Below are 61,922 nucleotides of genomic sequence, written 5' to 3'. Positions count from 1 at the left end.
ATGGTGAAATAGGGCGTATGGGGGGGGGGTGAAGGCATGGTGACAAAGAGGCATATGTGGACTGGAGGCACGGTAGCACGGGGTATATGGGGGGGGGGTGGAGGCATGGTGACATGGAGTATATAGGGGGTGGAGGCATTGTGACATGGGGTATATGGGGGGGTGGAGGCATGGTGACATGGGGGTATATGGGGGGGTGCAGGCATGGGTATATGGGGGGGGGGGGCAGGCATGGTGACATGGGGTATATGGGGGGTGCAGGCATGGTGACATGGGGCATATGGGGGGGATGCAGGAATGGTGACATGGGGTATATGAGGGGGATGCAGGCATGGTGACATGGGGTACAAGGGGAGGGTGCAGGCATGGTGACATGGGGTATTTGGGGGATGCAGGCATGCTGACATGGGGTATATGGGGGGTGCAGGCATGCTGATATGGGGTACATGGGTAGGGGTGGAGGCATGGCGACATGGGGGGGTGCAGGTATGGTAACATGGGGTATATGGGGGGGGTGGGCATGGGTATATGGGGGTGGGCAGGCATAGTAACATGGTGTATATATAGGGGGGCAGGCATGGTGACATGGGGTATATGGGGGGTGCGGCCATGGTGACATGGGGTATATGGGGGTGCAGGCATGCTAATATGGCGTATATGGGGGGGTTCAGGCATAGTGACATGTGGTATATGGGGGGGGAGTTGCAGGCATGCTGACATGAGGTACATGGGGGGTGCAGGCATGATGACATGGGGTATATGGGGGGTGCAGGCATGGTGACATGGGGTATATGGGGAGGATGCAGGCATGGTGACAGGAGGTATATGGGAGGGGTGCAGGTATAGTGCAGCAGGGATGGTGACATGGGGTATATGGGAGAGGGGGCAGGCATGGTGACATGGGGTATATGGAAGGGGTGCAGACAAGTGTGACATGGGGGGGGTGAAGGCATGGTGACATGGGGCATATGGGGGGGTGGAGGCATGGTGACATAGGGTATAGGGGGGAGGAGGGGTGGAGGCATGGTGACATGGAGTACATGGGGGGGAGGTGGAGGCATGGTGACATTGGATATATGGGGGGGGGTGCAGGCATGGGGTATATGGGGAGGGGTGAAGGCATGGTGACATGGGTTATATGGGGGGCGGTGGAACCATGGTGATATAGGGTATATGGGGGGGTGCAGGTATGTTGACATGGGGGGGAGGTGCAGGCATGGTGACATAGGGTATATAAGGGGGGGGGGGTGCAGGCAAGGTGCAGACATAGTGACAAGGGATATATGGGGGGGGGGGGTGGTAGCATGGTGACATGGGGTATATGGAGGGTTGCGCAGGCATGGTGACATGGGGTATATGGGGTGTGGGCATGTTGACATGGGGTATATGGGGGGGTGGAGGCATGGTGAAATAGGGTGTATGGGGGGGGGGTGAAGGCATGGTGACAAAGAGGCATATGTGGACTGGAGGCACGGTGGCATGGGGTATATGGGGGGGGGGGTGGAGGCATGGTGACATGGAGTATATAGGGGGTGGAGGCATTGTGACATGGGGTATATGGGGGGGGTGGAGGCATGGTGACATGGGGGTATATGGGGGGGTGCAGGCATGGGTATATGGGGGGGGGCAGGCATGGTGACATGGGGTATATGGGGGGTGCAGGCATGGTGACATGGGGCATATGGGGGGGCGCAGGCATGGTGACATGGGGCATATGGGGGGGATGCAGGCATGGTGACATGGGGTATATGAGGGGGATGCAGGCATGGTGACATGGGGTACAAGGGGAGGGTGCAGGCATGGTGACATGGGGTATTTGGGGGATGCAGGCATGCTGACATGGGGTATATGGGGGGTGCAGGCATGCTGATATGGGGTACATGGGTAGGGGTGGAGGCATGGCGACATGGGGGGGGGGTGCAGGTATGGTAACATGGGGTATATGGGGGGGGGTGGGCATGGGTATATGGGGGTGGGCAGGCATAGTGACATGGTGTATATATATAGGGGGGGCAGGCATAGTGACATGGGGTATATGGGGGGTGCGGCCATGGTGACATGGGGTATATGGGGGTGCAGGCATGCTGATATGGCGTATATGGGGGGGTTCAGGCATAGTGACATGGGGTATATGGGGGGGAGTTGCAGGCATGCTGACATGAGGTACATGGGGGGTGCAGGCATGATGACATGGGGTATATGGGGGGTGCAGGCATGGTGACATGGGGTATATGGGGAGGATGCAGGTATGGTGACAGGAGGTATATGGGAGGGGTGCAGGTATAGTGCAGCAGGCATGGTGACATGGGGTATATGGGAGAGGGGGCAGGCATGGTGACATGGGGTATATGGAAAGGGGGCAGACAAGTGTGACATGAGGGGGGTGAAGGCATGGTGACATGGGGCATATGGGGGGGGTGGAGGCATGGTGACCTAGGGTATAGGGGGGAGGAGGGGTGGAGGCATGGTGACATGGAGTACATGGGGGGGAGGTGGAGGCATGGTGACATTGGATATATGGGGGGGGGGGTGCAGGCATGGGGTATATGGGGAGGGGTGAAGGCATGGTGACATGGGTTATATGGGGGGCGGTGGAACCATGGTGATATAGGGTATATGGGGGGGTGCAGGTATGTTGACATGGGGGGGAGGTGCAGGCATGGTGACATAGGGTATATAAGGGGGGGGGGTGCAGGCAAGGTGCAGACATAGTGACAAGGGATATATGGGGGGGGGGGGTGGTAGCATGGTGACATGGGGTATATGGAGGGTTGCGCAGGCATGGTGACATGGGGTATATGGGGTGTGGGCATGTTGACATGGGGTATATGGGGGGGTGGAGGCATTGTGACAAGGGGTATATGGGGGGGGTGAAGCAGGCTTGGTGACATGGGGTATATGGGGGGGTGCAGGCATGCTTACATGGGTAGGGGTTGGGGCATGGTGACATGGGGTATATGGGGGGGGGTGCAGGTATGGTAACATGGGGTATATGGGGGGTATATGGGGGGTGTGGGCATGGTGACATGGGGGGTGCAGGCATGGGTATATAGGGGGGGCAGGCATGGTGACATGGGGTATATGGCGGGGGGGATGCAGGCATGGTGACATGGGGTATATGGGGGGTGTGGCCATGGTGACATGGGGTATATGGGGGGTGCAGGCATGCTGATATGGGGTATATGGGGGGGTTCAGGCATGGTGACATGGGGTATATGGGGAGGATGCAGGCATGGTGACATGAGGTATATGGGAGGGGTGCAGTTATCGTGCAGCAGGCATGGTGACATGGGCTATATGGGAGAGGGGGCAGGCATGGTGACATGGGGTATATAAAAGGGGTGCAGACAAGTGTGACATGGGGGATAGTATATGGGGGTGGAGGCATTGTGACAAGGGGTATATGGGGGGGGGGGGGTGCAGCAGGCTTGGTGACATGGGGTATATGGGGCGGGGTGCAGGCATGCTGATATGGGGTACATGGGTAGGGGTGGAGGCATGGTGACATGGGGTATATGGGGGGGGTGCAGGTAAGGTAACATGGGGTATATGGGGGTGTGGGCATGGTGACATGGGGGATGCAGGCATGGGTATATAGGGGGGGGGCAGGCATGGTGACATGGGGTATATGGCGGGGGGGATGCAGGCATGGTGACATGGGGTATATGGGGGGTGCAGGTATCGTGCAGCAGGCATGGGGTATATGGGAGAGGGGGCAGGCATGGTGACATGGGGTATATGGAAGGGGTGCAGACAAGTGTGACATGGGGGGGGGGGTGAAGGCATGGTGACATGGGGTATATGGGGGTGGATGCAGGCATGGTGACATGAGGTATAGGGGGGGGGTGCGGGCATGGGGTATATGGGGGGTGCGGGCATGGGGTATATGGGGGGTGCAGGCATAGTGACATGGGATATTTGGGGGGGGGGGTTGCAGGCATGCCGACATGAGGTATATTGGGGGTGCAGGCATGGTGAAATGGGGTATATGGGGGGTGCAGGCATGGTGACATGGAGTATATGGGGGGGGGGGGTTGCAGGCATGGTGACATGAGGTATATGAGAGGGGTGCAGGTATAATGCAGCAGGCATGGTGACATGGGGTATATGGGAGAGGGGGCAGGCATGGTAATATGGAGGGTTGCAGGCATAGTGACATGGGGTATATGGAAGGGGTGCAGACAAGTGTGACATGGGGTATATGGGGGGATGGAGGCATGGTCACATAGGGTATAGGGGGGAGGAGGGGTGGAGGCATGGTGACATGGAGTACATGGGAGAGGTGGAGGCATGGTGACATTGGATATATGGGGGGGGGGGTGCAGGCATGGGGTATTTGGGGGGGGTGAAGGCATGGTGACATGGGTTATATGGGGGCGGTGGAACCATGGTGACATGGGGTATATGGGGGGGAGTGCAGGCATGGTGACATGGGGGGGAGATGCAGGCATGGTGAAATGGGGTATATGGGGGGGGGGGGTGCAGACATAGTGACAAGGGGTATATGGGGGGGGGGGAGCGTGGTGACATGGGGTATATGGAGGGGGGGCGCAGGCATGGTGACATGGGGTATATGGAGTGTGTGGGAATGTTGACATGGGGTATATGGGGGTTGGAGGCATTGTGACAAGGGGTATATGGGGGGGTGCAGCAGGCTTGGTGACATGGGGTATATGGGGGGGTGGGTGGAGGCATGGTGATATGGGGGGGTTACAGGCATTGTAACATGGGGTATATGGGGGGGTGCAGGCATAGTGACATGGGGTATATGGGGGTACAGGCATAGGAACATGGGGTATATGGGGGGGGGTGGGTGGAGGCATGGTGACATGGGGTATATAGGGGGGTGAAGGCATGGGGTATATGGGGGGTGGTGGAGGCATGCTGACATGGGGTATATGGGGGAAGTGTAGGAATGGCGACATGGGAGGTGCAGGAATGGTGACATGGGATACATAGGGAGGGGGAGGCATTGTGATATGGGGTATATGGGGGGGGGGGCGTAGGCATGGTGATATGAGGGGGTGGAGGCATGGTGACCAGGCGGTATACGGAGGGTGTGGAGGCATGGTGACATGCAGTATATGGGGGGCATGGTGAAATGGGGTATATAGGGGGTGTGGAGGCATGGTGACATGGGATTTATGGGGGGTGCAGGCATGGTGACATGGGGAATATAGGGGGGGATAGGAGGCATGGGGTATATAGGGGGGGTCGGAGGCATGGGGTATATAGGGGGGGGTCGGAGGCATGGGGTATATGAAGAGGGGGGGGTTGCAGGCATGGTGACATGGGGTATATCTGGGGGGTTGCAGGCATGGTGACATGGGGTATATCTCAGGGGTGCAGGCATGGTGACATGGGGTATATCTGGGGGGTGCAGGCATGGTGACATGGGGTATATCTGGGGGGTGCAGGCATGGTGACATGGGGTATATTGGGGGGTGCAGGCATGGTGACATGGGGTATATTGGGGGGTGCAGGCATGGTGACATGGGGTATATCTGGGGAGTGCAGGCATGGTGACATGGGGTATATGGGGGGTGGGGTGCAGGCATGGTGACATGGGGTATATTGGGTGGACAGGCATAGTGATATGGGGTATACGGGGGAGGTGCAGGCATGGTGACATGGGGGTATATGGGGGGGGGGGGGGGCTGCAGGCAAAGTGAGAAAGCAGAGGGATGTTAGTAGGAGGAGGGGTGGTGGATATACAGCCAGGTCATAGTAGGGGGTGTGGCTCGGCGGACACACGGGATCACTCATGTGATGTGCGGGGTATTGAAGGCAGGTGTAACTTGAGAATTACCTACCCAGTGAGAAAAACCTACCCTCGTCACTTCCGGCCAGAAACAGCTGAGCAGCGTGCGCATGCTCACAGCCCCCGATACGTAATGGAGCAGCAGAGGATCAGACTAGTGCGCATGCGCACTAGTATGAAATTATCACGGTGTCCGTTATAAAAACCTACCGATGCGGCGGTTAAATTAAAACAGCTGGGCTGCACTATGAGTCATCTCCGCTCCTCTCCCTGTCCCTACCCTGATCTTGCCTAGTAAATATAAAAGCGGCTCTCGGCTCCGTGATTTATCTTTTCATACAGCCGCCGCCGCTTTTATATTTACTAGCCCAGATCAGGGAAGTGACAGGAACAGGAGTGGTGATGACTCGTATTGCAGGCCAGCTGTTTTAATGAAACCGCCGCATTAGACACAGTGCCGTGCAACCGGAAGTGACGAGGGTAGGTTTTTCTCACGGAACACCGGTGTTCGGTGAAAAAACCATACCCGTGAGAAAACCATACCCTCGTCACTTCCAGTGCTCCTACGGAGGGTATGGATTTCTCACGGTAGTTAAACTTGCGGCGCTCCGGTAATAAATATAAAAGCGGATCACGGAGCCGCGATCGCCGTCATTTACATCTCATACACCCGCCGCCGCTTTTATATTTATTACCGGAGATTAGGGAAGTTACAGCGATAGCAGAGGAGATGATTTATGTTGCAGCCGAAGTGTTTTAATGTACCCGCCGCAAGTATAACATTAGACACAGTGCCGTGAAAATTTCATGCCCACCGAGCATGCGCACTTGTCACATTGTTTCATGTTCAATTAGGTATCGGGGGCTCTGAGCATGCGCACTGCTGCGCTGCTCAGCTGCTTCAGACCGGAAGTGACGACGGTATGGTTTCTTCACGGGTAGGAAATAAGATAGGAAACAAGGGGCGGAGCAGAGCGCTAGAAGGGCGGACTCAGGGGAGGAGACTAGCTAGTACTAAGTGCCTCCAGACATTCGTTAGCCCCGCCCTCAGTTTAGCCGGCCAGCCTATCGGTTACTCAGTTTCCTCTTTCTCCTCCTCCTTACTGGGAATTGACATAAAGCGAGGAAGGGCGGAGTCTATAGCGGAAATCCCAGTGAAGCCACTCACTGCGCATGTGTCAATGCGCAGCCATCTTTTACACTGGAGTCCTGCCTGGCCGCCATAGTTACTGAGCCGTGTGCCTCACCATTTGTTTTAAACCATCATTGTATTGGCGCCGCGGTGTGAGAGTGGCCCCATTGGTGAGTGAGGGAAGCCGGTGAGAAGGTTCATTAGGCGCTCACACTTCGGGCTGGGAGAATTATGAGCTGGCGGGAAGGTTCTCCTCAAGGGTCAGCTGGCAGAAGAGCCGCCAGGAGGGATCCTCGTTCCCCACCCAGGGGAAATGACTTTGTACCGAGAGACAGGAGGAGTCCTGACCGTGACTTCCCCTCTTCCTCTATGGAGAACCTCAGAAGACCTTTCCAGAGGACGGATCATACCAGAAGGGACCGGGATGAGGGGAGGACTCGGGATAGACCATTGATGGACAGAGATGATAGAACATTGGGGGACAGAGATGATAGAACATTGAAGGACAGAGATGATAGACCATTGAAGGACAGAGATGATAGACCATTGATGGACAGAGATGATAGAACATTGAAGGACAGAGATGATAGAACATTGGGGGACAGAGATGATAGAACATTGAAGGACAGAGATGATAGAACATTGAAGGACAGAGATGATCGCTCCATGAGGAATGATCGGGAAAAGGACCGAAACCGTGAGACTTTGTCGGGCAACAATCGAGAAAAGGACCGGAAATCGGAGACCACACCGAGCCGAAAACCCGATGTGCCGGAAAAATCCGGGCCCACGCCGAGCACTGATCCGGAAAAGCAGAAAAATCCGGAGGCCACGCCGAGCAACGTCCCAAAAAAGCCGGATCCTCCGCAGAGCCTTGTCCAGGGAGTGGTCCCGGAGCACATCCGAAAATCTGTGTACGTCCTGAAGGATTACCTGCCCATGAAGGACCGGGAGCCGGTTATCGGACTGGAGTACATCCTGGAGTACCGGGTCCATGTCCGAGAGAATCGATGGGAATACAAGTATTTCTGTGAGCTTTGCGATATGGACAGCGCCGTGGTCCCCATGTTGGACCATGTGTGCGGGTTTAAACATCGCAAGCTGTATGTGGCCAAAGCGTATCCGTATGTTCTGAATGCCCTTTTCAGCAGCAAGGAGGACCGGGCGCTGTTCATGAGGAGGATGGCCGTGGAGATCGAGGAAGAAGAGGGAATCAAGATGTACAAGAGCGACCCTGTCCTAAGAATGGTATTATGAGCAGAACATACACACAGATCGGGGGGGGGGGGGTCAGGATTCCCCACTCAAGGGGTCCTCTGTCAGTTTATCTAAAACCAAAACTTCTCACACTCCTCATCACACCTGCATGCCTCCCACCTTCTCCTGCCTGCCACGCCCCCTCCTCTCCTGCCTGCCCTTGCTGCCACGCCCCCTCCTCTCCTGCCTGCCCTTGCTGCCACGCCCCCTCCTTTCCTGCCTGCCCTTGCTGCCACGCCCCCTCCTCTCCTGCCTGCGCTCACTGCCAAAGCCCCGTCTTGCCCCTGCGCTCATCCAGCCTGTACTACTGACCACCAAGTCCCTCTCCTGCCTACACTCACCACCACACCTGCATGCTCCCCTTCCACCTGCATGTCCCCATCCTTCCTGCACTCTGCACCATATGTACACATCCCTCACCCACCAGCATTCACTGCCACAATCCCCTCCCACTTGCTCTCAATACCACCCCCTTTTCCCATCTGCATGTCTTCCCTCACTCCTGTACTTGCCAACAAACCTGCACACCCCTGTTCGGCTTGCAACTGCCACCACACCTGTATGCTTGCCTTTAATCACCATGTCTGCACCTTCCCACCTGGACTCACCACCACCCTCCTTCCTGCACTCTCCTCCACACCTACACACTTCCCTCCATCTAAAGCCCCGTACACACGTACTGATCGTCAGCCGAACGATCGGCCGTCTTTTGTCCAGGGCTGTCGTGTCGGTTGAAAACTGCAAAAGACTGCACACGAATTTTGTCGGCCAACAACAGCCGACTGCAGAAGTGATGTCATGTGATGGTTAACTTTCCTTGCTTTTTTTTCTTTTCTGAGCATGCCCAGTCTTGCTAATCTGCTGTCTGTCGGCCGAAATCTGTACTGACTGGCGAACAATCGGCCGTCCTGGTGTTGGCCAACAAAAATTTTAATGCCTGCACGACAGATTCTGTTCGGCCGAAAATGCGCTGTCGGAAGCGTCATACTAACAAGCCGACAATCGGTACGCGTGTACGGGGCTTTACGCTGAATACACACTATACAACTTTTGTTGTTTTGATTTCCTTTAGATTTACCTTCAACTATATAGTGCAAGGGCCTGGCTGACTGCATACAAATTAAGGTGTACTTTTATGAACGGGTGAATTTTTTTCTCTCTTTGCTTCTCTGCAGTTCTCCGGGGAAAATGATCACCTCTGGCACCCTTTTTATGAAGCAGAGAACTTCAGTTCTCCCAGGGTGATCAGAGGTGAACTGTTTTCGCCGAGATCTGTGTAGAAGTGAATGGAGCGCCTGTAATCTCGCGAGACAAAGCGAGATTACAGTAGTATGAAAATCTCTGGCGTGCTTTAACAAGCAGTGATAAATTATCACTGCTGAGTACACGATCCCCACTAAGGTTAATAAATAATTGTCTATATATATATAATATATATACTGAATACACACACATACATTATTTATATATATATATATATATTCTATCTACATGTATGTGTGTATATAAATATATATATACATAAATAAATATGGCAGGGGGACATGATTACTGTGTTGGGGGGTCTGAACGAGGAAGAAGGAAGTCCATAATCTTCCTTTTTCCCCCCTCAGTTCTCCCCCGATTCTGTCTTCACTCCCCGCTTCACAAGCTCCAGGCTGGTGAATCTGGGAGTGTGAATTCTGGCACAGATCGCAAGTGAAGTGCGGGGATCGCAGCTTCATGACCTGGCTTTTTCTGTGTCAGTCAATGACAGATTCCCGTGTGAAGAGATGATCAGCGAAGAACATGTTCTCCCTCGATCATTTCTGTTTCATAAACTGAGAATGATCGGAAATGAGCTGTGATCAGCAGGATCACTGGTCATCTCCGTTTCATAAAAGGACACCTAAGTGTTTAGATTTGACCTCATATTATTTGGTTTTGGTAAATCTAAGGCCCCTTTCACACACACGGTCCATTTGTCTACAGTTTTTCATCCATCCGTTGACGGATGAAATACGGACATCAATGCATCTCTATGTAAAAACGGATGACAACCGACGATCATTCGTTTTCATCCGCTTCCGTCAATGTCCGTTTTTTGGAACGGATGAATGCCCTATTTTTCATCCGTCAAAAAAACAGATTGGATGAAAAATGGATGATAACGAACAAATTGTCAGTTTTTCATCCGTTTTTGCATTGGTCGTGGATGTAAAAAAAAAAAAGATGAAAAAACGGATAAATTTTGACGTGACTGAACTGATGGAACTGAACACACCGTATGTGTGAAAGGGGCCTTGAGGAAAAAGTATAAAGAAATTTGTAAAGTGTGTATCCAGCTTTATACTTTCCACCAGACCTACACACTTCCCTCCTTCTTACGCTCACCACCAGATCTGTACATTCCACCCCTAACTGGACTCACCACCACGTCTACACACCTCCCTCCCTCCTGCACTCAACCTTCCCCCAACACACACAGCCACTACCCTCCACAAACAACCACACCTGCATGCCATTTGCCCCTGCTCTTACCTCCACCCTGATTCCAACCCTACTTACCCACCTCTTTCTTACCTCCATGCCTGCACACCCCCTCTGTGCTCTCATTCGGCACTACACTTCACTCCCCCTATGTCACAACCACACCTGACCCCCATCCCCTCTCACCATTGCACTTGCCCATCCAACCTGCCTGTTCTGACCACCATACCTGATACTATTCCAGCTCCTCCCATCCCCAGCCTTTCCTAATCTAGAACAAGCACACTCTTCCTAGTTTTGGGTAAAGTAGTGGAGGGTTAAAACCACTGTCAGATTTTTTTTTTTTTTTTTGCATCTGTGTCTACAGGACAGGAAGTGAAGAAAAGTCTCAGTAGGAAGCGAGAGGATATTTTACCAATGTGAAGGAAACCCTGCCACCCCCCCCCCCCCTTAATTGTCACAGGAAAAAAAGTGTCCCCATTGGAAGAGTTCTCCTATATTCCTATTCTGCTGGCAAGTCAAACATTTTGGATTCACCCTCACTGTTATTCCTGGTGATCGGGGCACATAGAGAGTGAGGCCCCATGCACACAGGGCGTTTTTGCAGCTGCTGTTAGTAGCGACGGACATTTTTTTTTTTTTTTTTGCAGCTTAAAAATGCCCCTCAATGTTATTCTATGGCCTCATGCACACACAGGCTCTTAGGAGCTACAAGTGGCATAGGCGTTTTAAAGCTGCAACAAAAAAAACCCAGGGCCTGCGCATTCTGAGGACCAGCGTCAGAGCTGTAAAAACGTCTGACACTGCTAAAGGCTGATTAACGTTGCTTATACAGCGTTAAGCTACATTATATGTTTTTTATGTGAAAATCAATAGTTCCCTATGGGAGCCTATTGATTTGAATGGAAGTCGCATCACAAGTCGGATCAGGATGCACGCTAGGAATCTGGAGGGGAACTCCATGCCAAAATGGGTAAAAAACGGCGTGGGGGTCCCCCCCAGATTCCAAACCAGGCCCTTTGGGTCTGGTATGGATTTAGAGGGGAGCCCCACGCCAAAAAAAGGCGTGGGGTCCCCCCCAAAATCCATTCCAGACCCTTATCCGAGTATGCAACCCGGCAGGCCAGGAAAGGGGAGGGGACGAGCGAGCGGCCCCATCCCTCTGAACCATACCAGGCCACACTCCCTCATCATGGGGGGGGGGGGGTGAGGGGAGTGGGTGCTTTAGGGCAGGGGGAGCTCTGCACCCTGCCCCCATGTTGATGAGTAGGGATGCACCGAAATGAAAATTCTGGGCCGAAAATGCAGGATGCCCTTGGCCAAAAACTGAAAATGACTTTTTCCCCCAAATAATTTTAACAGATAGAAGAGGGGCATACACCAAAAACAGGTAGCGACGTATACCTGTCGCTGCCACCCTGTCACAGTATATGTACTGTGACGGGTTGGCAAGAGGTTAATTTAATTACCAATGGTATTTGTATTATGCAGCATGAGGGGGTTAATGTATTGTCACTGCTGGTCACTGATGCATTAGTGACCGACCAGTGGCAGTTAATTAACCCCTTTGTGCTGCATTAGTGCAACCAGTATCAGTGTTAATTACCACTGGTTGCACTGATACTGGTTGCACTAATGCAGCACAAAGGGGTTAATTAACTGCCACTGGTCGGTCACTAATGCATCAGTGACCAGCAGTGGCAATATATTAACCCCCTCAATGCTGCATAATACTAATTCCATATGTAAGCTGCCCCACTGCCTCAGCGTCCCTCCGCATCCCAAGGATGCAATCTCCTTACTCTCACTCTGCTCCTTTTTTTTTTTTTTTCTTCAGCCTAATGATCAAACAATTAAAAAAGCAGTCAATGTATGGGTTGCATAAGTGCTCAATGGAACTTGGAAGAATAGAGGGGGGGGGGGGAGACAAGGGAGGGAGATAGGGACAGTTAAGTTATGTGTAATGAAAAGTGTAAATGCAGTGCTCACTCATTCAAGGTCCGAGGGTGAGGCGGAGGTTGGATGGCTCAGGTATCATTCATGAGGCTTGGAATGTGTAGCTGCTTGCTGTTCTTCATATTTCCCGCCCACATCCCTCTCTCTGTCCTGCACAGACATACGCCGAGATAGAAGAGTGGGCGGCCCCGGGCAGACACAGAAAAACTGGGGTGGGAGGGGGAGTAGGATGAGCTGCATGCCTTTCTCCTCTCCTGTCCGTGTCTGGGAGGGGTGAGTACCGCTCGCTGCTGGGCTGTGTGAGAGACGAGGTGTCACAGACGCTCCGCTCGGCTGCAGCCACCGGCCCCTAATTGAACAGACTGATTCTCCTATCCTACGGACGAGAGAATCGGGGACTTTTCAAACCTGCGCTGCGCCCGCCTCCTTCCTCACGGCGGCCATTAATTTCGGCACTTTTAACTAGGGATGCACCGAAATTTCGGCCACCGAAATTTTCGGCCGAAAATGGGCCTATCCCATTTCGGCCGAAAATGGGTTAAAATGCCGAAATTAATGGCCGCAGCGCAGGTTTGAAAAGTCCCTGATTCTCCCGTCCGTAGGATAGGAGAATCAGTCTGTTCAATTAGAAGCTGTGGCTGCAGCAGAGCGCAGCGTCTGTGACACCTCGTCTATCACACAGCAGCGAGCAGTACTCACCCCTCCCAGACACGGACAGGAGAGGAGAAAGACACACACAGCTCATCCTCCTCCCCCTCCCACCCCAGTTTTTCTGTCTGCCCGGGGCCGCCCACTCTCCTATCTCGGCGTATGTGCAGGACAGAGAGGGAGATGTGGGCGGGAAATATGCAGAACAGCAAGCAGCTACGTACACGTTCCAAGCCTCATGAATGAAATCTGAGCCATCCTTTTTTTTTTTTTTCTCTAGCAAAGCGTCCACATGACAACCAGTGAAACTAGTTGTTAAAACTCTTGGGCTATCTTGACCAGTATCTGCCAAAAGCTCCCTGCCTTTGAACTGAAAAGAAGCAGTGCAGAAATGGCAATAACAAACACCAAATTATTCCAAACAGTTCAATTACTTTGCTGTTTGTAATTAAGTTTATTCTAATGTTTGAAATAATGTCAGTTTTTAAGACATGTACTTTATTTGAAGGTTACCCTGAAGCAGCAAATTTACTTTTTTACTTTGTATGTATACACAATGTTTCATTTAAGTTTATGCAATTCTGTGTTCTATAGGAACATAAAAATAAATCTTGCATAAAAAAAAAAAAAATTAACCCCTTTTGTACTGCATTAGTGCAACCAGTATCAGTGCAGCCAGTGTTAATTAACACTGATACTGGTTGCACTAATGCAGCACAAAGGGGTTAATTAACTGCCACTGGTTGGTCACTAATGCATCAGTGACCATAAGTGGCAATACATTAACCCCCTCATGCTGAATACAAATACCTTTGGTAATTAAATTAACCTCTTGCCAACCCATCACAGTACATATACTGTGACAGGGTGGCAGCGACAGGTGTACGTCGCTGCCTGTTTTTTGTGTATGCCCTGTTCTATCTAATTTAAAATTATTTGGGGGAAAAAGTCATTTTCGGTTTCGGTTTCGGTTTTCGGCCAAGGGCATCCTACATTTTCGGTTTCGGCCCAGAATTTTCATTTCGGTGCATCCCTACTTTTAACCTATTTTCGGCCAAAATGGGATAGGCTCATTTTCGGCCGAAAATTTCGGTGCATCCCTATTGATGAGGGCAAGGGCCTCTTCTTGACAACCCTGGGTGGTGGTTGTGGGGGTCTGCGGGCAGGGGGATTATCGGAATCTGGAAGTCCCCTTTAACAAGGGGGCCCCCCAGATCCCGGACCCCCTCCCTATGTGAATGGGTATTGGGTACATTGTACCCCTACCCATTCACCCCATAAAAGGCAGTGTATGTAAATAATGACAGTAGACGTTTTGAGAAGTTTATTAAAAATCTTCATCTGGTCTTCTCCCTTCTGCTCTTGTCTTCTCCCCTCCGCTCTTCTTCTTCCTCCGGTCCTCCTCCGAGGATGTATCCGGTGATTATGCTGGCTCCGGTCTATGCAGCTTGTTATATAGCCATTAGGGGCGTGCTCCGGAGACCCAGCCCCCTTATGGCATCAAAAGGGGACGGGGTCTCCGGATTACTCCACCAGGAGGCCATGCCCCTAATGGCTATATAACAAGCTGCATAGACCAGAGCCGTCATAATCCCGGGAGAGGTCGGAGGAGGACTGAAGGAAGAAGACCAGAGGGGAGAAGACCGGCTGAAGATTTTTAATAAATTTCTCAAAAGGTCTCCTGTCATTATTTACATACACTGCCTTTCATGGGGCGATTGGGTAGGGGTACAATGTACTCCATTCACATAGGGAGGGGATTTGGGAGACCTTGTTAAAGGGGGCTTCCAGATTCCGATAAGCCCCCTGCCCGCAGACCCCCACAACCACCACCCAGGGTTATCGGGAAGAGGCCCTTGTCCTCATCAACATGGGGGCAAGGTGCTTTGGAGTGGGCGGTGCAGAGCTCGCCCCCTCCCCTTTCTTGGCCTGCTGAGCTGCATGCTCGGATAAGTGTCTGGTATGGATTTTAGGGGGAGTCCGCGCCGTTTTTTTTTTTTTTTTTTTGGCGTGGGGCTCCCCTCAAAATCCATACCAGACCCGAAGGACCTGGTTTGGAACCTGGGGGTGACCCCCATACCGTTTTTTTCCAAGTTTTGGTGTGGAGTTCCCCCCTCAAGATTCTCTGAGCGCAAGTCGCACCACAAGTCAGTTCATCCTGATCCGACTTGTGATGCGACTTCCATTCAAATCAATGGGCTGAAAGCCATATCAGACGGCTCCTAGGCAACCATTGATTTTTCGATGGAGGCAGAAAAAACGCTGCTAAAAGCCAACATGGCCAAACATGCAATAACGCCAATGGAAAAAGCTACTAAAAGCATGTTTTTACAGCTGCTTTTTCCTGTCATTAGAAGTGGCTCTGCAACTCGTTTTTTCTGGCGCCCTGTGTGCATGGGGCCTTAGTGCCGGTTCACACTACTCCGACTTGTCAGGGCAACTTGGTCGCCTGACAAGTCGTGCTCCATTCTGTGCTATGGGAACCGTTCTAATAGGAGCGACTCAAGTCGCTCCGACTTAGAAAAAGGTTCCTGCACTAATTTTGTCCTAAGTTGCAGGGACTTGCATTGACTTCCATTATGTGAAGTCCGTGCAAGTCGCGCCCCGAAGTCTTGTCGCCATAGTGTGAACCGACTCTTAATCTCCAAAAGGAGGACATAGAGAGCAATAAATAAATAAAAACCTGACAGTGGTTCTAACTCCTCACCATTAACTCCAAAAAAAAAAAAAAAAAAAAAGCTTTGCCTTTTATACTGTATGAGGTTGAACAAGCAGAGAATATAGCACTGTCCCAGCAGTTCTAATCTCCTAGTGAGATCTACAGACCTGTGTCCAACAGTGGGTCCACTAGGCCCCTGTGAAGCTCATTTGATGGGCTGGGTCCTCCAACTGTTGGCTACTACCTCTGGCCGGCCTCCCGGTGATGTCACTACTACTACGATCTGTACATGAATGAACTGACACACCGGGCGGGCGAGCGGCCGCTAATAGCTGTCACTATGTGAGCCCTTCACTTCTCTTCAATTCCCTGACACTCCGGGTGGGAGGGCAGGGCGAGCAGCAGCTAATAGCTAGAACTATGTGATCCTTCCCTGTCAGCTTAGCGGGACTGTGTGTGAATAAGAACTGACCGGACACCGGGCAGGGGGAGCGGCCGCTAATAGCTGTAACTATGTGAGCCTAAACCTGGAAGCAGGGAGCGACATATGGGCCACCCGTCTGCAGTACATTTGAGGGCAGTCCGCAAGTGGTTAATATTACTAGCTGAATTGATATAGTGCAGTTGACGTATTTGCACACTGGCCTATTGATTAGTATTCATGTAGCAACATTTTTTTATTTTTTTTTTTTTTTAGATATTGGTTTTACAAAAATGTAATATTTCTGCTCTACATTACAGGTACCAATGATGAATGTGAAGTCAACAGAAGCTAAACAATCCAAGCGAAAAACAAGGTGGGGTGCTGAAGGAGAAAAACAAAAAAAAATGAAGCAAGCTCTGAAATTTCTGGACTCGTTTGTGATTGATGGTGAGGATGAAGCAGCTACTGTCACAAGGCTTTTACAGAAGGTTACATCTGTAGTGAAGGTTTACACGGACAAGTTCAAAGAAGAGGCTCTTTTCCCGTTGAAAGTGGCCAGGGCAAAGGATGTAGCCTCGTCATTAGTGAAGAATGCTATTAGAACACGCTTGGCAGAGCAGAATATATTCCCACTGTTAGAATTAGGAAACGTCAGTCTCCATACCCTAGGTCGTCCTTTGCACCCCAACAAACCATTCCAGCCTCCCAATGCTGCCTTTCCACAAAGGCCACAATTAAACCGTAATCCTCGAATGCCCTTAGCACGAGATAAATCCGGTTTAGAGATTGAGGAAACTGATGAGGATATTGAGTTTTTTAAGCAATTAATAGCATTGCTTGATCTGCTTCCAGATAGTTCTGCAACGGCAAACAGTTCAAAGATGGATTCAGAAATACTGATGTTACAATCGTTTTTGCTAGATAATAACGCAAATCTAGAAAATACACCAGCAAACCAGGTAATGCAAGCTGGCCCTTTGACACAGGATCGGGCAAGTATGGAAAACGTTTCCGCATATCAGCAGTTGAATAGATCTGCATCTAAAAATCCTGCAGCTACGACTAAGTTCAGTCCTAATGTATCGATGCCAATGGCCTCTGTGCCACAAAATTCAGCCCTTGTTAAAAATGCACAGGCAAATAAGAACTTACTAATGCAAAGGGTAGAGTCAAAGCAAAGCAGAAAGCCGAACATGAATACATCTTTGCCTGGAAACCAGAACCTTCCAAACCGAGAAAGTAATGTGAGGTTCAAATCAGCGGTGATAATGGACCAGACTGCCCAGCGGCACCCGTATATGGAACGACAGCCAGAGTTTGTTAGCACATCCAGAAGCAATCAAGAGTTTGGCTTTGAGCGACTGATGGCAGGAAAATATGGGAATACTAATAAAAGGCAGTATGATGACTCTGACCAATCTATGGGCTACAGGTCCAATGAACCTGAACGTGATTTCATTGTAGATATGAGTAGAAAATCTAGTGTGTGCAATAGAGACTGGGATGAACCCTCTTATAGCAATATTTCAAACAAAGGTTCAAATCGAGCATATGATGACTATGGACCAGAGCACACACCCTTTTCTAGGGGCTCTTTGCCTCCTCGCATTCAAAGATCAGAAAACGAGCGATTTCAGGATATCAGTTATGAGCGTGACTTAGGACAAGACTACAGATCACGAGAAGCCAGGCCTAATTACAGTGGACTTAGTTCAAGGTCATTTGATGATCCTGCATGGGCAGACAGGGACTGTGACATGCCTTATGGTAAGCGTGCTAAACTGGACAGTGATTTTGCAACAGCACGAAACGCAGACTGGGGGGAGTGTTATCCTGATGAACGTGGCTCTACAGATGCAGGGATACAAAACCTGTCAGCAGATCTCTTGAAAATGCTTCGAGGAAAAGATTTGTTTACGGTTTCAGCAATTCTCAATGAATACGCAAATAGTAATCCTTATTAGGGATGCACCGAAATTTCGGCCACCGAAATTTTCGGCCGAAAATGGGCCTATCCCATTTCGGCCGAAAATGGGTTAAAATGCCGAAATTAATGGCCGCAGTGCAGGTTTGAAAAGTCCCTGATTCTCCCGTCCGTAGGATAGGAGAATCAGTCTGTTCAATTAGGGGCCGTGGCTGCAGCAGAGCGCAGCGTCTGTGACACCTCGTCTATCACACAGCCCAGCAGCGAGCAGTACTCCCCCCCCCCCCCCCCCCCCTCCCAGACACGGACAGGAGAGGAGATAGGCACACACACAGCTCGTCCTCCTCCCCCTCCCACCCCAGTTTTTCTGTCTGCCCGGGGCCGCCCACTCTCCTATCTCGGCGTATGTCTGTGCAGGACAGAGAGGGGGATGTGGGCGGAAATATGCAGAACAGCAAGCAGCTACGTACACATTGCAAGCCTCATGAATGAAATCTGAGCCATCCTTCTTTTTTTTTTTTTTTCTCTAGCAAAGCGTCCACATGACAACCAGTGAAACTAAGTTGTTAAAACTCTTGGGCTATCTTGACCAGTATCTGCCAAAAGCTCCCTGTCTTTGAACTGAAAAGAAGCAGTGCAGAAATGGCAATAACAAACACCAAATTATTCCAAACACAGTTCAATTACTTTGCTGTTTGTAATTAAGTTTATTCTAATGTTTGAAATAATGTCAGTTTTTAAGACATGTACTTTATTTGAAGGTTAATTACCCTGAAGCAGCAAATGTACTTTTTTCTCTTTGTATGTATACATAATGTTTCATTTAAGTTTATGCAATTCTGTGTTCTATAGGAACATAAAAATAAATCTTCTTGCATAAAAAAAAAAAAAAAATTGACCCCTTTTGTACTGCATTAGTGCAACCAGTATCAGTGCAGCGAGTGTTAATTAACACTGATACTGGTTGCACTAATGCAGCACAAAGGGGTTAATTAACTGCCACTGGTCGGTCACTAATGCATCAGTGACCAGCAGTGGCAATACATTAACCCCCCTCATGCTGCATAATACTAATACCATTGGTAATTAAATTAACCTCTTGCCAACCCTTCACAGTACATATACTGTGACAGGGTGGCAGCAACAGGTGTACGTCACTGCCTGTTTTTGGTGTATGCCCCTGTTCTATCTAATTTAAAATTATTTGGGGGAAAAAGTCATTTTCGGTTTCGGTTTTCGGCCAAGGGCCTCCTGCATTTTCGGTTTCGGTTTCGGCCCAGAATTTTCATTTCGGTGCATCCCTAATCCTTATAACTAAATACATACAAATAGGAGGAGATTATCCAGGAAACATGAACTGCGGACGCTGAACAATATGGTTGTGGTCATAATTTCCATAATTTAGGGTTTTTTTTTTTTTTTGATGTTTAGTTGTCTGTTTTAAGGGACAGGTAAAAATAAGATTTTTTTTTTGTGAATAAAAATAACAAAATATCAGACACAAAAAAAATATTTCTGTACAATTAGTTTTTTTTTTTTCTTCTTCATTAACCACTTCCTGAACACTCGCCGCCTATTTACTGCGGCAGGGTGGCTTGGGCAGGCAAAACTATGTAGACCTACATCGCTCGCCTGAGAGGAGCTGGGGGGCGAGCGCTTGCCGCCGCCGGCACGCTCCCACCTCCGATTGTCAGCGGGGAAGCCGGCGCTTTTGTCAGGTGGCTCCGATTGCTGCCTGACTCTTGGCGATTGTTCCCCGCTGAGAGAGGACGGTCGACTGTTGTAAACACAGCCAACTGCCCTCCCTGGGATGATCGCAGAGCTTATGTGATCCTGCTATATAGGATCACATGTCTCTGTGGTCATCTCAGAAGCCACGCCCACCCACAGTTAGAATCACTCCCCTAGGGTCACATTTAACCCCTTGATCACCCATACTGTTAACCCCTTCCCTGCCAGTGTTACTACAGTAACAATGCATATTTTTAGCACTGATTACTGTAGTAATGTCATTGGTACCCCCAAAAATGTCAGGGGTTTTCGATCTGTCCGCCGCAATGTTTCAGTCCCGCAAAAAATCGCAGATCGCCGCCATTACTAGTAAAAAAAAAAAAACAATAAAAAATGACATAAATCTTGCCCGTAGTTAAGACGCAATAACTTTAGCGCAAACCAATCAAAATACGCTTATTGCAACTTTTTTTTTTTTTTTACCAAAAATCTGTAGCAGAAAACAGATTTGCCTAAACTGGTAAAAAACTGGTAATCAAATATCACCAAAAGAAAGCTCTATTTGTGGGGAAAAAAGGACGTAAATTTAGTTTGGGTACAGCGCCACCATCTGCGCAATTGTCCGTTAAAGTAACGCAGTGCCAAATCGCAAAATAGGGCCTGGTCATTAAGGGGGCAAATCCTTCTGGTCCAGAACTGGTTAAGTACTTCCAAATAATTAAAATTGGAACTGCAATCCGCTTTTATTTTCTTCTCTTTAAGGTTTCTCCTCTTCTCCCTCTCATCAATGTGTTAATGACATTTTTAAATAAAACTTTAGTTTTAATTACATGCCTTATTCTAGACCCACTTATACCACAACTGGAACTCTTTGCTTCTCTATACTATGCAGGCAGACCATGTTTGATGGGAAGGACTGGCAGGGTACTGTATATACAGTCAGGTCCATAAATATTGGGACATCAACACAATTCTAATCTTTTTGGCTCTATACACCACCACAGTGGATTTGAAATGAAACAAACAAGATGTGCTTTAACTGCAGACTTTCAGCTTTAATTTGAGGGTATTTACATCCAAATCAGGTGAAAGGTGTAGGAATTACAACAGTTTTTACTCCCACTTTTTAAGGGACCAAAAGTAACGGGACAGATTAACAATCATAAATCAAACTTTCACTTTTTAATACTTGGTTGCAAATCCTTTGCAGTCAATTACAGCCTGAAGTCTGGAATGCATAGACATCACCAGACGCTGGGTTTCATCCCTGGTGATGCTCTGCCAGGCCTCTACTGCAACTGTCTTCAGTTCCTGCTTGTTCTTGGGGCATTTTTCCTTCAGTTTTGTCTTCAGCAAGTGAATTGCATGCTCAATCGGATTCAGGTCAGGGGATTGACTTGGCCATTGCATAACATTCCATTTCTTTCCCTTAAAAAACTCTTTGGTTGCTTTCGCAGTATGCTTCGGGTCATTGTCTATCTGCACTGTGAAGCGCCGTCCAATGAGCTCTGAAGCATTTGGCTGAATATGAGCAGATAATATTGACTGAAAATCTTCAGAATTCATCCTGCTGCTTTTGTCAGCAGTCACATCATCAATAAATACAAGAGAACCAGTTCCATTGGCAGCCATACATGCCCACGCCATGACACTAACACCACCGTGCTTTACTGATGAGGTGGTATACTTAGGATCATGAGCAGTTCCTTTCCTTCTCCAAACTCTTCTCTTCCCATCACTCTGGTACAAGTTGATCTTGGTCTCATCTGTCCATAGGATGTTGTTCCAGAACTGTGAAGGCTTTTTTAGATGTTGTTTGGCAAACTCCAATCTGACCTTCCTGTTTTTGAGGCTCACCAATGGTTTATGTCTTGTGGTGAACCCTCTGTATTCACTCTGGTGAAGTCTTCTCTTGATTGTTGACTTTGACACACACACACACCTACCTCCTGGAGAGTGATCTTGATCTGGCCAACTGTTGTGAAGGGTGTTTTCTTCACCAGGGAAAGAGTTCTTTGGTCATCCACCACAGTTGTTTTCGGTGGTCTTCCGGGTCTTTTGGTGTTGCTGAGCTCACCGGTGTGTTCTTTCTTTTTAAGAATGTTCCAAACAGTTAATTTGGCCACACCTAATGTTGTTGCTATCTCTCTGATGGGTTTTTTTTGTTTTTTCCAGCCTATTGATGGCTTGCTTCACTAATAGTGACAGCTCTTTGGATCTCATATTGAGAGTTGACCGCAACAGATTCCAAATGAAAATATCACACTTGAAATGAACTCTGGACCTTGTATCTGCTCCTTGTAAATGGGATAATGAGGGAATAACACACCTGGCCATGGAACAACTGAGAAGCCAATTGTCCCATTACTTTTGGTCCCTTTAAAAAGTGGGAGGCACATATACAAACTGTTGTAATTCCTACACCTTTCACCTGATTTGGATGTAAATACCCTCAAATTAAAGCTGAAAGTCTGTAGTTAAAGCACATCTTGTTTGTTTCATTTCAAATACATTGTGGTGATGTATAGAGCCAAAAAGATTAGAATTGTGTCAATGTCCCAATATTTATGGACCTGACTGTAGCTTCCTAAAAACATCACAACACCCTGCCTTACTCTTAAAGTGGAAATAATTTCTTATGTATGATTATAAAAAGGCTTACCTATAGGTACAGTAAATATCTCCTCAACGTGCACCGTTCAAGAGATATTTACTTTAGATGCAGCCAGTGATGTCTCTGGCACATGCTCTCTGAAGGAACATCAAACTCGTGCTGTTCCTTTAGAGCCGTGCTGTAAACAGTGACTCCCGGGTGCATATGAGCAGGAATTACATCATTGCCGGCTCGGCCAGTCAGATACTGGAAACCTACGAACCCGGAAAGAAGACCAGGTGAAGATGGAAGCGCCTTTATTGGTGACAACGTGCTTGGAGGGTTTCATATTCAGATAAAGCGTCATAATGTGCTAGTATGCGATGCATACTGTCAAGGAACAGGAAACCTGGACTGGGTATCTCCGCCAAGAAGCTGCTTCCTAAGCAATCTGGAACACAGGAACCGTGAATCTGGCTATAGTTACCCCAAGAACTCGACAGTACAAGCTTTGGAGTGAAACCAGAATGAACTGTTTATTGAACCAACTTACAGACTTTTATACTTTTGAGAAGTATTTCAGTGACCAGTCAAATATTTACCAAAACAGTCACGCAATGGATAGATAACGAGGTAGGGCTGACCATGATATCATTAACATGCCAATTAACTGAGCACTTACAGTTTTGCCACATTTCAGGCTTCAAACATAAAGATATAAAACTGTAATTTTTTGTGAAGAATCAACAACAAGTGGGACACAATCATGAAGTGGAAGGAAATTTATTGGATATTTCAAACTTTTTTAACAAATAAAAAACTGAAAAATTGGGCGTGCAAAATTATTCAGCCCCCTTAAGTTAATACTTTGTAGCACCACCTTTTGCTGCGATTACAGCTGTAAATCGCTTGGGGTATGTCTCTATCAGTTTTGCACATCGAGAGACTGAAATTTTTGCCCATTCCTCCTTGCAAAACAGCTTGAGCTCAGTGAAGTTGGATGGAAAGCGTTTGTGAACAGCAGTTTTCAGTTCTTTCCACAGATTCTCAATTGGATTCAGGTCTGGACTTTGACTTGGCCATTCTAACACCTGGATATGTTTATTTGTGAACCATTCCATTGTAGATTTTGCTTTATGTTTTGGATCATTGTGTTGTTGCAAGACAAATCTCCATCCCAGTCTCGGGTCTTTTGCAGACTCTATCAGGTTTTCTTCCAGAATGGTCCTGTATTTGGCTCCATCCATCTTCCCATCAATTTTAACCATCTTCCCTGTCCCTGCTGAAGAAAAGCAGGCCCAAACCATGATGCTGCCACCACCATGTTTGACAGTGGGGATGGTGTGTTCAGGGTGATGAGCTGTGTTGCTTTTACGCCAAACATAATGTTTTGCATTGTTGCCAAAAATGTTCGATTTTGGTTTCATCTGACCAGAGCACCTTCTTCCACATGTTTGGTGTGTCTCCCAGGTGGCTTGTGGCAAACTTTAAACGACACTTTTTATGGATATCTTTTAAGAAATGGCTTTCTTCTTGCCACTCTTCCATAAAGGCCAGATTTGTGCAGTATACGACTGATTGTTGTCCTATGGACAGAGTCTCCCACCTCAGCTGTAGATCTCTGCAGTTCATCCAGAGTGATCATGGGCCTCTTGGCTGCATCTCTGATCAGTCTTCTCCTTGTATGAGCTGAAAGTTTAGAGAGACGGCCAGGTCTTCATAGATTTGCAGTGGTCTGATACTCCTTCCATTTCAATATTATCGCTTGCACAGTGCTCCTTGGGATGTTTAAAGCTTAGGAAATCTTTTTGTATCCAAATCCGCTTTAAACTTCTCCACAACAGTATCTCGGACCTGCCTGGTGTGTTCCTTGTTCTTCATGATGCTCTCTGCGCTTTAAACGGACCTCTGAGACTATCACAGTGCAGGTGCATTTTTACGGAGACTTGATTACACACAGGTGGATTCTATTTATCATCATTAGTCATTTAGGTCAACATTGGATCATTCAGAGATCCTCACTGAACTTCTGGAGAGAGTTTGCTGCACTGAAAGTAAAGGGGCTGAATAATTTTGCACGCCCAATTTTTCAGTTTTTTATTTAACAAAGTTTGAAATATCCAATAAATGTCGTTCCACTTCATGATTGTGTCCCACTTGTTGATTCTTCACAAAAAATGACAGTTTTATATGTTTTATGTTTGAAGCCTGAAATGTGGCAAAAGGTCGCAAAGTTCATGGGGGCCAAATACTTTCGCAAGGCACTGTAAATCAGCCTAGGCAGAATGCTAGCAGGCAAACAATAGATGACACAATTAACCACCTGAACAATCAGATCTCATTCTAGGCTAGACACACCGACATCGAGCTCCCAAAGAACAATAGACATTAATAAAATGTAAACACATCCCCACAGTAGATAATAGGTTGTTAATAAATAATGTGTGAAAGACAGGTGGCTTGAGTTGACTAGATTACCAATAAGGATTGCCCCACACAGACAGTGGCCAGGAGTCTAGCCTGCAGTCCTCTCCCAAAAGCCTCCCAAGTCTGTGACACATACTAGCATGTTATGACTTAAACTGCCGAGGCCTTTTTTTTTTTTTTTCGTTGGCTCTTGGGAGGAGTTATGCAAAGATCAAAATGTCTTGATGGGTGGATGTCAGTCTGGAGGAGTTCTTAGGTAGGCTTTATGTGTATGCAGACCACTCTAGGTAACCTGCACATGTGATACTGAGCCTTCATGGTTGAAAAAACTGAAATCCAATGAATGAAAGGGGCAGGCCAGGGACAATTTGGCTGGGGAGGAAATGGCTAGGTAAGCCTATATAAACCAGGGTCCTTCCAGAAGTTGCTAGGGGTTCCTTCAGAAAGGAGTAATTTGTGCCGTATAGATACGTTTTCACTAACACCAATGATCTTTATAGCTGTCTAAAAGGGGATTCTTACCACTGGTCATCACACTAATAAACAAGCTGTAGATACAGTAATTGTTAGCAGGGGCTCTCTTGAGATTTAAAAGTTATTTCAGGGGTTAACGATAGATAGGTTGGACTAAATGATAATGGGAATTCTCCAGCCAAGAAATGAAATGAGCTCTATCTGAGTGAATGCAGCTTCTAAAACACACTGGGCTTCATTCACAAAGCGGTATCTTACTTCATTCGAGTATACGGTAAGATACTGCACAGTGGTTTTCAAAACGTTTTTGGCATTCACTAATAAACGCTACTATAATACTGCAGTTTTTTTTTTATGAAGTCATGGGGTATTTTAGTAGCAAAAACATGCTGCAATTTAATGCCTGGTGTTAGCCAGAGTATTTATTACCAGTACTAAATACTCTGCGTTGTCAAAGTGCGGGTGGCCGCTCTAACGGACACAGCTCCATGTTTCTAGACCCTTGGGCTTATGCTCTCTTCAGGAGTAGGACTAGGTGGAAACAATTTTGGGTACGCCCCTGTGGCAGTCCTAGGGGGTATACTATCACTTCCTGCTATAGGACTTCAGTTTTTTTCTAAGAAAAATATTCTGCACAGGACGCAGAGAAAAGATTGGTAATGGGTTGGTAAGTATGAGGCAGGGAGGCAATCAATAGTATAATCCTAGGTCTATCATTTATTTGTAATGTTTGGTGAAATTTCACTACTGTGCAGTATAAATTGGTGATAATGACAAAGATGTGTATACAGAAAACAAGACAGACAAACATAAAACATGAATAACAATACCGGCCGGTATAAATGTAATGATACAAAAAGTATCAGGGAAATGAATAAAAAAGTTCACAATGAATAATTATTTTGAAGATAAAGTACTTTGAAAATAGTGCTTCCCTGATGGTAATCCTGTGGTAGCTCGGATGCAAAGGAGGGTATAGAGTCCAAGTGTATGGGGATAGTGAATTTACTCCCATGAGGGTAGTTACAGTGCAGTATTGCCACCATAAATTGTTTAACCCAAGCATGTCAATGAACGGAGATTACTTGTATTGTAAACAAAAAAAGGGACAGTTTCATATCATCATAAATGTGGAAATTCTAAGGCAATTGCATATACAGCACAACGGAAGAAGAAATATGACCATCCTGAAAGTTGGTCATTCTACCAAAGCCTTACAATTCTCAATCTCCCAAAGGTGTCTGATGTCAAATATATTTGTCCTGAATATATACTTTTGACCCTCAACTGGTAGTGGAGGATGTATCTAACCAGGTCTGCCATACTTTTATTAAACTTCTTCTCAGGCCCGAGAAATGTAGGTAGTCCTGTAGAACAGGACCATGGAGTTTACCAGGCCCATCCAATAGGAAAGGGTGAGAAAACCTGACTTTTTCCACTTTAAAAGAATGGCTTTGTGGGCATAGAATAATAAAATGTTCAGTAGGGATCTAGGTGCTTTGGAATGTACCACATCCCCCTACCAGACTGAGGAGACAGATTGAACTGACATAGTCATGGGAACAACCAGTACTTCAGCAATGCAAGAAGTCACCTGCAACCAGAAATCTTGAATGAATTGACATTTCCAAAAAATGTGTTTAAAATTTGCCGGAGATTGCCTACAATCGCCAGCACTCAGCAGAGGAGGTAGGATAAATATTTGCCATTCTAGCCGGTGTGTTATAGATCCTATTAAGGAACTTAGGAAGGAACATCTATCTGTCCCTTGCCGACACTAAATGCTTGAAAGGCTGTTCCCACATATCTTCCCAGCCCTCTCCTTGAACAGTAAGCACTTCCAAAATCCATCTCTCCCTACATTTTGTCACTGCAGGGGTGTTTTCTTGAACAATTCTTTGTAAACTACAGCGAAGGTAGATAGATCTTCTGATAATAGACTTTCAAGGGCAGAAGGCTGAATCTGCCCACTGTTACAGAACTGAACCTGAAACGCATGGCGTATTTAAAAAAAAAAAAATAGGAATTTGGAAGGTCGTGTTTTGCTTATAGTTTGTCGGATGTGAGAAGTTCCCCTTATCTGGTGATGTCCCCAACTGTTGTAATACTTTTAGACCTCCACACCATGGGGTCAGGCAAACCATAAAAGTGTGGGAGCCCGGATTCATCCATAAAGGAGAAGAAGGTGAGATTCCAACATAGCTAGAACTCAAAAGTCTTTCAGCCACTTCCCAAGCCTTAATGGTGGCTTTCCTGGTAGTAGTAAGAGTAAAGCCCCGTACACACGTACTGATTGTCGGCCGTAAATATTCGGCCGATTGTAGGCTTGTTAGTATGATGCTTCCGACAGCGCATTTTCGGCCGAACAGAATCTGTCGTGCAGGCATTAAAATTTTTGTTGGCCAACACCAGAACGGCCGATTGTTCGCCAGTCAGTACAGATTTTGGCCGATCGACAGAAGATTAGCAAGACTGGGCATGCTCAGAAAAGAAAAAAGACAAGGAAAGTTAACCATCACATGACATCGCTTCTGTTGTTGGCCGACAAAATTTGTGTGCAGTCTTTTGCAGTTTTCAACAGACACGACAGCCCTGGACAAAAGACGGCCGATCGTTCGGCCGACGATCAGTACGTGTGTACGGGGCTTAAGGATGGATTTGGGTCCCCTGAACAAAGCCAACCGCAAGCTTTCATAGTAGCTCAGAAGCACCAACTCCAAAACAGTAACCTCATCCCCAACTAGCCAACGGTGAGCAAACACCATTTGACCAGCAAGATAATATTTTGGCCGTTCCTCCCTGACCCTAGACATCCTGCAGTACCCTAAGTCCTATGCGGCGGGGGGTGATGGGGACCACAGGAATTAACTAATAACACCATCCAGATTTTTAAAATAACATTTGGAGCATGCCATAAGAAGTATAAAATTACCAAGAGGGCTTTCATTTTAAAGAAGTTTCTTCTGCCTATCTAAGACTGGGAGCCTTTTCAAGGCCTGGACCCTGCTTTAGTTGAGTTACTAGTGGGGCCAAATTTAGAGGCATATAGTCGGTAATTTGAGCAGTGATTTGGACTCCTAAATAAGTCAGAGATGAGACCCAGTGTAGCGGCAGACTAATATCCACTGCCCCCTTGGCTCCATCATCTAGTGGCAAAATAGAGGACTTGGCCCAATTGACTTTGAGGCTCAAGAGGAAGGCAAAATCATCGTTGGCATAAAGCATTAAACATTTTTCAATGGATCCCACCTGAATGGCCCCAACCGCTGGGGATGACAGAAGTGCTATTGCCAAGGGCTCCATTGTTAGAGAAAATAGGAAGGGAGAAAGGGGGCATCCTTGCCTAGTGCCCCTACCAACATCGAAAAAGGGGTAAACAGAGAGCCAAAGCTTGATCACCACCTGAGGTTTACTATATAGCAGTGTGATCCATCTTTGAAAAAGGGGGCAAAAAAACCCCATAAGTTCTAAGACTTTATGCATATATTGATCAAGTCTAATGCACCAGCACTAGTGCAGCAAAATAGGGGAACAATGTGCCACATCCTGGTGATTGTCAAGAATATGAATGGACTTTCTAGGCACAATAGAATTAGAGTAAAAAAACTTTTTTATTGATTGACATAAAATCAGGGAAGGGAACCCCCTACAAAGGGGGATGGTGGTTTAGCAAAATACATGAAAGAAGAAAACACAACAAAATACACCTTACCAATAAGGCATAAACATACAAAATGGTTTACAATAATTGCATGATATGAACAGAGTGGTAAAGGGGGATGCTATACGTTACATCCTACATGACTCGAGGACGATGTCAAGGATAACGCAGAGCGTCCTCTGGTGTGGTTGGTACAACTTTACACATAAGGGGAGGTTCATGTAACCAGGTGCCCTACATGTTTCGCTTAAAAATTCAAGCTTCTTCCGGAGCTACTGGTATACAAGTTCCCTGTAAAGGCAGATGTGTGCTCACAGTAGCCAGAATTTAGACAAAGGAGAGGTAGACAAAATATAAAGCATAAACGGGGGATGATCTGCTGAAGTGAATCTGATAACTGGTATTACTGTAGACAGGTTAAGCAAGATGCTTGTCTTAATGAGAACAGAGACCAAGCGGCGGTAACCAATAAGGAGCGAAAAGCCAGGAATATATGGCTCGATCCAGGATAGAAATAATCCCTCTGATAGAAACAAGCATGCGGGTGTCATCAGGTAAGCAGACTCACAGAGCAGCAGCTCAAATCCCCCGGATGGGGATAAACCACCGCTTGCGGCTTCTATCTCTAAAGGCGTGTAACTGTCATTGTTAAGGAATTGGCAGGCTTAACAACCAATGAGTCGTCATCTGTCAGTTTGTTTTTCCGCTGACAGCGAGAAATGTGAGCAAAGAAAAATTAAGAAAAAGGGGTTTTGAGGGGGACCCCCATGCCAAAATTGAAAATAAAATGGGAATGGCTTCCCCCCTAAAATCCATAAAAGACCCTTGTCCGAGCATGCAGCCTGGCAGGTCAGGAAAAAGGGGGACGAGCGAAACCATACCAGGCCACATGCCCTCAACATGGGGTCCCCATGGGGACAAGGGCCTCTTTCCCACAACCCTGGCCAGTGGTTGTGGGGGTCTGTGGGTGGGGGGGGCTTACTGGAATCTGAAAGCCCCCTTTAACAAGGGGGCCCCCAGATACTGCCTCCTCCTATGTGAATGAGTATGGGGTACTTCATTCACCACAAAAAAGTGTAGTGTAAAGAAAGACAAGAGGCAGTTTTTGACAAGCCCTTTAATAAAAAATGTCCCCCAGCATAGATCCCTAGTCAATTACGATGCCCGCCGACCCAAAAAAAAAAATCTCTGCTCCCAACAAAGACTCCCGCTGTCTGACAGTTCTTAAATAACTATCTGCCCGCCTTGTGACGTTACCTACCAAGCATGCCACTTCACTACCCCCACCCTTTCCTGACCTGCCAGGCTGCATGCTTGGATAAGAGACTGGTATGGGTTTTGGGGGGTGGGACCCCCACGCAATGTTTAAAATATTTTGGCGTGGGGGTTCCCCTCAAAATCTATACCAGACTCAAAGGGCCTGGTATTGATTGGGGTTAGTACACAGCTTTCGCATGACATTTTCCTGACAAACACGAATCGGTACATATTTTGTCTGAAAATACAATACAAATACATTACATTACTTCCAAATTTTTATTTGGTTGTACGAGAATTTTTATACTTTAGTAACTTATTCATTTTCGATATGGAGACTACTATAGCATGCAAAAAAAAAAAATGGACGATCTTTCGTCTGATTATCTCATCGTGTGTACCCGTTTTTTAATTTAAATTTAACAAAATCAATTAAAATTGATTTTATTTAATTGAACTACAGGGCACCGCAGTGCATTATGACGTGCTACTGTGTGGTGACATGCAGTGCCGCAGGTACAGCATGCTCCATTTTTTATGCAGTGCAGCACTATAGGAATATTTACATTGTTTGAGTATGATGATTGACAGAAGTTAATGAACATAGTGTAAATGAGTCCTAAGGAAAAAGTTACATTCAGATAAATACATGGTCATGTTAGCTTACCTATACTCCAACCAAATAAAATATGTCAATAACTGCTCTTCTCTAACGTCATGCAGTGTTATCAGCTGTGTGGTATTGCTCGTACCACCATGCTCTGGTACAGATAACCGCCGTATAAGTCTTATCTCTAGCTGCCTTCAATCTGATGAGCCAGAACTCTGGCTGGTGAATGTGCTGAATGTGTTATGTGCAGACTCACTATAAGCAGAAAACCTGTCTGTCTGATCCATCTGGAAATGGTCACAGAGAAAGCGGACAACCCTTTACGAGGCCCGTCCATGAGCACAAAGAGAGAGTCTGACTTCCTGAAAGACTTTGTCACTGCCTGGTACATACTAATTGCCGCGTCCACATCCAAGGCAATAAAGGCATGCAAAGCAATTTCCTTTGGATGTTTAGGCCTGGGAAACAGGGAAGGCAACACAATGTCTTCATTCAAATTAAAATCAGAGACAACCTTTGGAAGGAACGACAGACAGGGGCGAAGAACCACCTTATCTCTGTGAATCATCAGGTAAGGTAAACGACAGGATAACACAGTGAGTTCCGACACCCTGCGCGCAGAAGTGATAGCCACCAAAATGCCCACCTTCTGGCACAGCATAAGCAGGGGAATCTTCTGAAGTTTCTCAAAGGGAGGCTTCTAAAGGACCGAAAGCACCAAATTGAGGTCCCCAAGGAACCAAATGTTGGACACCGTAAAGAAAGGTACGCTCAAGGGAGTGTGTGGCCAAAGGTTGTTGGAAGAAGACCACCAAAGCCAACACCTGGCCATTGATGGTACTCAAGCCCAATTTCTGTTCAACCCCCGTTGAAGGAAGGTCAAGATATGAGCCACCGAGAAGGAGCGAGGATGAACCCCACGAGACTCACACCACGCAATGTACGTCTTCCACGTATGAAGGTAGATCCTCCTAGAAGTAGATTTCCTAGCTTTTTACAGTCTAGGAATCACTGACTCAGATGAACCCCTATCCTTCAGCACCTGGTGTTCAACAGCCAAGCCGCCAAAGCCAGCGACTGCAAAGCTGGATGGAAGATCGGTCCTTGGGACAGCAGATCCTCGCTGAGAGGAAGCTTCCAAGTAACGTCGGAGACCAGCCGCATCAGATCAGCGTAAAAAAACCCAACGAGGCCTGTCCGGAGCCACTAAGATGACCGGAATCGCTTCTGCCCCGATCCTGCGTGGCAGTTTTGGCAGAAGCTTGAGAGGAGGGAAGGGGTAAATCAGACGATCCTGACCCCACGGGGCCACCAGCGTGTCTGTGGCGTCCACCAGGGGATCCCTTGACCAAGCCACAAACCTCTGCACCTTTTTGTTGACCTGGGATGCCAACAGATCCACCTCGGAGATGCCCCACCGGAGACACAACTGATGAAACACCTCCGGATGAAGGGACCACTCCCCTTGGTCCATCGCCTGCCGACTGAGGTAATCCGCCTGCCAGTTTTGCACCCTGGGAATGTGTACGGTGGAGAAGGCTGAAACGAACCATTCTGTCTACCTTAGGCCAGCTGCCTCCAGAGCCGCCAAGACACTTCTTAAACCCCCCTGGTGATTGACATAAGTCACGGTCGTGGCATTGTCCGATTGAAAATGCACACTGGATATCCCTGAAGACGATCTGTCCAATGTTCCAGGTCCAGTCTATTCTCTCAAAGTACCAAGAAATTGATCGGTAGGCTGGACTCTTCCAGTGTCCAGACCACCTGAGCAGAAATTTTGCAGAGGACAGCTCCCAAGTCAGACAGGCTGGCATCCGTGGTGACCACTGTCCAATACAAGGGGAGTAAGTATTTGCCCAGCTGAAGCACAAAGAACGAAGACACTATATCAGGGACTCTTTTGTTCCCCAGCTCAGTGGGATCTGATTGTCCAGAGACTGTGGATTCTTGTCCTATTTGGCCAGAATGTCATTTGCAGGGACCTCGTATGGAACTCTGAAAATGGAACCACCTCAAAGGTAGACACCATCAGGCCCATGCAAGTCCGGGGGGATTACTATCTGCTGGACAGCAGGAGACAAATTACAGCCTGCAGTTTCTGGAGTTTGTCTAGAGGAAGGAGCACTCTGGCTAAGGCCGAGTTCAGAGTCAGATCCAGCTAGTCAGGCTTTATGGATGGAACCAGAGCAGACTTCTGAAAATCCAGAATCCAGCCAAACACCCTCAAGCTTGTATGGAGATTTCCAGGTGTTCCACCAGAGCAGTAGGAGACTCCGCTTGCAGAAGGAGGTCATCCAAGTAGCCCAGTACCCAGTCCCCCATTGGTTTAACAATGCTTGCACCGGGGGCCAACACTTTTGAGAAGACCCGAGGAGCAGAAGCGAGAACAAAGGGTAAAGCCACAAATTGATGCTCCTCTCACACGGCAAAGCGGAGGAAGCGCTGGAGACCGACACATATTGGAATGTAAAGGTAAGCATCCTTGATGTTGATGGAGGCAAGAAAATTCCCCCTGATGCAGGGAAGCCACCACTGTGCGAATGGACTCCATTCTGAACTTCTGTACCCGCACAAAGCAGTTCAGCGCCTTGAGGTCCAGAATTGGATGCACCTTGCTTTCCTTCCTGGGGACTTTAAACAGGTTTGAGAAAAACCCTGAAAATGTTCTGAAGTCGAAACTGGGACCATCACTCTTCAAAGTAAAAGGTCTCTCTCCTAAGTGACAAGTGGATCCCATGGGACCTAAGGGACCTCTCACCTACCATGCAGGCTGCCCTGCATGCGTGGTGCAGATCCACCGTACCCTTGAACATCTTAGACATACTCCCATCAAACCCCCTCTTGATCTCAATAATATGTAGTCACATTCCCGACATTCCGCTCTCCCTTCTCCAGAAATGGAACATCCATACTTTAAAACTATTTTATAATAATGGCACACTGAGCACTGTCACTGACATTATGCTTCAAAAGGGTCTTCCACCGAAGGCCTTTTTTCATATCGTACGCATAGTGAGTTTCCTTAAACAACACCCGCTACAAAAAATACCGGTGGATGGTAAAATCTGGAGTGGGTTCACGAGCCAAACACAGACCCCTATTAAACTGTCCCACTATTACCACATTTTATTGGATGACCTCTCATTCCTAAAAACTGCAACTATGTTCAAATGGGAGCGGGATCTTAAGGAAACCACACCATCTCTCAGTGGCAACAAGCAATGTCCATAGTACACAGGTTTTTGCATTGCGTTAACCACTGGGAGATGTCGATGAAAATAACACACAGATGGTACTATACACCCTTTTGGCTGGCGGGGTTCTCGCAGGCTTATTCTGCATTGTGCTGGAGGGAATGCTCCCAGACAGGTACGATACTACACGTGCTGTGGGAATGCCCGTCCCTCAAGGGCCTATGGAACCAAGTGTTCAGTTATATCGCCACTCACACCGGTTGCATAGTATCCCCCAATCCAGCACTGGCACTTCTGCAACTAGGAATAGATAGATTACCATCACAATATAGGCCCTGGATCAATCATATGCTGCTAGCCACCAGAACACTTATACTACGCAAGTGGAAAAATGTATCTCCCCCCACTCTGACTGAGGTAATTTCCTTGCTGAAGATAAACTATCAATTTGAGAAGTCATTGGCTGTAAACTCATTGTCCTTGCAGAAATTCAATAACTACTGGGACTTCTGGTCGGTTAATTGTTCATTGTTAATTGTTCACTGCTAAACGATACACTCACTGCCATTGTTATTGCCACTGCTATTACTGCCATTAACCTTCTGTAATTGGAACTGAAGTAACAAGTTTCTCTTTAACTGGTTAATGTTTTGTACCTTATTGCTGATACAAGCTAATTTATATGTGGTGTGGGGTGCGCTAAACAACAAATAAATAATGAATATATAACATATATCTATGTGTGAACCAAATCAACAAAAGTAAATATATATAACATATATCAATCTGTGAAGCCAATTAATAATGCAAATCCATTGGTGCATAAACATAAAAGTTCATAAGTGTCCATAAATATTTTGCAGGTGAGTAGAATTGTATTCTATCCGAATAATACGTGTATCCACCACCGAGTGAAATTCATCCTTACCAAACGGAAATAAATAAGGTGCAACTATATTTTCTTGTGCTGAAAAAATATCCAATCTCCTTGTGAACAAACACCACGTGTAAATCACCAAGAATTAGCCTCTTACCAGATGGTAATAGGTATGCACTTGTTCAGTGAAACCACCGCCTTGCTTCCTCTTTAAAATCCTGAAGTGGGATGTAGAACCGCTCTACCTTTCTTTCTCCACTAGATGGCAACGAGTACCAGCAAGAAACACAGCCTCATCCTTCTTTACAAGCTCACAAAACCACCGTGTATTAAAGGAAAAAAGAGGGCTAATAGTGTATTACCCTTGAGATTTATTCAAAAAACAGTTGATAATGCACTTACAATTAGATGTCTTGTATTCAGCATAAACATAGGCATACGAATTCCTGCAAAGGCTTGCGGCCAGCTGCAGCACGGACCACAAGTTGTGTGTGACGTGTGCGCATACAAGCTAATTACCCTGTTTCTTGTTATGCTTTCAAAAATTCAATAAAAAATATTTTCCAAAAAAAAAAAAGTAAAAGGTCTTGCACTGCCCCAGAAAGAGCCTGTAAGCAGACCGGGGATAGTTGCACGTTGGAAGGAAGAACCTTACCGGAGGGTAAGAATGAAACTCGATCTTGTAGCCGAACCAAATGACCTCGTGGACCCACCTGACATGTACCAGAGGAGTTTATGGGTCCGGGAACCAGCATCTCGCCACCCCAGATACATGCTGAAGGGGCCTTGTTCGTGGAGAAGTGGGTCTTGACTTGCCAGACCAAGTTCGCTTGGATCCTCTAGAGGAGGCCCCGAAATCACAACATGGGCTCAGGAATACTTCCAGAAAACATTGTCGGTGAACACAATCCACCGTGCCATTCGCCACTGCCGGCTAAAACTCTATAGGCAAAAAAATAAGCCATATCTAAACATGATCCAGAAGCGCAGGCGTTTTCTCTGGGCCAAGGCTCATTTAAAACGGACTGTGGCAAAAAAGAAAACGGTTCTGTGTTCAGACGAATCAAAATTTGAATTTCTTTTTGGAAAACTGGGACACCATGTCATCCAGACTAAAGAGGACTAAAGAGGACAAGGACAACCCAAATTGTTATCAGCACTCAGTTCAGAAGCCTGAATCTCTGATGGTATGGGGTTGCATGAGTGAGTGTGGCATGGGCAGCTTACACATCTGGAAAGACACCATCAATGCTGAAAGGTATATTTAAGTTCTAGAACAACATATACGTCTCTTTCAGGGAAGACCTTGCATTTTCCAACATGACAATGCCAGACCACATACTGCATCAATTACAACATCATGGCTGCGTAGAAGAAGGATCTGGGTACTGAAATGGCCAGCCTGCAGTCCAGATCTTTCACCCATAGAAAACTTTTGGCGCATCATAAAGAAGAAGATGCAACAAAGAAGACCTAAGACAGTTGAGCAACTAGAAGCTTGAATTAGACAAGAATGGGACAACGTTCCTATTCCTAAATTTGAACAACTTGTCTCTTTAACCCCCAGATGTTTGCAGACTGTTATAAAAAGAAGAGGGGATGCCCCACAGTGGTAAACATGGCCTTGTTCCAACGTTTTTGAGATGTGTTGATGCCATAAAATCTAAAATCAACTTATTTTTCCATTAAAATTATACATTTTCTTAGTTTAAACATTTGATAAGTCATCTATGTTGTATTCTGAATAAAATATTGAAATTTGAAACTTCCACATCATTGCATTCTGTTTTTATTCACAATTTGTACGGTGTCCCAACTTTTTTGGAATCAGGTATGTAATTTGAAAATGAAAAAACAAGGATGATGGAGGAAGTCCAAAATCCTCCTGAAGCTGGTGAAAGGACTTTAGACCCTGTGCAGTATACAGATGGTTAAGATATTTAATGCCTCTAACTATCCAATAATGGGGATGCGTGATCTTTAATAACTCGCCCAGCATGGGATTGTGCCAAAGCAGGTTATTAAGAGAGGAAGTCCACTCTTCCTTAGAATAACGATTCACCACTATTTTGAAAAGGGATAATGTGGTCTGCAGCATCACAGTACCCAGTCCAGCCGGAGGCTGTCTGCTGTATACAATGTTGTGTGATTCGAGAGAGGAGGCTATAGCGGCCTCTGTAGTAGTACAAACGTTATGAGGGGAAGGATGCAGCCAATCATGTACCACCACCAGTTGGGATGCCAAATAGTAGAGGTAAAAGCTTGGAAAGGTAAGGCCAGCTAGGTACGTGGGTAGTTTTAAAATCTCCAGGGCTATCCTAGGGGACCATTTATTCCATAGAAAAGTTATACAGAGGGAATCAATACGTTTAAATAAAATCTTAGGAATTTTGCAGGGGCATTAGCTAGCAAATATAAAAGTTTTTGGAGTAAAATAATTTTTATCATACTGTATTTACTCTACACATAAGGTTCAGTGGAAGATCCATCCATTGAGTTGCGATGTTGGAGTTGTGTGATGAGAGGGCATAAATTATTAATTACATATGAGTGCAGGGGTAATTGTACCACTACTCCCAGGTAGCGCAACGAGTGTGTAACTTGAAGTTGGGAACCTGGATAAATTACCTGCTCAGCCCCAGGGTCTAAGGGAAAGAGACTAGACTTGGATCAATTAATCCGGAAACCCGAGAACCCACCAAAGTCCTCCATCTCTCTCAAGAGGGCACACAGGGATTTAGAGGGATCTACCAAATATCTGAGGGTATTGTCAGGATACAGGGATATCCTCTCTTCTATGGTACCGATAACAAGACCTTGAATATCAGAGGCCGAACGAATACGAATTACCAGTGGCTCAATGGCCAGCGCAAAAAGGAGTGGGGACAGGGGGCATCCCTGTCTCGTTCCTCTGGAGATGGAGAACTTCGGGGGGGGCCGAGGCATTTACCCGTATCCTAGTCATCGGGCCAGTGTATAGGAGTCGAATCCAGGCAATCAGCCGAGGTCCGAATCCATACTTTGGCAACACTCAAAACAAATAGGGCCTTTCCACACTATTAAACGCCTTGCAAGTGTCCAAGGACAAAATCACATGAGTAGAGGAATGAGCATGGGGATACTGTATATTTTGGAAAAATCTATGTATGTTCATTCGGGTAGAACAGGCTTGGGACAAAACCCCCCTGATCATTCTTTACGAGGGAGGATATTATTTTGTTCAATCTATTAGCAAGCACTTTCGCAAGTATTTTTACGTCCACATTAATCAGCTAAATGGGCTTAAAAGAGTCCCACACCAGAGGGTCCTTATGTGGCTTGAGGATAAGGACAATCAGAGCCTCTCGCATTGAGGGGGGAAGAGTGCCCATCTCTAAGGCTGCCTCAAAGGTGCGTAAAAGATGGGGACTCAGTATGTGTTTAAATGTACTGTACCTTCTGTAGGGAACCCGTCCAGACCAGGGGTTTAATGCTATGACATTTGCCCAATGGCTATCTCTATTTCCTCCCTGGTAAGGGGCACATCCAACTCCTCACTATACTGTCTAGTCAGGGAAGGAAGGGAGGCACCAGCCAAATATGCAGATAAGGAATTGTCATCATATTGAACAGTTGACTTATACAGTTTAGTATAAAAGCAAACAAAGGCATCCAGAATATCCTGGGGAGTATCAACCACTCTGTCTGGAGAGATACAAATTCTCGGGATTGAGGTAGGGGAACAATCTCGGCGTGCCAGATAAGCCAGCAAGTGCCCTGCCTTATTGCCATGTTCAAACAATTTTTATGAGGTGTACAACATACGTTTCTGTGTAAGATCTAAAAGGCGAAGTTCATAACCTCTACGTGCGTGCAACCAACTATTATGTGTAGGAGGGGTAGGGTCAGCGTTGTAATCAGCCTCCGCCCATAGCATGGCAGATTCAAGCTCCTCAGTACAAAGCCCCATTATTTTTCCTAAGTATTTGAGCAATAGTATCTCGGGCTGAAGGCTTGAACGCCTCCGCCTCCGTAAGGGAGTCGGTGGTATGTAGGTTGATAGTCAAGTAATTCGCAATACCCTTTGCACAGGCACTGACAACCGTCTGGTCGCCCAGCCAGTACGCATTTAAACACCAGAGTGGGGGACTAGAGGCAGGGAGCAGAGCCATCTCCACCATTAGCAGGGCATGATCCGATACCCCTCGAGGGAGGATAGTAATGTCAGTTATAAGCGGAAGAGTGAAAGTGGTGGCAAAAACCATGTCAATATGAGACATTACTTGAAAGGAGTCTGAATGACATGTAAACTGCTTAACATCTGGATGCCTCCATCTCCACATATCTGTAAAACTATACACCTGCACCCAATCCAACGATGACTAAAAAACCCTCCCCTCCCCCCGCAAACGGTCTATAACAGGATCAATTACAGCATTATAATCACCAATATACAACACTGGGCTGCTAGGTAGAACGAGGGTGTAAGAGGTGACCTTAGCAAAAAGCTCAGCTGAAAAGGGTGGAGGAATGTACAAATTCACCAGATTCAAAACTGAGCGACCAACCTGCAGTGATAGAAGAACAAACCTGCCCTCGGGGTCAGTTTTAACTTGAATAATCTCTGCTGGAAGGGACTTGGCCAGCAATATAGAGACCCCCCTGGAATATGAAGTATGGAAAGAATGAAAGGAATGTGCTATCCAAACTTTTTTCAATGCTAGATGTTTAGGTTCTACTAGATGGGTCTCCTGCAAACAAACTATGTGAGGTTTATATATTTTTTTTTAACAGTACTTTTATTGAAGCTCGTCAAAAATACAGAGAAACAAATGACAGTGCAAAAAAAAAAAAACCATAACACATGTGAAGGACACCAGAACTATAAAGCACTCGAACCATGACATCAGCATAGTAACAAGTTTCAAAAATTGATATAGATTAATATAATAGATATTACTAAGTGCAGAAAACCTGACCCACAAGAGGACGCTCATAGAGAGGATGGGCGGGGGGTGGGAGAGAATAGGGGAAGGAAGGGAAGGGGGGGGAAGGGGTGGTACATGCTTAACATGCTGTGGTATACTGCAGTAATAACTGGTAATAATTACTGGTAGGCAGCAGGAGTCAATGTACCAAAGATACTGAATTCAATAAAGTAGGTACAGCTATCCAGCCATGTATCCTGTAACTAGGAATGAAACGTCAAGGGGCTAAGCATTAACATAAGTAGGGCATGGTACCAAACTTTGGTCCCCCAATACAGGGGGGGGGGACAATGAACAGATGCGAAGACCTGCCATTTTTATTGGGAGGCAGGGATGGCTAGCTGAGGCAGATGTGGAATAGCCAAACACTCTTTCCTCCATAGTGCAATGAGGTCCGTGCATAGTTCAGCGATTGTTGGAGGGGAGATGTCCATCCAGTGCCTGAGAATGGACCTACGTGCCAGCATGTAGCAAATGGAGAGCCAGGGTTTGTGCTTTTGGAGTGATGCTCTGTGTTTTGGGGGGATGGAGGTGAATTGCGTATCCAAATAACCAAAGAGTAAAGCAAAAACATCCTTGGGTAGAGGATAGCCCAATAGACGAGAGACAAAACAGAGAAGCTTATCCCACAAGGCCGAAATAGGAGGGCATTCCCAGAACTTATGGAGCAGAGACGGTGTAAGTAGTGGCATAACGTACAGCGATGATGATGAGGATCCTTGGAGTTGCGAAGGTGGGGGAAGTATGCTCTGTGTAAGATCTTGAACTGTTGCTCTCGCCAGAATTCGTTTACAATGGAACTGCATGTATAGGGGTAACCTTGAAGAGCATAGTGGTGAGCCATAGGTGAGTTAAGAGCATCATTGTACGGTGAAGCTATGTTCATGGCAACTTTCCTGAGATTATCAGCATTAAGCGGTTGGTAGAGGTGAAAGATCTTATGCCTGTTTGTAAGTATCCACGTGTCCATTAGGGAGTTCTTAAATCTCAGTCCTTTAGAAGAACAGAGACTGGTAGCAAAACTGAAACATTGTTGAACCAGCAAGTGGTGTTGGGGGGTAACTCCATATAGGTTAGACAACACTGTAAGAGGCAGAGGGGTTCCAGTGTCCGGGTCAAATAGTTGGGAGAACTTGGAAAGTCTCAGAGAAGACCACAATAAAAAATACTGTTATGGGTTGCTTGAGGGAACAACGGGTGGCCCTGGATAAGGAGATATTTGGAGATCCGCATGGGGACACCTACTTGTTTTCGTACCGCCCTCCAGGTGGCTATAGTGTCCTGTAGCAGGATATTGTATCTCAGAGAGAGAGGTAAGTCCTTTTGGCCACAATGCAGAAGTGAGACTAGGTTAAGTGGGGCTATCATACTTGATTCCAAGGTGTAGTTAGTATATCTAGACTCTTGCCTAACCCAGTCCAAGCACCCTCGAAATAGACAGGAGAGATTATAAAGCCGAAAAATTCGGAAAACCTATTCCTCCATCCCTTCGTGGAAGGAACAGTTTGGTGAGAGCTTGTAAGATTCTGGTACCTTCGGTACCCTTCCAGCCCATTTCTTCCGCATATAGCTACCTGTCCCTTTAATTCTCATGACGTCATCACTAGGCGCCGCTCTGAGCGGCTATTTCAATCGCCGGCTTTCACTCACAAGGTGTTCGTGCAAACCGCTTGTTACACAGCCTTGTCTGACGCTGCCGAAGCCTGCAGCTATTTCCTGTATCTCGCTACTGATCCTGTATCTCGCTACCTGATCCTATCTCATTACCGGACCCCTCAGCTCTCTAAACCAACTAGTGATAAGTACCCCACAGGGGATTCCTTCCTATCAACTTACACTATCTACTCTTGCATACTAAAGACTGTTGCTATCTATGCATTACTATTTCTATCATCTGCACTGTTACATAGATTGCTAGCTCTTGAGTCTACTACCATCTATATCCTTGAGTTAGCAATTCCTGTACACTTCATCTGCTGTCCCCTACCACCTGTTATTTGTACATGATTGCTAACCTATCTGCATACTATCTATCACCATCTGCTAACACTCCTGAACATTACTATTGAGTGCCTATCATTGCTATCACTACTCACGCCTGTCCGTTACAGATTGCACGAACCAGAAAAAAAAAATGGATTCAGCAGAATTAGCCACTCATGTGTTACAACTAACACAAAAGGTAGATGCATTAATCCTTTCCCTTGCCGAAGTGAAAAATGAAAATCAGACTTTGAGACAGCAGATAGCCCGTATTTCACAGCTCACTGCTGCTCAACCTCGTGAGCCCAAAATAAACCCTCCTCTAGTGTTTACAGGTGATCGGAAAAAATTTAGTGAATTTAAAAACGCATGTCAATTGCTTTTTAATTTAAAACCTCGTACTTACACTACAGACCAAATTAAAGTCTGCACCACTATCTCATATTTGTCGGGTGATCCACGGGCTTGGGCAGACTCTTTCTTTGAGAAAAATGACCCTCTTCTTAACTCCTATCCTTTATTCTTAGCAGAACCCGCTAGCTTATATGAAGACCCAAATAGACAGAGTACTGCTGGCAGCCAATTAAGGGCTTTAAAACAAGGAAGGAGACCTGTTGAAGACTTCGTAACAGAGTTCAAAAGATGGACCCTTGATTCAGGGTGGAATGATGCATCTTTGCGAACCCAGTTCAGAATCGGGTTATCAGAAGCCGTTAAAGACGAGCTTGCCCGAGCGGATTTACCTGGCACTTTGGATGCCTTAATACAACTCAGCATCAATATTGACAGGCGACTGCGAGAAAGAAAGGCTGAGAAAATGGGAGTACCATTATCCAATCCTTCTTGGGTTTCGCCCGTTGACCCTACTCCTATGGAGGTAGGAACCATACGCCCACCATTATCGTCTACTGAACGAGCCAGGAGAAGATCTGAAAATCTCTGCATGTACTGCGCCTCCCTGGATCATTTGATAAGCGTCTGTCCCCTTGTCCGCAAAAAAGAGGGTGAGTGTTCACATGTCTTGCTGGGGGGATTAACGACTTCTTTTTCTAATCCCTATCTTTTTATTCATTTGACCTTACAGTGGGACCACAATAGGATCACCACCAAGGCTATGATCGACACAGGATCTTGTGGGAACTACATTGACCCTAGTTTTGTTGCTCTAAATAAAATATCTATTATTTCAAAATCTAAACCTGTCTCTGTTAGTTTTATTAACGGTATTCCGTTATCTTCTGGTCCAATTACCAATCAGACACAAGCACTCCTTGCTACTGCTAACGAGTCTCATGCTGAGACCACCACTTTTGATGTATTACCTTCACCACATTTTCCCATTATTTTGGGACTTCCCTGGTTACACATACATCAACCAATCATTGATTGGAAAACACGGACTCTAACCTTCCCCTCTCACTACTGCGAGACCACGTTGTAACCTTCAATCATATAAAAAAATCCTGTCCATGGTGTCAGATGAAATTTCACCACCACCATGTTATCAGGATCTATCAGAATTCTTCCTTGAGAAAAATGCTCAAGTATTGCCTCCCCATAGGGACTACGATTGTTCTATTGATCTACTCCCTAATAGTAAACTACCTTTCGGTCATGTTTATCCTCTTTCTCAGGATGAACTTTCTCATCTCAAGGAATACTTGGATGAGAATTTAGCGAAAGGGTTTATTAGACCCTCTACTTCTTCCACAGCTGCAGGACTTTTCTTTGTCCGCAATAAGGATTTAAGTCTCAGGCCTATTATTGACTATAGGCAATTAAATACCATTACGATAAAGGATCGCTATCCTTTACCTCTCATTCCTGAACTCATTGAACAAGTGCGCGGAGCTACCTACTTTTCAAAATTGGACCTAAAAGGGGCATACAACCTCATCCGAATCCGTAATGGGGATGAGTGGAAGACGGCATTCAGAACCAGATACGGATTATTCGAATATCTAGTGATGCCTTTTGGGTTGTGTAATGCTCCCGCAGCATTTCAGCGATTCATTAATAACATCTTCAGAGACTTACTTGATGTTTGTGTTGTGGTATATCTGGATGATATACTCATTTATTCTCAGTCCTTGTCCGAACATGTAAGACATGTAAGACTTGTGCTATCCAGATTACTCGCACACAATTTATACGTAAAATTGAAAAAATGCCTATTTCACAAGGAAGAAGTACTATTCCTAGGATACATCATATCTAAGAACGGTATCAAGATGGATATGAGCAAGATATCGTGTATACTGGATTGGCCTGTACCAACAACTCGTAAGGCATTACAACGATTCCTTGGATTTTCAAACTTCTATAGGAAGTTCATCAAGAACTTCTCTTCTATTGTGAGACCACTCACACAACTTACAAGTATAAAGAAACCATTCAAATGGTCTGAAGAAGCAAATAAAGCTTTCCGCTTGTTAAAATCAAGCTTCACTTCTGCTCCCATACTACGCCACCCAGACCCATCCCTCCAATACATCCTGGAGGTAGATGCGTCAAATATGGCTGTAGGAGCAGTTCTTTCCCAACGACCAACGAATACTTCACCACTCCACCCAGTTGCTTTTTTCTCTAAATCACTAAGTAGCCCAGAGGTGAACTACCCAGTGGGTGAAAAAGAGTTGCTTGCCATAAAACTGGCACTAGAAAATTGGCGACATTTACTTGAAGGTACTTGATTGCCAATACTCATATATACAGATCATAAGAATCTCCAATACCTTCAGACCAACAAGACTCTTTCCCACCGGCAGGTACGTTGGTCATTATTCTTCCTAAGATTCAACTTCCTAGTGACCTACACGCCTGCAGACAAAAACAAAAAAGCGGATGCGCTATCACGGCTAACCGAAGATAACTGCGCCGAAATCCCTTCACTTCCCATAATACCCCATGACCGTATTATTGGTGTTGTTCGTTCCTTGAAGGAAGAGATTCTGCACAGTATAGGACTGGATTCACCACCACCACAACTAAGTGCTGATGCAGAAGGCTTCCTCTACTTTAACGACAAACTCTACATACCTCCTGGTATGCGTACCAAGATCTTGGAATTATCACATGACGTACCTATGGCAGGACATATGGGTATGACTAAGACATTCAATTTGCTCACCAGGCAATTTTGGTGGCCTGATATGAAGACGTCTGTACAAAAATTTGTTTCCTCATGTGACATCTGTGCAAGGTCCAAAATTGACACTACAAAACCATCTGGTCTACTTTGCAGTCTACCAATACCCAAAGTTCCATGGGAAGTTGTGTCTTTAGACTTTATAGTAGAATTACCACCTTCCAAAGGATTTACTACCATTCTAGTGTCAGTGGACCATCTGACAAAGATGGCACATTTCATTTCCATTCGCAGACTACCTTCATCTAAGGAAACAGTGGAATTACTAGTGAAACATGTGTTCAAGCTACATGGAATTCCAAAGACTCTTTTATCTGACCGAGGTTCACAGTTCATCTCCAAGTTTTGGCAAGCTCTATGTCATATACTACGAATTGAGCGAAAACTTACTTCTCCCTACCACCCTCAGACCAATGGACAAACTGAAAGAGTCAACCAGTGCATTGAACAATATTTGCGTTGCTACACCTCATACCTACAGGATGATTGGGTGGACCTCCTCCCTCTGGCAGAATTTGCTTACAATAACGCAACCCACAGTACTACTAAGCAAAGTCCATTCTACCTAAACTATGGGTTTCATCCCACACTTCTTCCACCACGCATCCTGCCATCAAGTAACCCAGTAGCCTCTGACTATCTTACCCAAATAAAAGACTCTCTGGGTTTACTTAACACCACCATCTCACATGCTCATAGCCAACAAAAAAGGTACTACAACCTCCGTAGAAGACCTTCTCCTCAATATGATATTGGGGATCTCGTTTGGCTATCTACGAAAAACTTAAGGTTAAAGATCCCCAGTAAAAAGCTTGGGCCTTTGTTTCTAGGACCTTTCCCAATTGAGAAGCTCATTGGGAGAGCTGCAGTTCAACTCACCTTACCTGCAGATCTTAAAATACACCCCATCTTTCACGTGTCGCTACTGAAACCACATGTTCCCAACCAAGGAATAAGACCTACCATCTCGCCTCCACCTCCAGTACAAGTTGAGGGCGGAGAAGAATTTGAGATTAAGGAGATTTTGGATTCTCGTATCCACAGAGGGAAACTCCAATACCTCATAGGATGGAAAAACTATGGCCCCCAAGACGACACCTGGTTGGATACTTTTGACGTTCACGCTCCCAGGCTTATACGAAGGTTCCACTCCAAATACCCGGAGAGACCAGTGCTATAGGCCTTCCGGAGCCGGCCTTAAGGGGGGGGGGGTACTGTAAGATTCTGGTACCTTCGGTACCCTTCCAGCCCATTTCTTCCGCATATAGCTACCTGTCCCTTTAATTCTCATGACGTCATCACTAGGCGCCGCTCTGAGCGGCTATTTCAATCGCCGGCTTTCACTCACAAGGTGTTCGTGCAAACCGCTTGTTACACAGCCTTGTCTGAAGCTGCCGAAGCCTCCAGCTATTTCCTGTATCTCGCTACTGATCCTGTATCTCGCTACCTGATCCTATCTCATTACCGGACCCCTCATCTCTCTAAACCAACTAGTTATTTGTTATTTGTTATTTGTACATGATTGCTAACCTATCTGCATACTATCTATCACCATCTGCTAACACTCCTGAACATTACTATTGAGTGCCTATCATTGCTATCACTACTCACGCCTGTCCTTTCAGCACATCACCTCTATACTATCGTATACAACCTATCACTCCAGGAACATCTTATCTGAGTGCCTGTATATTTGCATGCTGAGGCAGGCTGGGCCACAATGATGAGTCTGGAGAGTTGGATATGGTGATTCAACACATCTCTACACGACTACTGAGTGGTAATTCTGCAGCTGCAAATCCAGTTCACTAAACAAACGCCGGAGCGTTACAGAGCTATCCGTGGGCGGCGCCCCTGCCATAGAAAGGAGGTGAGAGCCTTCTGTAACCTCTGAACATCGGCATGTTTTAAGAGGAGCGGAATGGTTTGCATAGGATATAGCAATTTTGGAAAGCCTGACATCCGGGACAGGTGGCAGCGCCCAAAGAATGAGATGGGCAATGGAGTCAAATTATGCAGATCAGCAATCAATCTGTCTATGGCAGGGGATATATTAAGGTGGTAGATAGAAGAGGGGTAGGTGCCTATTTTGATACCCAGGTAGGTGATGTGAGTGGTAGATACTTTTAAGGGGGAGGAAGAGGCCCACTGAGGGAGTCGGGTGATGTTCAGGGGAAGGATTTCGCTCTTAGAAAAATTTATGCGCAGGCCAGAACAGTGTCGAAAGGACTCGAATAGGGATTGTATAAGAGGGAGATCATGAGGAGGATCCAAGGTGAAGACAAGGACATCATCCGCAAATAGTGCCGAGCGAAGCTCTGTGTCACCCACTCGGATCCCCCTCAGGAGGGGATGGAAGGTTAAGGCCCTAGAAAGTGGTTCTAGCGCTAAATTAAATAGGAGGGGGAGAGAGGGGGCAACCTTGTCTAGTACCTTTGAACAAACGAAAGGGCTGGAAGGACATCCCAGCGGCCATAATTTGAGCCGAGGGAGAGGCGTACATCGCCTGGCCAAATGAAAGAAAAGGACCAGCGAAGCCAAAAGATTTCAGGACCATCTCCAGCCATCAGAAACTAACATTATCAAATGCCTTCTCGGCATCAAGGGTGATGATTGCATAGTCCGAGGCGGAGACGGTTCTCGAAGCCTCCAGCGCAGCTAAAACCTTTCGAATATTAGAGGTAGCGGAGCGGCCCTGTGTAAAGCCCGATTGTGCCGGGTGTATAATGGAGGGTAGAAAAGAGGCCAGGCGATTGGCTATAATTTTTGAAAGCAATTTGGAGTCAAGATTTAGAAGGGAGATGGGGCGAAATGACCCGGGGTCCAGGGGGTATTTGCCTTTCTTGGGGATAAGTTTTAAAAGAGCTTGAAAGCCCGTGGGGAGATATGAGTTACCGTCAAGAATGTGGTTAAAAAGGTCACTAAGGGTCGGTGCCAAGGTAGGTGCCATATGTTTATAAAAATCTGAGGTATAGCCATCCGGGCCAGGGGCTTTGCCCGGAGGCAACTGTTTGATCACAGCTATGATTTCTTCTGACCCAATGGGAGCATTGAGGGAAGCTAGCTGGTCACTCGTTACCGTGGGCAGTTGGACAGAAGATAAAAATGCGGTTGCTGCGGCATCATCCATGGGGTCGGGCGATATAACACACTATAAAATTGCTTGAGAACTTTCACAATGTCAGGGGGAGAGTCAACTACCCTTCCCTGGGCGTCTCTGAGAGCTGTTATGTTGGTGGGGGTAAAGGGAGGTTTGCAAAGGGAGGCTAAAAGCTTCCCAGGCTTGTTCCCAAATTTGTGGAACTGCCAGTCTCTGAAGGAGGAGTGCAGAGTCTCCTGTGTCTCGGCCCACTCCTCGAATTGGAGTTTGGCAAATTTCCACCTTTCCCTGTTCTGGGGGGTATTAGATAAATGTAGGGCGGTTTGAGCCAGTCTGAGTTCCCGGCTGGCCGATTGGTGGGCTGCATTGACCTTTTTTTTGTACGCCGAGGCATAGGAGATGACACAGCCCCGCAGAACAGCCTTCCCAGTTTCCCAGAGCAGGCTCGGTGAGCAGTCAGGAGACTTGTTAGTGGCCAGGAAGTCCGCCCAAGTGTCTTTGAGGGCAGAGCAAATACCTTTATCCTTGGAAAGATATGAGGGGAACCGCCAGGGTTTTTTCTCGGGAGTGGTGGACAGAGACGTGAGGGCAATAGATACCGGGGCATGATCTGAAATCACAATATCGTGAATGGTGGAGCGGGAAGTGAGCGGGAGCATAGGGTCATTAGAGAAAATGTAGTCTATTCTGGTAAGAGAATTATGGGGGTGCGAGAAGAAGGTGAATTCTCTATCAATAGGATGTGACAGTCTCCACGTGTCCGTAAGGAGGAGACTAGTGGCACAGGATGCCAGGGGAGAGGGGGGAGATGCAGAGCTGGAGTGTGACGGAGTGTAGATACCTGATTTATCTTCCGTGGGGTCCATACATTGATTAAAGTCACCCACTACCAATAAGGGGAGATGTAAGAACGGGGCCAGAAGTGGTGTAACGGAGAGGAAAAAGGACTTCGGAGGGGAGTTTGGAGCGTAAATCCCCGCCAGAGCCCATGTACATTGTTGTGTTTGGAGGGGTAGAACAGCTACTTGTCCCTGCTCGTCAAACAAGGAGGAGAGAAGCACACTGGGGTGACGCTTATGAATAAGGATCAGGACACCTGCCTTACCTTTGACAGCGGGGGAGCCACACTCTTGGCTCACCCACAGTTTTTTCATTCGATGAAAGTCATCAGCGGCACGATGAGATTCTTGGAGGACTGCCACATCTGCTTTCAGACGCCTTAAATGCCGTAGCACGGCCATTCGTTTATGAGGGGATCTAAGGCCCTTGACATTCCATGTAATGATTGTCAGATGAGTAACAAGGACTGGATTAGATTAGAGTGCAGATACGGGATCCAAAAGAAATAAATGCTGCCTTTCACCTGATACCATGTAACAACAGAAATGTACAGAATACCCAAATCATAAGGGGAGGATAAGAGCAGCGAGGAATGACAAGGAAGGAAGGGAAGGGGGACCTTAGCAGGGCCTAAGGTCAGGAGTCCCGAAGGACATAAGCCAGGAAGCCTGTGCTTCACTTTTTTCCACATGTAACTAGAGTCATCGTATGGAACAGTGTTACCGGATTCGATGCTCGGTGCCCAAGATGACAGCCGATAACTCGTGATCCCCTGGAGAGTGAACGAGAGATAAGGAGTCACCACGGGTCCGGGAAGCGAGATCCGGTGAGACTGTGTCCCTAGAGCGGAGGGATAGACCCTCGGATGAGCTGTAGGCAAGGAACAATATAACATGAGAAAAATATCACAGAATATCACATAAAACATTTAAAGAACATGCATGTCCCATTCCCTTTTATGCATAGAAAGAGTACAGTCACAAGTGAACCTGGAAGGGGAAAGGGGATAGGAAAACTGTGGGATGGAGAGGAGAGTCCGTGTGTCACCAGATGGCTGGAGGCAACAGGAAAAAAAAAAAAAAAAAACTTTGGTGCAGGGTGAGAGGAGAGGAGAGAGGCGTAACAGCGTCGGATGAGGGGTGTCAGCATCCCTGAACTATGCAAAATGGAGGACACTACAAACCAGTGGGGGGGCGTCAGCGCGTGCGAGAGTGGGACCTATGGCCCGAGAGCCGTTGCTTTTTGGCTGAGCTCCTTCTGGGGCTGCGTTGATCCCGTGGATTAGGTGAGCATTGGGTTGAGTCACCAGAAGGAGAATCCAGAGAGATGTGCATGTAAGACTGCAGGTAGTGACTTGCTTCCTCAGGATGGGTAAAGGACTTCAGCTCCCCCTTAGATTCAGTGATGTGCAGTGTCGCCAGGTAAGCCAGTGTAAACCTAATTGATCTGCCATACAGAGCTTGGCAAATAGGCTGGAAAGCTTTCCTGCATTTGGAGACCTCCTGCGAATAGTCCGCAAAGATCAAAAGCTTATGGCCATCAAGTTGCAGACCCTTGGAGTTCCTGAATGATTTGAGAACTTGTTGTCTGTCTGCATAATTGAGGTAGCGCACTATTATGGGGCGTGGGGTCCGCCGTTCATTCTAGGGGGGCCCAATTCTGTGTGCCCTCTCCACTGAACATGAGGAGTTGATGCCCAGTGCTGCTGGCAGGCGAGTCATGCAGATATAAATTAGAGAATCAGACTGATATGTCTCTGGCAAGCCTATTATCCGCAGATTATTCCGCCTCGATCGGTTTTTAAGGTCATCAAGTTTGTCCAATATGTATCTTTGAGTTTGCCTGGCCTGCTGGTCAAGGGAGAACGAGCCTTGCACCTCATCCTCAAGATCAGACATTCTGTGCTCTAAATTAGCAAGCCTGTGAGAGTGCTCCCCCAGCTCCTTCCGGAGCTGCTCCATCCCGCCAAGATCGCTTTGTCCACCGCCGCCGTGATGGTCGGGGACAGAAGAGCTGCCACGGCCTGTGCCAGCGAGGCCACCTGTGCCTCGGGGAGAGAGGAGGACTGGCAGGAGTAAGAGGATGCAGCGGCGGGTGGGCGGGGCCATTTCTACTGCGCCTGAGGCCTGTTCCGGAGCAGGAGCTTTGGCCGAGGATTGCGGCTGAGCAGGGCCATGGAGGACAAACTCGTCCATGCCTACCGGGTCCTGGGTGATGCGGGATCGTCTCCGGGGGATCAGTTGGCTCGGATGGGCTTAAGAAGCGGACGATGAGAGCGGATGAAGCCGGACCTGCCGTTCCTCGCTGCCTGCTACATGGGCGACGGAACCGGAAGTTTAGGTTTATATTTTTTTAAGGAAGGAGAAAACCAAGGACCGCTTGCGAGGCAAATTTAACCCCCTAACATTCCAAGATAGAATTTTCAATCGATCAGCCATAGTAACAGGTCATGAACCACATGAACTAACGTCGGACACCCGAAGGGGTATCCGACATTCCATAGGCAGCATAGCAAAGTGAAACAGGGACTGAGAATATTGAACCGTGTAACTTCTATTTCTTAATAACCCTGCGCTTAGGCCACAATGATAAAATGACAATAGAATAAACAATATTCAATAAATATACAAATAAATATTGAAGAAATGGAGTGTTAGCTGCTGCCTTAATAGAACACAATGCAAATAAAGATGTGAAAAACCCTCCAGTGTTAGTCCAGACAGAAAGTAAAACATATAAGCAGCGCTGGTATATGTTGAACAATAATAAACATTGATGAGTTAATAGTTCATACACTTGTGGAGAATATAAAGTCCACAAAACCGTAGCTCAAGAGGGATGGCCAATGACCACGGAGTGAAGGAGTAATTTGTGACCCCCTAGGCAATACAAACTCACCAGAATTATAATAAAATGGGCCTTATGTAAACATGCTTGCTCCAGATGGATCCCCGTCCTGACCATTCAAAGGCAAATGTTCCAAAATCCAGCTCTGAGATATGAACCCAAAACCAAAACCGCAACACTTGCAGCAGGATCACATGTGAGCATAGAGAGAGGAAAACACTCATAGGGCAGTAGTCCAAATCACTGTTTTATTGACTCACAAAAAAAAAACCTTTCCCCATCACATTAATTTCACAAAAGAAACAAGGTGTAAGGCACAAAATACATCCAACGGACAGAGACAGATAGAGCGCTGTGTCACCGAGATCTCACCAACAGCCACTCCGTCAGCATTCAGCGATACTCGGACACTTCCGTGACTGCTGTCAGCGTCTAGGTTGCTGGGGTGATCGCGTGCTCACGCACTGACGTGTTTCGTCATTGGATGACTTCAACAGAGGGCGTGGGCACGTGAGCCAACCACCGCTATTTATCTCCCTCCTCACCAGCCGCTTAACCCTTTCAGCCGATTGATCATTGACACTTGACCACCAGCATCGGGAATGCGACTGGGTTCATAGGAGTTCACCGATACAATGATCGTGCTATGGTATACACCATTCACAGGACGATCAAAACAATAGAAAACTTCCTTACAGCACTGGCCAACTTATGCGGAAGTTACAATCAAAATATACACTCCAATCAATTATTATGTGATATACAATGAAAAAGAGGGGGAGAGATCTTATATTGGTCACACACCATCTATCGTCTCTTCCCGTTTTATCACAAATTAAACAGAATAAACAATATAGCAGAAGGAATACTATCCATCATACAATGATATAAAAAACTTTATCATATGTCAAATCAATACCACATTACATAATCCATACTATTAAATGGAATTAAAATGGAATTAAAATGATATGCATTATGGATTCAGATGCAACACCCATTCATCAATAAGCATACATCTAAAATCATCATTATAATCGGTAAAACTGAAGCCCCCTACAAAAGAAGGCTACAGAATAAAGGAATTGTGTGTTAAAATTAGATTAAAATAGAAAAGCAGATCTCACATTTTTTTCATTAAAATTTAAAATTAAAATAAAATTAGCCTAAAACGTCAATAATCGCTAATATAGCAATTTACGTCTAATTCGACATTTAGGCCTTTGGGATACATGCAATCGGTAAGGTTTATCCAATAGGTTTCCCATTTCAAGAGTTCCCTTACAAGATTGGAACCCCGCCACGTGGCGTCCATTTTATCTATATCCCCAAAACTTGAGGCCGAACGGATCCCTATTGTGTTTAAGTCTGAAAGGGAGAGAGACACTATGGTCTTTAAACCTATTTTTAATATTGGTGATATGTTATGACACTCTCTTAGAGAGCGTCCTTTTTGTGCGACCAATATTAGTCCCCACAAGGGCATTCCAGACAATAAACTACATGTGTGGACTGGCAAGAGATGAATTTCTTAATTTCGAAAGTCCTATTATTACCTCTAGAGGTAAATGAAGTTTTACCTCTATGTTTGTCCGTGACCTGCCTACAAGAAATACACCTCCGGCACAAAAAAAATCCAATCCTATCCCAGAACATAGTAGGTCTTTAAGGCAGGTCAAGGACCTTTTTCACCACATGGTCTCCAAAAGATGGACATTTTTCTATATATAAACATAGGGTCAGCTGGCAGTACACCCCCCAAGATTCTGTCCACGTTTCGGTCCGTAGGCTTGAAATAAGATTTAGTAGTCAGTTGCCCTTGTTGGATCATGACTTCTACGTCCAGATAGTGTACACTTCCTTTACTCCAGCTATACTCAAGTTTAATATTATTAGAGTTGGTATTAAGATGGTCTGCAAAAGATTTCAAGGATAATTCGGATCCAATCCATATAAAAAACAGATCATCTATATACCGCCGGTATAAAATCAGCTCTTTTCTACGGCCTGAATAAATGTACCCGTCCTCCCATTCATTCATAAAGAGGTTAGCTAGGCTCGGGGCAAATTTGGAACCCATAGCTACGCCTCTTTTCTGGATGAAAAACGTATTTTCATACCAGAAATAGTTATGAGAGAGGCAGTAGTCTAATACCCGGCCTAGGAACCTCTTTTGAGTGTCTGGAATGTCATCTCTTTGGGCAAAGGCCCAATTTAGGGCAAGATGGGCGTCATCGTGTTGAATAATAGTGTACAGTGACGATACGTCAGCTGTCACTAAATATACATCATCTGTACCCAGGTTTTCCATACCTTTTAATGTCTGGAGAAAATCTTTAGTGTCCTTCAAATATAATTTCGTCTGAGTGACACTTTTCTAGAGGAACTATACTATTTACTGGAGGTTAATACTATTTACGATTGGACGTGCTGGAGGATTTATTTCGTCCTTGTGGACTTCGGGCAAGGCTTAAGATACCTTTTTTCCTTCTTTGATATTATCCGATTATAATATCCAAAGTCCACACAGTGCTTTAAGGAAGTTTTCTACCGTTTTGATCGTCCTGTGAATGGTGTATACCATAGCACGATCATTGTATCAGTGAACTCCTATGAACCCAGTCGCATTCCCGATGCTGGTGGTCAAGTGTCAATGATCAATCAGCTGAAATGGTTAAGCGGCTGGAGAGGAGGGAGATAAATAGCGGTGGTTGGCTCGCGCGCCCATGCCCTCTGTTGAAGTCATCCAATGACGAAACGCGTCAGCGCGTGAGCACACGATCACCCCAGCAAACTAGACGCTGACGGCAGTCACGGAAGTGTCCGAGTATCGCCGAATGCTGATGGGTCGGCTGTTGGTGAGATCTCAGTGACACAGAGCTCTATCTGTCTCTGTCCGTTGGATGTATTTTGTGCCTTACACCTTGTTTCTTTTGTGAGTTTAATGTGATGGGGAAAGGTTTTTTTTGTGAGTCAATAAAACAGTGATTTGGTCAACTGCCCTATGAGTGTTTTCCTCTCTCTATGCTCACATGTGATCCTGCTGGAAGTGTTGTGGTTTTGGTTTTGGGTTCATAGCTCAGAGCTGGATTTCGGAACATTTGCCTTTGAATGGTCAGGACGGGGATCCATCTGGAGCAAGGATATTTACATAAGGCCCATTTTATTATAATTCTGGTGAGTTTGTATTGCCTAGGGGGTCACGAGGTGCGGTGGAAGTTTTCTTAATTACTCCTTCACTCCGTGGTGATTGGCCATCCCTCTTGAGCTGCGGTTTTGTGGACTTTATATTCTCCACAAGTGTATGAACTATTAACTCATCAATGTTTATTATTGTTCAACATATACCAGCACTGCTTATGTGTTTTACTTTCTGTCTGGACCGACACTGGAGGGTTTTTCACATCTTTATTTGCAGCATGGCAAAGTGATTATAGTGGAGGAGACATATTGGGAGCACCGGTAAACAATTGGTAACAAATTAAAAAAAATGAAAAAACTGGAGTAATGAAAATCCCAACCCACCGACCCTGCTCTTCCATCCCAAATATAGAGAGCCTATGTCCCGAACAAATGAAACAATAGTCAATTAACCCCGTGATGCGGACATCACAACTAGGTAGGGGACAGGAACAGGGATGAAAAACAAAGCTTAATGTGCAATCCTCTTCAGGAAAAATAGTGCAGAGAATGCTCAAATGTACTAGGGAGGAACACATTGACTCCCCAGGCCCATTAGACTTCAGGATAGAAGAGTTGTGAGCTTCAACAGAAACAACGGTCCGAATGACTGTGTCCATCTCAGGGGAACTGTCTTCAGCTGTGCAGGAAGGGGAAACAGGACAACATACAACCAGTCAATTTGGAGGCCTAAGAAAGTCCAACTGTGATATATGGGGCAGCAAGAGCAAGACTTATAGTGGTTATCTCCTTCTAGAATGTTGCTGGCCGCCAAAGGTTTCATTCAGCCAGGTAGAGGCATCAATGGGAGAGGTAAAGAAAAGGGATAAGCTGCCGTGAAGGACTTTGAGCTTTGCCGGGTACAGCATGGAATACGGTATATCTTGATCTCAAAGTCTAGCTTTAACAGAGGTGAAGGAAGCTCTTTGTTTTGAACTTCAGCTGAAAAATCTGGTAATATTCGAAGAACCTGGCCATTGTAGTGCAGCTCACCCTTCAGTCGTGCAGCCCGCAGGATAGCCACCTTGTTTCGAAAATGAAGAATGCGAGCAATCAGGGATTGAGGAGAGGTGCCCGCAGGAGGGGGGGCGAGGGGGGGTGGTGTGCCCGTTCGATAGCAAAGATATCCGGAACAACATCAATGCCCAGTGTCTTTCTCAGCCAGGAGAGTAGAAATTGCTCTGGACTATTACCCTCCGATCGTTCAGGGAACCCCACAAAAATGCAGGTTGTTTCGGAGGGTTCTATTTTCAAGATCATCTATTTTAGCGTGAAGCGCCATGAGTTAACTGAAAGTTTCCAGCACAGTGACAGTTAGTGTATTTATGGTATCTTCCATAGTACTAATGTGATCCTCAGCAGCCCCTGTGCGATCACATAAATTTTGGACATCATGCTTCAATAAAGAAAAATTGATATGTATGGTTTCTATTTTTGCAGTTAATGTGGCCTTGCAGTCCTGTATATCAGACATTATCTGGCCTAATGTGGGTTCAGCAGGGGGAAGTACAGGCTCACCTTGTCCCTCTATATCCTGTAAAATCTTCACAAGCAGGGATCGTGGAGTGTCAGGGAGTTCTGTGGCCGTGGAGCAAAATAAATCCTCCTGTGTGTTGTGCAGGAGTAGTGAGGTTGTAGTGGCTGAGGAGGGAGGAGGATCACCTGCGCCATTTTGCCTGAGGAACCGGTCCATCATTTCAGCCATCATAGCCGATTTATGTGGGCCAATTTTCACTATAGCAGGCAGGCAGTATGTGCACGGAAGTCTCAGGGAGTCAAGAGACACCAACCGAAGGTCGATCGATGCAGGATGGACAGCAGGGTGAAGAGGAAGCGTGGAGCTCAGAGACTAGTGTACTTCTCGGTCCGCCATCAAACCACGCCTCCCGGCATGCCTCCTTAGTTCTGGAGAGAGGTTATGGGAAATATCACTCGCCTGATCATTACCAGAACTGTAAGCAAGGCATAGCAGTTAAGACGGTCATAAGCCTGAGGGATAGTACGGTTCCCTGGTGAAGTCCAGATCAGGGATCCTGGAGATCTTCAGGTCATAAATACATAAGGGGTCCATATAGTGAACTTGGTGTTGAGTTGTTCACTTTCAGGTCAACACAGAGGACAAGGGGACACTCTTTACATCTAGAGGAAAACACATTTTGTCTCCAAATACGGAAAGGTTCTTCACCGTAAGAGATGTGAAAATGTGGAATAGACTCCCTCCAGAGGTGGTTCTGGCTAGCTCACTAGAATGCTTTAAAAAAGGTCTGGATTCTTTCCTAGGTGTACATAATATAAATGGGTATTACATTTTTTTTAGGTAAAGTTGATCCAGGGAATATCCGATTGCCTCTTGGGGGATCGGGAAGGAATTTTTTCCCCTGCTGTAGCAAATTGGATCATGCTGTGCTGGGGTTTATTTTCGCCTTCCTCTGGATCAACAACGTGTATAGGATTGTGTATATGGGATTGTATGGTTGGGTTTTCAATACTGTTTTTTGTTGTTTTTTTGGTTGAACCAGATGGACTTGTGTCTTTTTTCAACCTGACTAACTATGTAACTATGTAACTATATGTAACTATATATTATGCAGACCTTCTGGGAAGAAAAGACCTTAGTCAGGACAGGATGGAAAGCTTTCTGGATTCTACTCCAGGATTGGGAAATGGTACATTGCCTTTGATTGATTTGACAGAACCAATTTCAGCAGATGAGGTAGTTCATGCTTTAGAGGGGCTGGCTACCAAAAAAATTGCCTTGGCCAAATGGGTTGACAGCTAAATTCTATAAGTGCTTCAAATCCATTCTGGCTTCCTTTTTAGCAGAGGTTTATAACAGCTGTCTAGAAGGGGGTTCACCTCCTCCCTCCATGAGGCAATCCGCTGTGATTCTTCTCTCAAAAGGTAAAGACCCCTCAATGATTGAGAACTGGCGCCCCATTCAGTCTTCTCAATGTTGATAGAAAGATCTTGGCGAAGATTCTTTTTTGGTGCTTGTCGTCTGTAGCAGGTGATTTGTTGTCCAATAATCAGCACTGCTCGGTCCAAGGTAGAAGTACCTTTTCAGCAGTTTTAACTGTCCGGGAGGCTTTGGAGCGATGCAGTGCTGCTGGGTGGATAAAGTACTTCCTGGCATTGGATCAGGCGAAGGCTTTTGATCGAGTCAATCATGAGTACCTGTATTTGCTACTTGGTAGATACGGCCTGCAGGGGAGGTTTATAGATTGGCTGAAAACATAATATAAAGGGGCTGAGAGTTTCCCACTTGTTAATGGTTGGGTTGGACGGCCTTTTGAGCTTGGCTCTGGTGTGCGCCAGGGGTGTCTGTTGAGCCCCCCTGCTAAATGCATTTGCAAATGACCCCTTCATAAGAAGGTTAGAGGGTGGATCATTGTGCAGGGTGCCTTTGGGCATTGCTGGTGTGCCGCCTTTAAAGATCGTGGCCTAGGATGTGTCTGTTATTATCTCCTGGATGGAGGAGGCGCAGGAGGTGGTCTCTGTGATAGAGCAGTACACGGTGGCATCTGGCTCTAGTGTCAACCATGAAAAGAGTGAAGTTTTCTGGATGGGCGAGGATGGTGAAAGCTTTGAACTTCCGGATGCCTTCCCAGAGCAGCAGCAGGAAATTAAAGTCTTTGGCATCTAATTTGGTCCTGATGACTATGGTCAGCGAAATTGGGAAAGCAGGTTGGTGGATGCCAATGCCAAAGTAGCAAGCTGGAAGAAATGGAAACTTTCCTTGATGGAGAGTGTTGACATGATCAAAACTTACCTGATCCCAATCTTTTTATATATCAGCTTCGTCTGTATCTTGCCGGAATCTCTGTATGCAAGGGTGTACAGCTGCCTTTTCCAACTGTTATGGGGAAATAGGCTGAACCTGATCAAACGCAATGTAACTTACCTGTCCAGGCGGGAGGGTGGCCAAGGAATGGTCAACCCTATAGTTTTCATTTCTCTGCTCTTTTTAAAGTACAATCTTGGTAATATGTTAGTAGAGACCCCATTGGGATGGGTGGGTATTTATCAATGTTTGTTTAGGACATTTCTACGATGTTGGGAGGATGGCGGGCCAGTGAAAAGTCTGAGAGTCTGACATGGCAAGCTTCTGGCTTATGTTGCCCTGTGTATGAAAATACTTTGGCAGTAGAAGGTGACAGTGGAGGATATCAAGTAAGGACAGGAAGCTTCTGGAGAAGGGATTGCTCAGGTTCCCTAATGAGGGAGGGGTTGCTTTTAATCAATATGGCAAGAATCCCTTTGAAGTTTAGGGATCAAGCCTGGCTCGCTTTCCATGGAAGGCTCTATGTGAGAGGTTGAAACATCGTCCTGTGGATGATTGGGATTGTCCTAGAGCAGGGTGTGTTGGTAACGTGGAGTCTATGGACCACTTTTTGCTCCAGTGTCCCTTTAACATAGTGGTGTTTAGAAGGGTGGGGAGGGCTCTAGGCATCCCCTTTCTCTATCGCATGAGTTATGCGGAGTGGGTGTATGGGGCATTCCCGGCTCGCTGGGATTTTGATACACTTTTTCTAGTTAGTATAGTTGTCTGTTACTTCACGTGGAATGCACGGTGCCAGATTACCTCACGGAAGAAAGTCCTCCCTGTCGAGGTGGGGGTGTACGATATTCTGGGTGAGGTTGGGAAGACTTGGGGTCTTGAGAAGGGCAAGGAGCCTCGAGCGGTATGGATAAGGGCGTAAAGGAATATCAGACCTGCCTTAGATGAACTGTTCATCTCTGGGTGAGGAGCTTATTTCCTATTCTTTCACTCCCTTAGCTTTTGTTGGTTAATATCTTCTTTTTGAAGAAAGGCTGCATGCATAATGGAGGTGGTTTTGTTTCTTGACCTCGCAGGTTTTGTTGTCTGGTGCAGTGGTGTGAGTCTTATTAAGATTATTTTTCCCGGTATGACATGTTCATGATGTGAGTTTTGTTTTTGCTGTAAAGCCATTCTTTGTTTGAGAGCCAAATTGTCTATATATTTATTTCCCTTTTCATGTAAATATGTATATATTTATTTATGTATATTGATTTTATGCTGACCGATTGCAACGCTTTTAATAAAGTAAAATTGGGACACTTCTACAGGAGGAGAGGAGACACTTCCACCACTGGAGGAGTAGGGACACTTCAACCACTGGAGGAGAGGGGACACTTCCATCACTGGAGGAGAGGGGACAATTCCAACACCGGGGGACAGGGGACAATTCCAACACTGGAGGAGAGGGGACACTTCTACAAGAATAAGAGGGGACAGTTTCACCATCAGAGGAGAAGGGACACCTCTGTAGAAGAAGAGGGGACACTTCTACAGGAGAAGGGACACTTCCACCACCAGAGAGGGGACACTTCCACCATTGGAGGAGAGGGGGACACTTCCACCATTGGAGGAGAGGGGGACACTTCCACCATTGGAGGAGAGGGGGACACTTCCACCATTGGAGGAAAGGGGGACACTTCCACCATCGGACGAGAGGGGGACACTTCCACCATCGGAGGAGAGGGGTCACTTAGATACAGGAGGAGATAGGATAATTCCACCACAGGAGGAGAGGGGACACTTCCACCACAGGAGAAGAGGGGACACTTCCACCACAGGAGGAGAGGGGACACTTCCACCACAGGAGGAGAGGGGGACACTTCCACCATCGGAGGAGAGGGGTCCCTTCGATTCAGGAGGAGATAGGATAATTCCACCACAGGAGGAGAGGGGACACTTCCACCACAGGAGAAGAGGGGACACTTCCACCACAGGAGGAGAGGGGACACTTCGATACAGGAGGAGATAGGATAATTCCACCACAGGAGGAGAGGGGACACTTCCACCACAGGAGAAGAGGGGACACTTCCACCACAGGAGGAGAGGGGACACTTCGATACAGGAGGATATAGGATAATTCCACCACAGGAGGAGAGGGGACACTTCCACCACAGGAGAAGAGGGGACACTTCCACCACAGGAGGAGAGGGGGACACTTCCACCATCGGAGGAGAGGGGTCCCTTCGATTCAGGAGGAGATAGGATAATTCCACCACAGGAGGAGAGGGGACACTTCCACCACAGGAGACGAATGGACACTTCCACCACAGGAGGAGAGGGGACACTTCCACCACAGGAGGAGAGGGGACACTTTCACCACTGGAGGAGAGGGGACATTTCCCCTACCGGAAAAGAGAGGACATTTCCACCACCAGTAGAGAGGGAACACTTCAACCACCAGAAAAGAGGGGATATCTCCACCACCGGAAGAGAGGTGATACTTCTACCACCAGAGGTGAGGGGACATTTCTTCAGGAGGAGAGGGGACATTTCCAACACTGGAGGAGAGGGGACACTTCTACCAGAGGAGAGGGGACACTTCCACCATTGGAGAAGGGACACCTCTATAGGAGATGGGACACTTCCACCACTGGAGAAGAGGGGGCGCTTCCACCACCAGAGGAGAGGGGACATTTCTACAGGAGGAGAGGGGACACTTCCAACACTGGAGGAGATGGGACACTTCAATAGGAGGAGAGGGGGCACTTCTACACAAGGAGAGGGGACACTTCCACAACTGGAGAGGGAAGATTTCCACCACGAGAGGAGAGTGAACGTTTCCAATACCGGAAGAGAGGGGACATATCCACTACCGGAGGAGAGGGGACACTTCCACCACTGGAGGAGAGGGGACACTTTTATAGGAGGAGAGGGGACACTTTTATAGGAGGAGAGGGGGCACTTCCACTACTGGAGGAGAGGGGACACTTCTACAGGAGGAGAGGGGACATTTCTACAAGAGGGGTTGGGACACTTCTAC

At 46.6% G+C, this 61,922-nt stretch overlaps 1 protein-coding gene across 1 annotated transcript; it reads left to right on the top strand.

The window, feature by feature from the left end:
* Window positions 1-7,124: 7,124 nt before the first annotated feature.
* Window positions 7,125-18,270, top strand: LOC309552814 (uncharacterized protein; the record flags this gene model as incomplete). The annotated part of the gene is made up of 2 exons (XM_082253726.1): window positions 7,125-8,141; window positions 16,624-18,270. 2 exons carry the CDS (start codon window positions 7,125-7,127, stop codon window positions 18,268-18,270), a joined length of 2,664 nt encoding a protein of 887 aa, XP_082109852.1.
* Between the last annotated feature and the right edge of the window lie 43,652 nt (window positions 18,271-61,922).

Source organism: Pelophylax lessonae (genome assembly GCF_965119305.1).
Source record: "Pelophylax lessonae genome assembly, chromosome: 4".
NCBI lineage: Eukaryota > Metazoa > Chordata > Amphibia > Anura > Ranidae > Pelophylax > Pelophylax lessonae.
This window is presented reverse-complemented; position numbering and strand designations above follow the sequence as displayed.